Raw genomic sequence first — 72,089 nt, 5'->3', positions numbered from 1 at the left:
ACCTGATCCACCCTTAAGCTCTTTGTTGGACCAGGTAGGCTGTCATTCCACCGTTTACTGGATGGGCTGATGAGTCAGTGAGACTCACTTCTGACAGATGATATTAATACTGAGGTTAGTTGTTGAGAATATCCTGAACTTTTCTGTCAGAAAGAACTGCTGTTTTTATCTGTTAGCTGCTGTTAGCCAACAACAGAGAAATAATCTATGGATCTTTGTTACACTCTTGTGAATAAACTCTCATGCAATGTAAGTATGTAATCAAACCAAAAAAAAAGTTACTTCACTGTTAAGGCAGTGATTTTGAAGGACAAAAGTGATGGCCTACAAGAGCTGCTCAGGCATAGAAACCCACACCGTGAAGTTTCCGCTCAGTTTTATTGAAGCGTAGCATGAACATTCTGTGTAGTTTTCTTAAAGATAAACAGGTTAGCTTGCATTAATGTGGTGAGCTCACAGTAAAGCTCTGTGTTGGACTGGTGCACAGTGGCTGTGGTACTCATGGTCAGATTTAGGTTACGTCAAGTGTAGAAGAGAATTTGCTTAATTCTAACTTAATTATTAACTTCTCAATATGTTCCCTTTGCTGAGCCACTACAGAGATCATAGCACCTGCACCTGCTGAATCCTACTGTAATCCCTGACTGTTCTCATTTGACTGTTTTGGTATGCAGGCAAAGTCACCCTCTACCATGTAGGCAACAGAAAGGAGGTATTTTTTAAATGATTTGTTTCCTTGTGTCCTACATACCAGATTTGAATTAGAATTTAGATTAGAAGATTTTTTCATTCTAGATATGTTAAAATATCATTTTACTGTTACATTACTATATAAGGTTCAGTTGTACACAAATGGTTAGTAGAATTGTCCTTTAAGGAGCTACTTTTTACTTTCTTTGAGTACATTTCAGAGTAGGCACTTTTTCACTTTTACTTAAGTAAAGAAGTTTCTTCAATAATTCAGTTTTTACTGGAGTGTTTTTAACACAGTTTATTTCTACTTAAGTAAGGAAAGTCTGTACTTTTGCCACCTCTGCATATTACCTACCATAAAATTTTGACAAATGGGATTAAAATTGTTTTTAAGATGAGTTTGGAGGTCAGGGATTTAGTGTCGCTAATTTCTGTGCAATTTAATGTAAAAGAGACAAAGTGCATGTACATACATGTTAATGAGATTTATTTTTCCCTAGAACTGTAGTGTTAATGCTGGTCTTCATGGCCTCAGCTTCCTTTGCTGACGGTCTTCCGTTTTTATGCAGATAAATAATTCTTTGTTTCACTTATTGGAGTAAACTAATGGAAATCTCATACTTGTACATGTTGAGCTTCAACAGGAATAACAGGAATTTTCTTTGATAGGCACCTACTTATTTATGGATACATGAAATGTTTTGGCTGCAGGGTTAGCAAGGGTGCAGACATTTAATTATCTAATCATAAAAATGTGCATACATAATTTTGACTGTATGCAAACAATAGAGCTACCATTTTGGACTCCACATTTTAAAGCATCAGCAGCAACTTTTTGTCTGCCATGTTGTTGTTGTTGTTGTTGTTGTTGTTGTTGTTGTTGTTATTATTAAGTGGTTTTTGGTGCTTATTTACTTTGTGCAAGAACTCAGAGAAGTATTTGGATTTGATGCTGGAGTGCCGAGTTATTAACTTCATAAAAAGCAGTGTGCCCTAAAAGTGATGTCACAACTGCAGCACCAGTATAAAGGGTCAAGTGAGCTTAACCATTAGTTCTTCAGACTTTTTCATGGTCTTCTAGCATTTTCCTTTGGACATTGTCTGCTTTTGCTCTCACTTTCAGTCCAGTCATCGTACCTGGCTGTTTTCAGAGAAATGTTTTACCACTTAACACTGAACTATGAATCATTCATGCATAAAAAAAACACTTAACTAGAAGGATGAACCAGTGTAGTGTCTACACAGAGAACTTAGCAAAGAATCAATTTTAAATTAAAGCTTTACAATAACTGGTCTGAAAATCAGAGCCGGCAGGTCCTGTCATTATGCCAAGTTTGGAATCATCATGTTTTTCAGAATCTAAGGCTCGATTCTCCCTGACCGATGTTTTTCTGGAGCATCAGAGCATGTCTGAGCTCGCTGCTGTGAGTCACATTTCCGAGAACATAATGCTCCATTTCCTGTGGTGGGGTCCACATGGATTTCACAATCAAATGGATTTCCATATTGTATATGTGAAGGGAGGGAGGCTACAGGGAGTAACCTGACACCAACACTGTGACTCTTCCCTGTTCGAGTCTTTGTTCTCGGATTCTTCAAATAAAACCCAAACTTCCCTGTGAACATGCTTTTGTTTCTATGAAAGAAGCCTCAGGAATCTGCTTTTCAACCACTCTGACGAGCTGATGTTTATCACCGCAACTACCCGGCTGAATTCTTGAAGGTTTTTTCTATCTAAATAAACAAACAGCTCTAAACGAGGATTATCAGGATTATTATTATCATGATCACGTGGTTGTTATTGCTCTCACTCTTCAGAGAAAGCACACAAGATGGACAAGAAGACGGTGAGTATGTCATCCTCTAACCTCTGTGACAATCTGTAGGTACAGAAAGTATCTGATATTTTTAGTAAAGAAGTCTCCATTTTCAGCAAAGGCTGTAATTGTGTATACAGGATATTTTTTTATGTGCAGATTCTTACTGGTCATAAAACAAACAAATACAGTGCGTGTCAGCAAGATAAAGTTACAGCATGCGAGGGTGGAGGTGTGGTCATAGGTGGCCCAAGAACTCATTTTTGTGGATGTGAAAGAATATGTGCATAATTTCTTTTTAAACATTTTGTGTGTGTAGAAATAGTTTTTTTCTTAATTCTTATTCTGAATCAAATTGATAATTCAAATTTGTTTCACATAAATGTTCAAAGTTTGCAATTTTTCAGAACCAAGGTCATTGTAACTGGCAGACTGGTGCAGACAAGTCTGCAAGCTATCTTCTTTACCTTCACTAATTTGTGTGGATTTCTTGTTCCTGTCTGTCAGTTTTTGAGCATTTTAAATGCAAATATCTGACAAATAATATCACTTCCTGTGTGGTTAATTCTCTTGACAGAACCTCAAAAACTCTGTTTCAGCTTTGTAGAGAAAAATATTATTGTATTATTAAGAAATATATAGCAGACATCCATGTGTGGACACATATGTTCAATGACTTGATGAAGTGGTTTGAAAAAAGACTTTACAAACCAGCAGCGCATCATCTTTGCCCTTAAATCACACATCAGTTAGCTGTACAACATCACATGACTGCACAGTGGCTTTTCTTTTTCATCTTGCTTTTTTATAAAAACATAATCGGTACAGAAAATCACCTGTTATTCCCCGAAACTAAAGTGTTCCCTTGCTATTCCTCATCAGTCAAGTCTAAAAATAGAGCAGAGCTTTCAAATGTCTGCTTAGTAAGTTGTTTTTATATTTACTCTCAGCTCCTCCCAAAAAATGATACAGGCAGCACGATTTAACCACTGATTTTGGACTCTGCATTTTTAAGCCTCAGTGTTTTAGTGTCCTAGTCACCCCATCTGGCAGACATAATGGACGTGCCCATAATACTATACTTGTTCATGACACTGTTTGTGTCTGCTAGATACCAGAGGCCATTAACAAAATATCAGTATGAGTCTGTGTGCTCACTGACAGCCTAACTATGTCTTTTTTATCTCAAGAATTGCTCAGTGTTCCACTTTAACCATAAAATGTCCTGTGGTCACTTCCTTTAGGTGTTTTGCGTTGTGGACCTCAGAATGTGACTCTTGACTACAAGAGTTTCCTGTTAAAGTGGGAAGATGACCCTTCTTGCTCTGTGATACGAGATGGGCTCGTGTACGAGCTGCAGCTTCTCATTGCAGACAAACCTGAACACAATGTAAGAGATTATTATGGGTAACTATAATCCTCACTTCTGTAGCCTCCAAACAAAAAGCTGTTCCTCTAATGTGTTTATGATAATGTTGTAGGGTGAAGTTGTTGTGGCACCTGCACAGATAGGATCTACTCATTCCTGGAAATGGACTTCCCATTTACCATCGCAGTGTGTTCGCCATTCAGTCCGGCTCAGGTCCCAATACAACAACCAATCAAGCCCATGGATGCAGAAGACACTACCTGGTTAATATTAAGTTCAAATCATTTGATCTTTTTTTGATTCTTAAACACTTTACAGTCTTGTTTATTCTTATCACTGTGCTTCTTCAGACCAGGGTGAAATACTGGTTCTCCCAAGAGACCAAATATTGGAGGTGGGCAGCACAGCCACATTCTGCTGCATGGTGCCAGATGGGGAAAGTATTAAAACAATGTTTCTACTCAACTATAAAGGCACTAATGTAACGACTACAAAGATCAGTGAACATGTGCACTCCCTGACTGTTCACCTGGACCAACAATCAGAAAACTGGAGGGATGTAATATGTGAAACAACCAAAGGAGACATCAGCGGAGCCAGTTTTCATGCTGGATGTAAGTATGACACAAAGTACTGAGAAAAAGGAATTACTGTACACACAACACAGGCCAGGGAGCTTTTGATAGCATTTTGTCTTAATGAAAAAAACCATCACTTAAAAACTGTATTTTGTACTTACTCTTTTTTTTTGTCTATTGTTAACATTTGTTTGATGATTTGAAACATTTAAATTTGGCACAATGAGGCCAAATACTTTTTCACTGCACTGTAGCATTTGAGGGCGGTTTGTGGTTTTGTCAAATGTACCTTGTAATTAAATGCTGGTTCTTCTTTTTTGTTTTCTTGACATTTCCCTTAAATTTAGACCCCCCTAGTGACAGTAGTCTTCAGTGTGAAACCCAGGATCTGGAATCCATCGATTGTTTTTGGAATATAACAAGGAAAATAGAGGATGTTGAAGAAGTGAGAAGAAAATACCTGCTCCAGGAAAGGTAAAAGGAAATACACAACACCTCTGTTGTAACAATGAGCTCCAGTATGGGACTAAAGAAAGGCTAGTCAGAATAAGTAAATAAAATGTAATCTGACTACTGATTTCAGAAAAATATTATACAGTCACTCCCTGCTTTACATATAAATGTCTTTGTTGTACTAGATTTCATTTCATTTTCTCTTTCTGAATAATTGATGAAGCAACCTCTGTTGGATTAGTGAGGTAGACGGGAATATGTGAATGGCCGCAGTTGGGACCACTGAAAATCTCTTATGTTTATATGTTTGTTATATACAGTCCAAAATGCACAAACATCGGTTAGTTTGTCTTTTTCTTTTTCTCTCACTATGAAAGCTAATGGGCTAAATGGATACCACACTCAGGCACAGTAGTATCGAGTACTGCATCATACTTTGTGTTTACTTTGTGGTAAACAGAGAAGCCAACAGAAGCCTTTGTGGTAAAGATTTAAGCTACTTATGCTTTTGCACTACAGCATTGGGAAAATGCTCACAAAATCTGCCGGTGGAGGCTGGTGAGAGAAAGGGCCTTTATTTGCTTCCATAAAACATTAGCAGTCCTGCTGGGTTCTTCGATTTTTTGTTGTTGTTAATATTTAAGCAGTGTATATTTTTACATTTTAGCCCATGCAACATTGGACCAATGCATCAATTGGGTAAATGCTCGCAAAAAGTGGAGCTGGATGCTGCTGAGAGGAACTGGACCTTAACAGTCACTAATCCTCTGGGAAAGCTCGAGCTCCATGACAGGGTGGACCTGACCAAAAGAGGTAAAACTTTGGAAAAAACGAGGGGAAAAAGGCTATTCTTAATCTTTAAGATCAGCTGATTGTTGTGATCTCTTGTTTTAGTGCACATGGTTGCTCCAGACAAAGTGGCAGCTTCAACTGTGAACCCCAGAAACATCAGTCTGAAATGGAGCTGGACTGTGAAGAAGTACAGTAATCTCAACATCACATGCCAAGTAGATGTCAGTGATGGAAACTCTAATACCAAAGTGAGTAGATTAAAAAAGAAAGTTTACATATTGGCTTTTCAAAGTAAAAGTCTTCACTGAAGTCAGCTAACATAATTTTTGTCCTTGTAGACTGAAAACATTGGCGTTGGCCTCACAGCTGCAGTCATCAAGGACTTGATACCACACTGGGACTATGACGTGAGGGTCCGATGTGGAACAGCACAGCATTTCTGGAAATGGGGTGACTGGAGCTATTGTGTCAAAATCCGCACGAAGGGTGATGGTAAGTTGTTTTTGTTTTTTGTTTTTTTTTAAGAGAAAAGACTTTAAAAAGTTTGTGAATGTAACAGATGTCGTTTGTCTGGTTGCACCACAGTTCCAGATGCTCTTGACGTGTGGATGAAGGTGAAGGCAGACCAGGCTGTAATCTCCTGGAAGGTGAGTCCAAGTTGGCTTTTACAAGGCTTTTATGAGGCCTCTTGGTAAGGTCTAAATCTGGAAACTGACTTACTTTTGGAGACAGCCTCAAGTGGTCTTTAGAAAAACTAGAGCTTTTGGTACTTGCATGTTGGATTCATTTTTTTCCTCACAACTTGATGCAATAAAAAATATCTTTATTAAATCTATTTGACAAAATATCAGTGCAACATCTTATACAGTTAGAAAGTGATGTTTCAGAGGACACTGTTACCATTTCAGGTCTTGATGTTACGTCTCCACAGGTGCCACTGACCAATCAGAGCCATGGAGAAATCTTTGACTACAAAGTGTCCTGGGCAAAGACCAAAGACAAAAATCAGTCAAACCAAACCAACGTGTCCAGAAGCAATCACAGTCTTACACTCACGCTGGACCCCAGTGAGGAGTACATGGTCACTGTCACGGCTAGAAACATAAACGGCAGCTCATCACCATCGACCATCATCATCCCCCGCAGCAATCTAGGTATGAAGCTAACAGAGCACCACACATTACAGATAAGCTCACTTTGATTTCCATTTGGGGAAGAGGTTTGATTTTATCTAATCTGTGCAGAAGGCTGTAAGCAAAGGGGTTTCCAAACTAATGCAGAAAAGGAATAGCAGTTTTCATGATCACATGATTGAGATTATATCTATTATAAGTATACAAATTTGTAATTGTTGTTTATATTCTATATATCCAAGTCATGATGAGTATGTACATTTTTGCACATTTTATTGGTCTGCAAAGGGAAGCTAAATGCCTTAAAAGTGCATGAAACTGTTTTTAAAACCCATGAAAAATTCTCAAGGTTTAACTATATATACTGATTTAACCTCTTCCTTTTTTAAGTGGAGTATGTTGTAAAATCTAATTTTAAAGAGTCTTTTTCAGATACATCCGAGGTGAAGACCTCCTGGATCAGTGGCAGCAATGGTAGCTTCTTCCTGTCCTGGCCTGATAGTCCTAACGCCAGCTGTGGCTACATAGTGGACTGGTGTCCAGTCTTCGGTAATTGCACCTTCGAGTGGATGAAAGTGCCTCCCAACAGAACTCATACCACAGTTTTTTCAAGTACGTCCTCATCTTTGCCTACAAAACTGTTGCAGATCATATTTGCATCTGTTTCAGCACAGCTCCTTTTGTTGTTCCAGAGAACTTTGAAGATGGTCGGAGATACCTGCTGTCCATATACGCCTGCACTGAGGGAGCTGCGGTGCTACTACAGAGAAGAAAGGGCTACATCAGAGAGACCAGTAAGACTGATTCAGTGATTTCTCACAAAATGCGATGGTTCAATCAGCAGTGTATTTTATGCATGTCACATCTTTCCAGAAATAGGAGTCGAGCTGTTTAAACTCAAATACAAACAGGAAGACTCGGCTGTTGAGGTATCCTGGGAGCCCATACCTCTGGAAAAGCAGACTGCTTCCATCCATGGATATATTCTCTACTACCAGGACAAGAGCGGGAATGTTTTTAACGTGAGCACAGGTACAGTATGAAGGCATACTCACTCAGGCCAGCTAAGATTTCAGTCTGGACATTAAGTATAGGATCAGCTTCCTGTTTACGTCCTGCCATATGATGAGCTTTCTCTCCACCTACGAGGATCCTCAGCATGAACATTCTTCCCAGCATCTGTTTAACTGTCAGCAGTGCCTCAAAATGTGTTTGAGTTTGGGAAATGAAAGCGTATTTGGATGGAACATAGACTTATATAATGCCCGCTTGTGGTGCAAGTTTAACAGAAACCAAGTCCCCCTTTTTAGTGGTGTCAGTCTGTCGATTTAAGCAAAGTATGACTGCAATTGGATAAATTAACTAAGAATTATAACAGTTTAACTTGGTTGCAGAAAAGATCAGATTGGGGGGGAAGTGTCTGACACAAAAACGTTTTAATAATTATGTTCTTAGCCAAATCCATTTGTTCTTTATTGGTAAATGGTAAATGGACTAGTTCTTATATAGCGCTTTTCCACTCTTCTGAGCACTCAAAGCGCTTTACACAACTTGTGCATTCACCCATTCACACCCATTCGCACAAGCACAACTGACATTCACACACATTCATACTCCGATGAATGCATCAGAGAGCAATTTCGGGTTAGTATCTTGCCCAAGGATATTTGGCATGCAGACTAGGGGAAGCCGGGAATCGAACCACCAACCTTCCGATCAGTAGATGACCTGCTCTACCACCTGAGCTACAGCCACCAATATTGCACACTTAACTGCAATATTTTGCTGAGTTTGTTTATAAATGTATTGCTGGCACTAGTAGGACAGCACACTTAAAGCCTTTACACACTGGACGCGCAAAGGTTGTGCAAATATTTTGTGTGTTAGAAATATTTTTCAGGTTTACCTATTGTTAATACAGATGTTCACACCAACAATGTAATTTTGCTCAATGAAGTTATGGCTTTTCTTTTTTTGAACCATGAACCATTTTTCTGATTCTATGGATGCAAAGACACAGATCTGACCAATTAGACCACTGCATTTAGTGCGCTGTAGCTCAAAACAAATATCACACTGTGATCCTTAAGTATGTTCAAATGCGGCTGTGATACAACCTCCTGGTTTAAACCAGAATCTTTTCTTCTTTTTCTGGTTCAAAGTTTTAGGACCAGCTGTCATCACTTCATGTTTTGATTGAAGTGTGATTTTTTTTTTTTTTTTAAGGACATATTTTTCAGAAAAACACAAAGCTTTCTGTGTGTATGTACACAATACGAATTCACATCTGAAATATTTAGAATTTTGTGCCGTTTTCTTGCAAAGCACTTGTTGGGTAATGACCTTTAATCACACTATTAAGTTTCTCTTCTGATAACAAAGTCCTGGTTTTGTTTCTCCACACACAAAGATTAGCTTGGGACTGAGATAAATAAAGTAAGTCTCCAGTGTTGCCCGATGATCGTAAACATGTATTTATGTTGTAATAATGGCGGTCACTCTGTGTTGATTTAGATGATCCTGAAGCCACCAGCCTCACTGCAAAGAACCTGAACATCAGTATGTACACCTTCACGGTGACAGCATCAACAGCATTTGGACTTTGTGGTAATTCATCCATCAATGTCACCTTGAATCCCCCGGGTAGGTTAATTATTTCCCCATATGGACTATTTTCTTTAGTAAGACTGTCAACATTTGTCATTTTCTTTGATTTACTCGATGCGGTTCATTGTTTTCACCAGCTGATCAACTGATAATGCTGATCTTGATATCCCTGGGAGCAGTTTTTCTTATTCTGTCTGTCAGCACAATTATCTGCTACAGACAATGGGCATGGTAAGCAATGCATATACATTTTCTGTGAAATATTGTCCACTTTTGCTTCCAATCATTGTCCGACATTTATTTTAATGCATTTTCTCCCAACAGCATCAAGCACAAAGTCTATCCTCCAATCCCAAAACCAGTGCTGACTGAAAAGTGGCTGGCATCACCGGTAAGTTTTTTTTTTTGTGTTCCTAAATCTAACCAATTCGTTTCTGGTGCCAAACTTAAGTTCAACTTAACTCTCAGATATATTTCAGATGTAGAGTTGGGTGCATTAACAGGGTATTCAAATGTTTGCACACTGACTCACTTTTTGCTGATTCACTTTTAGAGCCATTTGAAGTGTTTTGGACATTATAGCATTAGCTAGCTAATGCTAAATCTCTCCACTACACATTTGTACTACTCTGTTATTTATTGGTTTCCTTGTATAGTGCATCATCATAATCGATATGGATCCAGATGTCTTTCCTGTGAATGTGATGTCATTTTCTCTATTTTTCAGGATGAACATACAGTTCGTCATCTTCCCTTTGATCAGAGTTACTACAGTGAGGTCTTGGATGTTCCTGAACTACATGATAAATTCAGACCACCACAGCCTGTTGTTGGCCAGGACTACATGCCTTTTACCTTCTCTCAGACTCCCAAAGGTTACTACAATAAGCCTCTGAAGAAACTCCAGCCATGCCTTACTTTACCCACTACAGGCCTCACATCTCAGCCAGGCTTGCCATCTTTTCCAATTAATGATGTGTTTCCTAACCCTTCATATAACCTGATAGTACAGGACCAGGAGTCACAATCACATCCCGAGATCCAGGAGGGGATGCCTATAATTGATAGTGAATGCCAGCCACAGAGTCCTGAAGAGACCTTTACCACAACTGAGTTAGAGGAGGAACCAGACAGTCCCATTTCCTGTGCGTCCACATACATTTTGTTACCACAGAAAACTTCCAAATAGCGGCTGCATGTGTGAACACGTTTAAGCCTTGCACACGTACTTGAAGAGACCTTAACTACTGCATGGAACACAAGCTGCCCTCATCCACACAGTGACCCGCTAGATGTTCAAAGGAGCTCTACTGTTTTCATGTTTTGCTTCAATTAAAAGCATGCAATACATTTTAGTTCAGTTCTGTACATTGGTGGTGTTGTGGTGCTAGTTAGCACTGTCACCTTGTTGCAGGAAGGTTGTGCGTTCAAATCACCTGTCAACCATTTCTCACGAGAGGAAAATATGTGATTCCTTACTGGTTACAGCTGTGTCACTTTGGCCAGCGGTCAGTTGTGGATTTAAAGAGACGACAGCAGGCTCGAATAAAACGTAACACCAACACACTAACCAACACCTACAACTGCAGCTGGCTTCCTTTTATACTCGCTTCACGTGAGACCACCCAGATCTGGGGTAAGAAACAAATGAAGAAAATACACATCCACATTCAATTCAATTTTATTTATATAGCACCAAATCACAACAAAAGTCGAATCCAGTCTGGAAGCTGGTTCCACAGAAGAGGGGCCTGCAAACTGAAGGCTCTGCCTCCCATTCTACTTTTAAATACTCTAGGAACAACAAGTAGGCCTGCAGTGCGAGAGCGAAGTGCTCTAATAGGGTGATATGGTACTACAAGGTCATTAAGATAAGATGAGGCCTGATTATTTAAGACCTTGTATGTGAGGAGCAGGATTTTGAATTCAATTCTCGATTTAACAGGAAGCCAATGAAGGGAAGCCAATACAGGAGAAATATGCTCTCTCTTTCTAGTCCCTGTCAGTACTCTTGCTGCAGCATTTTGGATTAGCTGAAGGCTTTTCAGCAAGTTTTTAGGACATCCTGATAATAATGAATTACAGTCGTCCAGCCTGGAAGTAATAAATGCATGAACTAGTTTTTCAGAGTCACTAAGAGACAGGATATTTCTAATTTTAAAGATGTTGTGTAAATGGAAAAAAGCAGTCTTACATATTTGTTTAATATATGCGTCGAAGGACATACACAAATATCAAACCAAAATATAATACAAAGAAGACATATTTACACATATACAAACTCCAATAACAGCTTGAACAACATTTGTGCTTTATTCAGTGATGTATATTGGAAACACCCTAACCTAAACTCCCCACATTGACACATTGGTTTACCCCAGAGGAAGCAACTAGGAAAAGTTGACTGCTAACACACATCAACCCCCTAAATAGCAATCACTCACACACTGATAAAAATACAGGTAATGGAATCCCTGGTCTGCATTACAGGCTGGTTGGAGTGACTAATGGAGGTTACTAGGGTGAAATTGGTCACGATAAGCTATACAGTGCTGCATCGAAAATCTTGCAATTGCAGGTTGCCAGCAGTTTGCATGGAAGATACTGGCTTGCCTGCAGACACTCAATAACTACCCTCTGAGCTCGAGTTACACTGTGAGAAGTGTGATGCTAAAAACTGGCTTTACAGAAACCTGTCAGTGAATACGCATTTCTCCCGGTCATCCAGAGATTTCCATGAGGTCCCCACTTGGCCTCTAGAACAGTCTAAAATTTGCTTTTTGTTCATTTTGTTTGTTGGACAATTAAAAGCCAACGGTGTAAATAAAGAAAATGTATCTAGAAATTCCACTCAGACATTTGAGAAAAGCCTTTCTAAAGCCTGATTTATTTTCATGTGAATCCTGTGAATTCTGTACAAATGTCAGCTGTTTGCATTTTCAATTTAGTGCTGTTGTTTGAATCAGACTGCCATCATCACAGAAACTGAGCTGATCATGTTGGAGCGAAGAGAAAATGAACAATAGAGGATCTCAGAACTGACAAACTGATTTATGTGTATTTTATGTATTTATGAGTGCCCTACCTTATTGAAAAAATGTGAATAGTTCCATGTAGCTTTGAGAGGTCTTTGCTGTTGATTTGTTTATAAGAACCAAGAAATTACGATTGATTCAATGCTGTAAACCAATAAAACAAGAAGCTTCAAGTGTTTTAATGTCATTTGATTTTGCCTGGTTACCTTCAAAGAGTTTTGGTTTAGAGAGAAACATTACGGCACCATGATGATCTGCTGTGGTGATGTTTGCATGAATAGTGAACACTAGATGGAGCCAGCACTGCAGTACTGATGATAATGAGCTGTCACACATTACATGTCTGGGGTGCAAAGTATACGAGTGCATTTACACAGCAGTTGTACTTTGGTGTATTTCTGCAGTTCCTCTACTCCTCCTGCATTTCCTGATTGACTTTTATTTCAGTAGATTTATCATCAGGAGCTGCAAGCACAAACTACTCTAACTACAACTGAGTAGTTGAGGCACCTTTTCACATTTCGATGACTCATTAGCTGATCTCAGAGTGCAAATCTTAAATAACAAGGCAAAAAAGAAAAACAACCTAAAGTCGAAATTTAATTGGCTATACTTGATGTGCATCATAAAAAGAAAAACTTGTTTCTACCCTTCCTGAAATTACACATATTAGTGTCTCCACAAAGCCCACATAGGTGGTAAAAGATGTACAACCTAAACAAGCAGAAAACCACCACTGAAGTGCCAACAGCTCCTACAGTGCTCACTCGAGAGTGGCCCCAAAAATGAGTCTGGGCTTTAAGAGATCGTCCCAATTTTAAACAAATCCCTTTCAAAACTACTAGCTGTAGTCTATCATGATCACTATTGAGAACTTAATAGACCTTGGTCTTGCCATGTAAAAAGGCATTGTATACCCTTCAGTACCACAAGAGGGAGCTGTCAGCAGAATGTTTGTTTTTCAGATTATTATACATGACCATTCAAGGTAAATTTAATAAAATGTGTCTGTTGGTACAAATTTTCTACTCACGTCAGTGAATGTGCAGTTTCTGACTGGAATTTTGGTGGTTTTCAGCACACAGACTTTTTGTTCTTTTTTCTTAAAACTTTCTTGTTGAATATTCACTGTTTAAGCCCCTAAGTATACCTCAATACCTCAAGTCTGTCACATTGGTTTTGAAATCAGGGCAACTTTAATTTTTTTTGCGTAACAACATTTAGATAATCTTGTGTTATGAATGAGCAGCTAATGATCCCTTTATGGGCACTTTAGATAAATAATCTTGTTTAAAACCTCCCCAGTGTAACTGAAGCGATCAGAATGTAAAGAAATTGTCATGGCTGTGTGCTGCGCAGGCAGGCAGGATTGAACCCAAAGGCAGGACTCGCGGAGGCAGAGGTGAACTGAAGATACCCGGATTACTACAGGAAAATAAGAAGAACAGAAAACTAACTAAACTGGGAAAACAAGTAAACTAACAGGCAAGCAAGCAAACCGAACACAAAGCAAGAATAAGGGTGAGCAGACATTAACTAAACAACAGAGAGCAAAGGAAAACACAGGGCTTATATACACTGGAGAGTAATCAGGGAATGGGAAACAGGAGGCAGACACAGCTGGGAGAAATTATTCTAACGAGACAGGGGAGAAGTAAAACTGAACACACTGACATCAGACTGGGACTATCAAAATAAAACAGAAAACATGAAACAAATCACAAAGACGCAGACTTGACACTGAGAGGCAGACTATAGAATATAACACATGGAACCCAGAGATGACCGAGACTTAAAGAAGAATTAACATCAAACTAAACTCATGACCAGAACCAAACTGAAACATCGATTTATAACACTCATCAAAACAGGAAAGCTAAAGAATCAGACATAAATCATAATACAGAGAAACTCCAAAACATAAGAAACAGAAAATGCTAGGTCAAAATGACCCAGAACCGTGACAGAAATGACCACAATCTGCATATGAACTGAAGTCAACTGAACTTGAGTTTTCATAAAGTCAAAAAAATGAGCTAAATCCTAAAGAGTAACTCCAAAAACCAACTTAAAGGGTCTTAAATGCTGAAATCTGAGGAGACTGTTGTGATCACTGAGAACTCTACAGGATATTCTTCAGGAAATAAGAAAAGCAAAACATTTCCCAACAGCTGACATATCTTCAAAGTGTGTGGGGTTCACCACCATAACTGTAATCTCACATCCTGACCGACAGCATTTTTCCCTGATTGGGAATTTCTAGAAAGCGTGTGTGAGTGTGTGAACAGGAAAGGCTGAACTTTCTCTTTGTGGTCTGTGTAAGCAACAAAGCCCTCAACCATGCTCTGGTTTAAATGACCGACACAGGAAGAATTTATTGAAATAATGTGAAATAAATCACATGACTCGGGTGTTTTTCCACAGAATCCCCCCTCGTTGCAAGTCATGCCAAACTAAAAATATCATTTGCAAGGATCATTTGTGTGTGTCGTTCCCAATCACTCCCACTTTGTTATAATCTCACGAAGAGCAGACAGTGGAAAATTTAATAGTGAGGAAATTTTAACAACTGGACTTGTTGCACAGGTTGCATCCGATCATGGTACCACCCTGGAATTCACTGAACTCTTGAGAGTGACCCATTCTTTGACAAATGTTTGTAGAAGCAGTCTACATGTTTGATTTCATACACCTGTACGTATGGAAGTGATTGGAACACCTGAATTCCCTGAACTGGATAGAGATGGGAAACAGAGACCGTCTCTACTTTTAAGATTAGGCTTGACACTTCCCTTTTTTTTATAAAGCTTATATGGCTTAGGGCTGGATCAGGTGACCCTGAACCCTCCATTAATTGCGCTGCAATAGATCTATGCTGCTGTGGGATTCTCATGATGCACTGAGTGTTTCCTCTTCAGTCACCTTTATTACTCACTGTGTTTGTACACCTCTCTGTATTAAATCATTAGTTATTATTAATCTCTGGCTCTCTTCCACAGCATGTCCTTTTCCTGTCCTCCCCCTCACTGAGCCTTGTTCTGCTGGAGGTTTCTGTTTCTGTTAAAAGGGAGTATTTCTTTCCCGCTGCCACCGTAGCATTTGCTCAAAGGGGGTCACATGATAGTTGAGGCTGAGGCAGCTGTTGTTGTGATTTGGCACTATAAAAAATGAAACTGAGTGAGTGACTTTTTGCAATACAGTGCATAAACAAGTGTTCAAATAAATTAGATAGATAGATAGATAGATAGATAGATAGATAGATAGATAGATAGATAGATAGATAGATAGATAGATAGATAGATAGATAGATAGATAGATAGATAGATAGATAGATAGATAGATAGATAGATAGATAGATAGATAGATAGATAGATAGATAGATAGATAGATACTGGCTTTATCATCATTTTACAGTGAAGTGTTTTTGTTTGTTTGTTTTTCACTTGCAGTACTTCTTCAAATTCTTCATTGTGTATTTAGTGGTGATTGAACACACTTCCAAATTTTAAAGCTTGAATTTATGATACCTTCCTTGATGTGTTGATTCTCTCTCTGGATGATGTTTTTATAGTAATTGACTTCCAGGTATGTAAACAGCCTCAGAGCATGTCTGAGCTCGCTGCTGTGAGTCACAGTTACGAGAACACAACTGCTCCATTTCCTGTGGTGGGATCCACATGGATTTCACAATCATTACTACATTGTTAGAAAAAGCATCTTGAAAAAACGGTAATATTCCGGCAGCTGGGGCGCCAAAATACGACCGTAAAATAACAAAAAATAACTGTCCCATAAAAATACGGTTATTTCCAGTAATGAAAATACAATTAGTTGCGCTAATTTGACATGGGATCTCGCCTTTTTCAAGTGCCGCTAAACATTGAATTAGGAACATGTTAATGTCATTAAACAATGAAATCATCTATAAATAGGGGGAAAAAACATCTTTAAAAAAACGGTAATATTCCAGCAGCTGGGGCGCCAAAATACGACCGTAAAATAACAAAAAATAACTGTCCCATAGAGTTTGTTGCGCTAATTTGACATGGGATTCTGCCTTTTCCAAGTGCTTTTAGACATTAAATTAGGAACATTTTTACGTGATCAAACAATGAAATTACCTATAAACAACAATCATAATACGTAAATGTATAGAAATATACAGTTAACAGTTGGTTTAAATAATAATGGAGTGCATGCCCTGGGACAGACTGACAGAGGCGAGGCTGCCATATCGCACCATCGGCCTCTTTGGCCATAGGCGGTAGGTGAAGAGTCTTGACCACGGACACAACGACGGAGAGCGTCCGAGCCGGTGCGCAAACCGGCAACCTTCTGATCACAAGGCGAACTGCCAACTCTTGAGCCACGAACGCCCTAACTAGCAATGATAATAATACTTATGTGATGTAACACAAGCTTATAGGGCTCATGTTATATACTTTTCCATAGCATTAAATTTGAATTCAACAGTTCAATCTTTCAAATAACAGACATACATTTGTGAAATCATGATACATTTGTGAATGTATTTTAACAATCTAAATATGCATATGTACAACAAAATATATTTACAAAACAAGTAAACTGTGTTTTATTACATTTACAGTGATGTTATGTTATTTTACATTTACATAAGTAGACTGTGTCAGATCACAGTCTACTTATGTAAATGTAATGATATTCTAGAAAAACACACAACTGTAAAATACACAGTAAAATAATTTGACATTACTATTTTTTAGAACAGTGTAACTCAAATGCACTTCCAAACTGTGTTTATGGAGGAAGGCAGGCTACAGGAAGTAACCTGACACAGACAATGACATTTGCCTGCTGTCTGTGTCAGTCATCAAACAGAAATCTGCTTTTCAACCACCTTCGAGCGGATGTTAATTGCCATAGCTATCACAACAACTCGACTTGATTCATGACAGTTTTTTCTGTCAAGAAATAAACAGTTCTACACAAGAGGATCATCACGATTATTATGAGAATGATTGCATGGTTGTTATTGCTCTCACTCTTCGGAAAATATACACAAGATGGACAAGAAAACGGTGAGTATGTCGTCATCTTACCTTTGATAATCTACAGGTATGAAAGGTATCTGATATGTTTAATAAAGCCAAGAAATATTGATTTCAGATGCTGTGTTTCAGCTGCCTGTGCATATAAGATCATTTTTATGTGGAGTCTTTTTTTACTGGTCAAGCTTAATTTACATCAGCATGCAACAGTGGAGGTGCAACTCATTTTCAGGGACTTTGGAGTGTGTCTACATCATCTCGTTGATTGAGTGATTTGAGATTATTTGATTATAAGTGGGTGTTATAAATGTTGTCTTTAACTATTTTTATATGTGTGTGTAAATTATATTATTTTCCTCATCATCATTTTCCTCAGGAATTCCAAAGAAAATTGGTTGGCTTTGAGTAATAGTGTTATCGATATCATGCACAGTTTGCATTGAACTAGCATCACTGAGCTGAAGAACAAAGCCGAGGTATCATTTAGTAATTACTTTCACTAGTTTGTGTGAACTTGTTGACCTTGTTTGTGCTGTGGCTGGATTTTAGAGAATTATTCATGAAAATGTTTTATAAATAATATGACTTGCTCTGTGTCCAGTTACACATCATCCTAACACTGTGCTGCTATCATGAGTATCAGTTAGCTGTATTGATTGTACAACATCACATGATTGCATCATGGCTTTTCTTTTTATCTTGCTTTTTATCCTCACACTTAATGCAGGCAATCACATGCTAATTCCCCATCTTCTCTTGCATAACATCTTAAGTGCAGAAGTAGAGCAGAGCTGTCATTGCCCAGTTTTACACTTCCTGTGCCCTCTGAGTTCCTCCCACAAAGAATTTAAAAACAAAAAGATGCACAGGAATGGATGTTTAACACAGAACCAGAAAGCTCTACATTGCTATGTCAGATTGCTTAGCATATTAAGATTTAAGAGATGTTTATATTTACTTAAGATCAATCTACTTCAGTGAGCACATAACAAGCTGACACAGATACAAGTTTGATGGAGCCACCATGTAATCTATAAGAGCAAGTTTTGTACTCCGGCATTTTGGCCATCACCATGTTCATGCTGAAACCAGAAGTGATCACATTTGGACAAGAAGGTTATCAGTGTGTATGGATGATCCACAAAGACTCATATTCAGTTCAATCCAATCCAATTCCCTCATGAATAAGCACTTGGTGACACTGGAAAGAAAAAACTCTTTTGGTCAGGACGAAACCTCTGACAGAACAAGGCAAATGACCCCAACCTTTGGGGGTTAGGGCAGAAAGACAGGACAAACATATTCTATGGAAGAGAGCTACACAATAATAAGTACTGCATTTAATGTACCGTGGTGTATAAACACATAGTGTCTAAAGAAGAAACACTTAGTGCATCATGGGAAGTCCCGCAGCTTGCAGCATAACTGGGTGATAAATTCAGGGTCACCTGATCCAGCCCTAACTATAGGCTTTAGTAAAAAATAAAGTTTTAAGCCTAATCTTAAAAGTAGAGATTATATTTGTCTCCTGAATCCAAACTGGAAGCTGGTTCCATAGAAGAGGGGCCTGAAAACTGAAGGCTCTCCCTCCCATCCTATATTCTAGGAACCACAAGTAAGCCTGAAGTGCTTTAATGGGGTGATGTCTGTGAAGGTTCTCAGTCATCCAGGTCATCGTAGTCAAAGGGGTGATATGGTACTATAAGCTCATTAAGATAAGATGGGGTTTGATTATTCAAGACCTTGTTTGTGAGGAGCAGGATTTTGAACTCAATTCTGGATTTAACAGGAAGCCAATGAAGGGAAGTCAGTATAGGAGAAATATGCTCTCTCATTCTAGTCCCCGTCAGTCTGTCAGACATCCTGATAATAATGAATTACAGTAGTCCAGCCTGGAAGTAATTAATGCATAAACTAGTTTTTCAGCGTCACTCTGAGACAGGATATTTCTATTTTTAGGGATATCGCCTAAATTGAATAAAGCAGTCCTACAAATTAGTTATATTTGTGTTATAATATGCACATTGCAAAACATACGTATCCTGGTTAAAAACAACTCCAAGGTTCCTCACAGTGTTACTGGAGGCCAAAGTAATGCCATCCTGATCAAGCATCTGGTTAGCTACCATATTTTCAGGGCCAAGTACAATAACCTCAGCTTTATCTGAATTTAGAAGCAAAAAGTTAGAGGCCATCCAGGTCTTTATGTATTTAAAACATTCATGCAGTTTAACTAATTTGCGTATGTTATCTGGCTTCATGGACAGATAAAGTTGCAGTGAAAATGTATGCTATGCCTTCTGATGATAAGGGAAGCATGTATAATGTAAACAGAATTTGTCCTAGCACTGAACCCTGTGGAACTCCATAATTATTAGTGTGTGAAGAGGACTCTCCATTTACGCGAACAGACTGCAGTCTGTTAAACAGATATGATTCAAACTAGTGATGTGAGATACCACTGATTTCCTTTTTGATCCGATACCAAGTAAAAGTCAGGGTGGTATCGACGATACTGATCCGATACCGATACTCTGTACAAAAACGTAATGTTTCATTGTATTTCATAATACAATATATAATTGTATTATGTAATTGTAATAATATAACTTCATAATTATTGCAGGACATCAGACTACTTGTTCTTTTTGCTTAATAATGTAGAATTATCATGTAGAAATAAAAAAACCTGAAGTTGTGCCCTATTTGAACATGTTGAGAGACAGACGTCTCTCAGGGAGTCCTGAGAGACGTCTGTCTCGCCCTAGCAGCACCTGTCCCTCTCCTCCTCTTCAGTTCGCCTCAACATAAGCTCGTCATATTCTGTGATGTGATTTACTCTCAGGTGTTTGACGAGGTTAGTGGTGTTGCCACAACACGTCACTTTCTTGCCACATGTATCGCAAACTGCGCCTCGGCCGTTTGTGGAGGTAAAATACGTGCACACATGACTCCATTTATGCTCAGCCATTGTTGTGAGTGCGCACGCCAGGGGCTGGACACATTTATACAGCTGTGTTTTGCACATGACTATGAAAGGCGTAAGAGGAAATAGTTCCTTCCAATTTAGACAATCCGAATGATATAGTTTCTTTCCACTTTGTTCCTGTTAATGAAAAACTACAAATTTACCCCAAAGTACTAAAATATCGATATTTTAATATGAAAATTGATTCTAGAGCATACAGGGAGTGCAGAATTATTAGGCAAGTTGTATTTTTGAGGAATCATTTTATTATTGAACAACAACCATGTTCTCAATGAACCCAAAAAACTCATTAATATCAAAGCTGAATGTTTTTGGAAGTAGTTTTTAGTTTGATTTTAGTTTTAGCTATTTTAGGGGGATATCTGTGTGTGCAGGTGACTATTACTGTGCATAATTATTAGGCAACTTAACAAAAAACAAATATATACCCCTTTCAATTATTTATTTTTACCAGTGAAACCAATATAACATCTCCACATTCACAATTATACATTTCTGACATTCAAAAACAAAACAAAAACAAATCAGCGACCAATATAGCCACCTTTCTTTGCAAGGACACTCAAAAGCCTGCCATCCATGGATTCTGTCAGTGTTTTGATCTGTTCACCATCAACATTGCGTGCAGCAGCAACCACAGCCTCCCAGACACTGTTCAGAGAGGTGTACTGTTTTCCCTCCTTGTAAATCTCACATTTGATGATGGACCACAGGTTCTCAATGGGGTTCAGATCAGGTGAACAAGGAGGCCATGTCATTAGTTTTTCTTCTTTTATACCCTTTCTTGCCAGCCACGCTGTGGAGTACTTGGACGCGTGTGATGGAGCATTGTCCTGCATGAAAATCATGTTTTTCTTGAAGGATGCAGACTTCTTCCTGTACCACTGCTTGAAGAAGGTGTCTTCCAGAAACTGGCAGTAGGACTGGGAGTTGAGCTTGACTCCATCCTCAACCCGAAAAGGCCCCACAAGCTCATCTTTGATGATACCAGCCCAAACCAGTACTCCACCTCCACCTTGCTGGTGTCTGAGTCGGACTGGAGCTCTCTGCCCTTTACCAATCCAGCCACGGGCCCATCCATCTGGCCCATCAAGACTCACTCTCATTTCATCAGTCCATAAAACCTTAGAAAAACCAGTCTTGAGATATTTCTTGGCCCAGTCTTGACGTTTCAGCTTGTGTGTCTTGTTCAGTGGTGGTCGTCTTTCAGCCTTTCTTACCTTGGCCATGTCTCTGAGTATTGCACACCTTGTGCTTTTGGGCACTCCAGTGATGTTGCAGCTCTGAAATATGGCCAAACTGGTGGCAAGTGGCATCTTGGCAGCTGCACGCTTGACTTTTCTCAGTTCATGGGCAGTTATTTTGCGCCTTGGTTTTTCCACACGCTTCTTGCGACCCTGTTGACTATTTTGAATGAAACGCTTGATTGTTCGATGATCACGCTTCAGAAGCTTTGCAATTTTGAGACTGCTGCATCCCTCTGCAAGATATCTCACTATTTTTGACTTTTCTGAGCCTGTCAAGTCCTTCTTTTGACCCATTTTGCCAAAGGAAAGGACGTTGCCTAATAATTATGCGCACCTGATATAGGGTGTTGATGTCATTAGACCACACCCCTTCTCATTACAGAGATGCACATCACCTAATATGCTTAATTGGTAGTAGGCTTTCGATCCTATACAGCTTGGAGTAAGACAACATGCATGAAGAGGATGATGTGGACAAAATACTCATTTGCCTAATAATTCTGCACTCCCTGTAAATTACTGGTATCGGAAGAATCGATATTTCAATATCGATCCGCACACCACTAATTCAAACCACTGCAGTGCAGTACCTGTAATACCTACAGCGTGCTCTAATCCCTGTGATAAAATGTTACGGTCAGCAGTAGCCTAGCAGCTTCTGCACTGTGATGAATTCTAAATCCTACCTGAAACTCTTCATATAAATTGTTCCTTTGCAGATAAATTATTAGCTGTTTAACAACCTTTTTCAAGAATTTCTGAAAAAGAAAATGGCCTATAATAATTAGCTGGGTCAAGTGACTGCTTTTTAAGTAGTAGTTTAATTACCCTGCCATAAAGGTCTGTGGTATCATCCTTTAATAGATATAAAATGTCTTTGAGCAGTCTTGTCAAGAAGATTGTAAATCAGAAGACTGATCTGAGAGAAAAAGTGTAAAAAAAAAAAAAAAAGTAGCTGCAGATTCAAATATTAGATCCAGTTCTAGGTTCGGAGAAGAGCAAATATTGTTTCACGGAATATAAGGACCGTATACAGTACAGTAATTTTTTAAGGGTGTTAAACTTAGGCAGGGATAGCTCAGTAGGTAGAGTGGTGGCCCCATGATCGGAAGGTCGGGGGTTCGACTCCACTGAACGGCTACCCTGAGGTACCCCTGAGCAAGGTACCGTCCCTTCACATTGCTCCCCGGGCGCTGCACTGGTGGCAGCCCACTGCTTCACTGGGTGAATGGGTTAAATGCAGAGGAACTATTTCCCTATGGGGACTAACAAGCTCACTTTACACTTTACTTTACACTTTATTGTAGCACCCAGGAGAAAAGCCACACTGGTTTTTAACTCGCAGTGGTGGCTCAGTGTTTGTTTTATTTTATGAGTTTAAGGAGTGTTTTGATTTGGAAATGACTAGGAGTATCAGATCCAAGAAGTGGATTGCCACTGATAAAGGTAACAGCACTAAAGGTGACATTACTAGAAACCAGAGGCTTTAACAGAGCATCGGTACTGAGAAAAGTGTAACGCTATTGGCACCACTATCCTGTGTCTTTACTGACTGCTGTTCAAATAGCCCAACAATTATGTTTTTAAGCTTAAGACTCGTTCAGTGTTCCACTTTAAACATGGAATTTCTCCTTTAGGTGTGTTGTGTTGTGGACCTCAGAATGTAACTCTTGCCCACAACGATCAGACACTCCTGTTAAAGTGGGAAGATGACCCTTCTTGCTCTGTGATACGAGATGGGCTCGTGTACGAGCTGCAGCTTCTCATAGCAGACAAACCTGAACACAATGTAAGAGATTATTATGGGTAACTATAATCCTCACTTCTGTAGCCTCCAAACAAAGAACTGTTGCTCTAATGTGTTTATGATAATGTTGTAGGGTGAAGTTGTTGTGGCACCTGCACAGATAGGATCTACTCATTCCTGGAAATGGACTTCCCATTTACCATCGCAGTGTGCTCGCCATTCAGTCCGGCTCAGGTCCCAATACAACAACCAATCAAGCCCATGGATGCAGAAGACACTACCTGGTTATTGTTGAATTCAAATCATTTAGATTTTCATAATTCTTACACATTTTACAGTTGTGCTTATTATGCCTCATTGTTGTTGTTTGGCAGGGATGCAAAGCCCAGCAGAAATATCAGTTTTCCCAAAGGATAAAATACTTGTATGAAGGCATACTCACTCAGGCCAGCTAAGATTTCAGTCTGGACATTAAGCACAGGATCAGCACTTTTTCATAGGTGCTCTGTTAGCTGAAGTTTAATTCATTGTTAGTATTTACCTCCTGGCATATGATGACCTTCCTCTTCCAGTATTTGCATCAGGAAATGGCTAATAACACAAGTTTTAACAAATGGACACAATGCCCCCTTGTGGTAGTCTAAAAACAAAACAAGCCTCCTTTTGAGGTCTCAGCCTGTAGATTTAGGCTAAACATGATTGTGAATGCAATAATTCATTAAAAATAATTTTTGAATTGATTGCAGACACACACTAATCACCCCAAAAATGTCCAAATTCTTAGACACCATTTTTTTTTGCACCCTTTACAGTAACCTGAACATGTTGCCGACGAGTTGTTTACAAATTGATTGGCACTCGGACGATGACACACTTAATCACACTATTAAGTTTCTCTACTGATAACAAAGTCCTGGTTTTGTTTCTCCACACACAAAGATTAGCTTGTAACTGAGATAAATAAAGTAAGTCTCCAGTGTTGCCCGATGATCGTAAACATGTATTTATGTTGTAATAATGGCGGTCACTCTGTGTTGATTTAGATGATCCTGAAGCCACCAGCCTCACTGCAAAGAACCTGAACATCAGTATGTACACCTTCACGGTGACAGCATCAACAGCATTTGGACTTTGTGGTAATTCATCCATCAATGTCACCTTGAATCCCCCGAGTAGGTTAATTATTTCCCCATATGGACTATTTTATTTAGTAAGACTGTCAACATTTGTCATTTTCTTTGAATTACTTGATGTGATTCATTGTTTTCACCAGCTGATCAACTGATAATGCTGATCTTGATATCCCTGGGAGCAGTTTTTCTTATTCTGTCTGTCAGCACAATTATCTGCTATAGACACTGGGCATGGTAAGCAATGCACATTTATTTTCATTGTAATCTCTCTCTTTTTCTCATTCTCATTTTCCCCCCATTTATTTATATTCATTTTTTAACCCAACAGCATCAAGCACAAAGTCTGTCCTCCAATCCCGAAGCCAGTGCTGACTGAGTGGCTAACAGTAAGTTGTCACATTAAAGCAGACCTTCCCAAAGTGTGGGGCCCGCCCCTAGGAGGGGCGCAGAGCCATTGCGTTGGGGGGGGGGAGACAAAACGCTTGGACACTGCTAGCATGCGTGGCTAGCGTCCACAGAAACGCAAAGCAGGAGATGAAGCACAGCTGAATATGTTTCCAAACCAACTTCATTCTAAGCCAAAGACTAGAAAATATGGTGAAGCATGTCTGCTCTTTGGTTTCACCTGCACGAGGTAGGTCTCCCCTGCAGAATTGGTTTCCCCTTCGTCAGGAGCACCACTGGGCTCTTCAAATCACGGACAAACAGCATCCCACAGTTGTTTATGTTTTTAAACCCATTGTGCACAGAGAGGCATTTTTTGAAAAATGTATTGATTGCAATGTTGAACATTACACATTAAAAAATCAACTACACGTAAAATAATCACACCCCGACGCCTCAGCCTTTCTAAATAGAAGGACAGTAAGTGCGTGTTTATATGTAAGCGTGTAAAACCTGCAGATAGTCAGATTAACAGTAACAGCAGGGGAGACCGGGGATAGTTATAACGTGGGTCAGTTGTAACACTTCCAGTTTCTCCAATCAGGGCTAAGTTTCAAATGATGTGACTCATCCTGTGCATGCCCAACTCAGTTCTGCTATCACATGTGAAAAATCAGCACATTTCGTCAAACACAGACAATTTAACATGAAAAAAAGTAATTTGTATGCCAAAAAGTAAGTTTTTCTACTTTATTTCAATTTGTAATAGCATTATCTGCTTTGCAGTTAAACTCATCAAACTTAAATTATGTTATTTGTATGTCTATGGGGATGTATTCTGTGTAGGTCTTTAGTGCTAATGTTTTAGCCGTTGGCTGTAATGTTAGCGAGTTCATGGCTATAGGAGTCTGGGTCAGTTGTAACAATAATGCAGATGTTACAACTTACCACACTATTACTTTAACTTATATTAAACAAGTTGGGGCAACGACATCAGCAGAGAGAGATTCACTGGTCGCTTTTGTATATGCGGTTAATGCCATTGGCAACACAATTCCTCCACTGTTTATGTTCCAACACATACATTATGCAGACCACTGTGTCAGAGATGGACCAGTAGGAAGTACTGGTAGTGGGAATAAGTCAGGATGGGTGCAAGAAACAGATTTCCTCATCTTTCTGAAGCACTCTGCAAACCACACCAAGGTAAGCCATGATAAAAAGTAATGGAATTGCGATGCTGGTGAACATCTACATTTTTTTTTTAGCTTCATTGTTATGTTCAAAATTGGTGCAAGAGTTGTAGGTTATAATGCCCACTGAGCCAATGAGGCCAAACTCAAGGAAGACCAACCAAAATTAATGAAATATTCAGTTGCAGAAAATTCCATAATTTGTCTTTTTTGGGGGGTTGGAATATGTTCAAAAGCTAGATTTCTGCATTCTGTCACACACACACACACACAGAGCTACATAAATGGCTCTAAGTGCATTCATGTGTTGAATAAACAAAGATTACATGTTAATATTTTGTTAGTACCCTTATTTCATTGTGTTACATTTTACCCCAGGATATGTTACAACTAACCCAGACTATGGGGTTAATTGTAACATTTCACTCTTCGTGTTTGAGACCATATCATGCAATGAGTAATTGTGCTGCAGAGAAAATAGCTGCACTATTTAATAGCAGAGACATGTAAATACTTTGCATTACATTTTGAATCCACTACCTTAAAAGAGCTTCAATTTACAGACAGAAATGTCAGAAATGTTACAACTATCCCCGGTCTCCCCTATTTTGTCTCTATCTGTGTGATGAACTCTGTATTCCTCGTCCACATGTAAACGGAAAAATTGAGTTTTAAAAAATCTCCGTTTTCGGTGATTCGAAACGCTGTTTACGTGTGGACGAAACAGCTGCGTTTTCAAAAATACCCGTGTAGGTGCAGACGTAACGTAAAAGAGTTAGTAGTTTATTTCATTACTACCTGTGATTTATTGCAGATTACTTGCATTTGCTTAATTGTTTACTAAATGTTTGAAGTGTGAAATAAACCGCAATGGAGCAAAATATGGGTGTTTGTGGTTGGAGGATGTGTGCGTGTGCACGTGCACGTGCACGTGCGAGAAGGGGGGCGAACATTTTTCTTGTAAAACAAAAAAAAGTTTGGGAACCACTGCATTAAAGGATAACTTTGACGGGGCACTTAACAATACCTAACCAATTCGTTTCCGGTACCAAACACAACTTTAACTCAAGTTAAAATGTTTGCATCAGTAAAATGTCTTTTTTTCTCCTTTTAATACCACAAAATTCATTTCTTTTCGTGTAAACAAGCAAATTAAAATGCTTTGTACTGACTCACATCTGGAGCCATTCAAGGAGTGTTTGGCTGACTAATATGCTACATCTATACATCCTTCTATTGTACTAATCAATTATTTATTGGTTTCACTATCATAATCCAGATGTCTTTCCTGTGAATGTGAGGTCATTTTCTTTATTTTTCAGGATGAACATACCGTTCGTCATCTTCACTTTGATCAGAGACACTACAGGGAGGTCTGGGATGTTCCGGAGCTGCATGATTATTTTAGTGCACCACAGCCTGTTGTTGGCCAGGACTACATGCCTTCTTTTTCCTTCTCTCAGACTCCCAAAGGTTACTACAATAAGCTTCTGAAGAAACTCCAGCCACCCCTTACTTTACCCACTACAGGCCTCACATCTCAGCCAGGCGTTCTGTCTTTTCCAGGAAATGATGTATTTCCTAACCCTTCATATAACCTGAGAGTGCAGGGTGAGGACCAGCAGTCACAATCACATCTTCAGATCCAGCAGGGCATATGTATAATTGATAGCTTTCATGAATACCAGCCTCAGAGCCCTGAAGAGACCTTTACCGCAACTCATCCTGAGGACGTACCAGACAGTCCTCTTTCATATTCGTTCACGTACATTTTGTTGCCACAGAAGACATCCAAGCAGCTGCTGCATGTGTGAACACATTTAAAACTTATGTGAGTACTTCAGGCATCATTAACTGCTGTATAGTTCATCCATCATCCACCAGTTCATCATTGAGTCAACTAGGGTTAGGGTTGGGTTTTGCTTTAGTCACACACTAAACAGGCATAATTTTAAGTGTAAAAGATGTTTCCTTTCAATAAAGTCTCAGACTCACTGCCCAGCCCTAACCTGGTGGATGCTGGGTATGATTACTATATATCATGCATGTATGAATCTCTATAGAAGTGATAATTATAGTCATAAACAAGCTTTCTAATAGTGAGTTTGGCTTCATGCTTTCCGGTAATTGTGAGCCACCTTTACCACATATTTTAAGAACGCAAAAGAAAGAAAGAAACGAATGTTCTCAGAAACAGCAGAACAGTAAAACTCCTACAAGTTCTCCCTAAGGTTAATTAGTGGACTTCATGGTAAGCATGTGTACCTCTTTGAAGGCCAAATCAGCACATATATGTTGCCAAGCGGTAAAAGGTCCATATTAACAACAATTCTTCAACTTGTTTATGTGCAAAATCAGAAGTAAAACGTCGCTTCAGAGAACATTTCTACCAGTTGGAGGTTTTTTTTGTTTGGTTTTGTTGTCAAGTTTACTGAACCTTGTGTCATTTTAATACTGTATAACAATAAAAACATATTAATAAAAGGAAATGCAAACTTTATTTAAACTTATTCTAATGCATGTAGTAAACTCAAGCAAATGATTTTTTTTTAAATGGTAACTTTCCCTCACACCTAAAAGAGAAGTGATCACATTCAGGGGTAACATGAGATTCAGTAGGTGTATCGACTCAAAGACTCAAAAAAGAACCAAAATAATCTACATCACAAGCTCCAATAGATTTTATGTACAGAGTTACAGAGTGGGATTAGCTGAGCTGTTCTGCTGCTCGTTGTGTTTCTATCAGACTGATTTCAACAAGATAAACAGCTGATTGTGAAAGATTTTACACTCCTTACACCTTGCCTTAAACTGCATGTTTAGATATTCTTCTGTTCTCCTCCCCCACATGTAGGGTTGTGGGGAAGGTTATAGCTAAAGAGTTTAACTGCAGGCACATTCCATCTGAAGGTTCTGGTTTTCTTATCTAGTAAGGGATGTTCACTCCCTGCCGTTTAGGAGCTCGCCTGTATATGGTGGACCGTTAAAGGGGTTAAACCGTATACAGGGGTGGCGGGAGATGACCCTTTTTATGACCAGGGATGTTGTTAAAACGGTTGTAACCAGGAAGTCACACACAGAGACACACGTGCTCGCACGTGTCGCACACGCAGTGTTTTAACCTTTTATGGCCATATGGGTGGTGCTTGTGTGTTCACTGAATAAAGGCTGCAGGGAATACTGGTTCTTTGGGGTTGGCTGGGAACAGGTGGAGGAACTTTCAGCTCCAAGGGCCTGATTCCAACCAGGCTTCCCTTGCGTGCAAGTTAAAAACCGGTTGAACTCTGTTTGTCTTGCTTTGTTCACGGGTGATAAGTCTCTGAACCAGCGGGGCCTGCAAGCTCAGACCTAACACTTACACTTACCATGAATATCACCATCTTTCGCCATCTCTGACTGAGGCTACGTCCACACTAATGTGTTTTTGTTTGAAAATGCATCGTTTGTTCTCCATTTTGGCCTCCCGTCCACACTGACACGGTGTTTTCCCCAAAGGAAAACACAGTATTTTCATAACGCTCTCGAAAACGCATACATTTGAAGACGGTGCTTCCGCATCGCAGTGTGGACAGCGAAGTCATGTCATGTGATGCAGTCATGTGACCAAACACATAAACACTCCCATCACTAGTGATGACTGAGAGCTTTGCTCTCCACTAAGCATCTTTCTTTCATGTAGCTGCTGAGAGGTCTCTTCTGTTGATTTGTTTTCATAAAAACCCTGAAATAACCTTTGATTCAATGCTGTAAACCAATGAAACTTGAAAAGTTGTAAAGAAACAGCTCAAACTGACAGTGAAGCGCCATGAAAAACATGTGACCTCCTACACTGATGTTGTCTTAATGAGTAATGAACACTAGAGGGAGCCAGTGCAGCATTAGTGATGAGGGTGCGCTCTCACTTGGGGGGCTAAGTGTCCCTCTTCATGTGAGAAAGCGCTACATTTTTGTTCCATTTTATTCCTTGTTCCACAGTTTGAAGTATTTTTGCACATTTTGACTAGTTCTGCAGGACACCTACATTTCCGACTGTTTATGAAGGGAAGGAATTATATTACATTCAGACGAAAAGCATACACCAATCTATGGGTACAAGACAATGTGGGAGTATATCAAGACTATTGCATGAGACCAAGAGAACAAACTTAAGCTTCTTTTTTTTGTACCTTACTTACCAAGAGATTTCAGAATATATGTATCATATACACTCTAAATGTATTTTATTTTTATTGTAGTTTGTTTCAACCAGAACTGTCACACATTAGGAGTGCAATGCAGAAACGGCCCTAACCAATCTGGCGCCCTAGGCAAGATTTTAGGTGGCGCCCCCCTACATCAGCAGTGTAGTGTAATGTTGTAACAAATAATATTTCTATTAAATAAGCTTTACTTTGCATTTTAATTAACGTGGGAATTATTTTTTGTATTTAGAAATAATAGTACTAACTTTTTTTTTTTTCTTTTCAACATTTGTGGCACTGGCGTGGCGCCCCCTGATGGACGGCGCCCTTAGCATTTGCCTATACGGCCTATGCCACGGGCCGGCCCTGGTGCAATGTATACATTTACACAGCAATTGCACTTAGCTGTATTTCTGAGGTACTTCTACTCTTTCTGCATGTACAGATTCTTTTGTTTAAATGAGCTACATGCTTTAATAACAGCCAGAGGCATGAATCGCTTTAAGTTCAGCAGTTTAGTCAGGCACTCTTTCACATTTCAGATGACTTGTTAGTTGAAAAAAAAAAAAAACTCACTGAAATCTCAAATTGCTTGGCTGTACTTACTGTGCATAACAAAAGGATTTGATGGATAAAAACAGAAAAACAGTTCAACCTTCTTTTTGTGCTCCTACATGTCCTCAGCCCTCCTGGAATGACAGAAGAAAAAACCTAACAAAAACAAGTCAGCGAGGATACATGTGATTTCTGACCAAGATGAGAAATCAAACACTGGAGAAACACATGCAGTTCCTGTATCGTCCACATGAGGTTGACTCTAGAACAGAATCAGTCCCCACAGTCTGTTCTTAGGGTGAGCTTCACAAACAGGTTTCTTTGATTTACTGCAGCAACATTTTTTATATGGTAGAAAAACTCAGCAGTGTTTGATGTGTTCTTAAACTGCTTTATGTACTTTAACTGGGCGTGTGTTTTTCATAAATCTTTAAGCAGCAGTTTTAGTGGTTTGCCACATGAAGAGGAAACAGGTCTGTATGTGGCCCAGGATGTAAAATGATTTTCACACCCCTGGTTTAGATGAAAAGATTATGGTTTTTTCAAAAATAAAAAAACAACAAAAACTGAAACATTTTTAAATTGAGAGCAATTCATTTTATTTATGATTTGACAAAACAGCAGTATTTTATCTCCAGGAATTAGAACACGCGAAATAGCTAGCAGCTAAGTCCACATTTTAATTTTTCAAACAACTATGTTAAGTAAAAATTCCCCACATGTAGTTATGAAGGATCAAACTGTCTGTAGATAGCCAAACCTTTCTCTGTAAACGTGTTTATTTTGGCTATGAAATTGACCCTGTGCACGAGAAAACGCTAACTTCCTGGTTTGAGACCGGATGTGGGGTTGTACATTTCCGGTAGCTTTACTTTGCGGTCAATCGCTACTGCGAACATATACTCCAAAATCATGTCCAAAACTCGAAAACGGAAAGATCGCGTTAAGTTACAAAGAGCAGAAGGTGGGAACACTCACCACTGTTGTGTCATAAAAAATCTAATGATCAATTTTGACATTTAAAGAGTTTAGATCGATCAGTTGTTTACATCACTCAACACAAGCAGAACTGCATCACTGCAGCAGAAGACACATCGTCCACATTCAGAAGCACATCTCTGTTTAGTGACTGGTCTTATGATTTAAACAGGCAAATGTTCAACATTCAAACTACAGGTGAAGAATAGTCAAACCAGATGTTTCCCCCATTATGTCGAGATCAGCTAGTCAAGTACACACCTACACAGCATGTTAACAAACCGTGAAAAAAGCCACACAAAAAATGAATGATTGCTGGTAAGGGTTTCTATACATTAGTATGTACGAAGGGTATGTTGTGACTTACCTTAAAAATTACAGCGGTCCCTCGCTATAACGCGGTTCACCTTTCACCTCGCTGTTTCACGGATTTTTTAGTGCAAGTTTGCATGCTTTTTTTTTTTTTTTACATCACATTGTGTCCTGCGTCCTGATCGCTGCAGATGATCTCCTCCGTGACGTCTCTCCTGTACAGTACAGAATCGCTGCATCGATCGCTAGCAGTGTGACTCTGAAGTGCAGTACTGTATGTCCACGATGTCCACGAAACGTTTTGCACCGTCAAAAAATTAAATTGGCTACTTGATTTCACCCATCGCTGGTTATTTTTAAAACATAACACCCGCGATAAACGAGGGACAGCTGAGAAATATAACATTTGAATCCATTTTCTCTTTTGCTCTGAGGCGCGGGGAAAAAATATCGACAAGTCGATGAACATCATTTACAGATATATTGGGTAAATGCCCAAGACATCTATAGAAATGTAAATCGCCGCTTGATTCATTCATTTGCTTAACTTGTTTTGGACCATAAACCAGGCGCCGGAAACAAAGCTCCCCACAGGAGTTTCCGCACCGGAAGTAGCATATGCTAACGTGCACACAGTCAATTAGAATTTTAAATGGGACTGACTCACTTTTAGAGCCTGCCTCTAGTGGACGTTGGAGGAACAGCAGTTTTTTCCACACTGCCTTCATTTGTCATTCCTGGTGGCTGCAGCTTACACTAACACACGTTACTGTTTGTATTGTGTGTTTGAGGCTCATTATCATCACTTGTGCTGTCACCTCCATCTCAGTCCAAGTCTCTCAGTCATGTGTAATCCACCAGTGAGCTCAGCTCTTTTCTCCACTGGATCATGTCCAGTTACTTTTGAACCCATAAACTTTTGGCCACCATGGTTAGTGCTGAAAGGTCCCCCACGCAGATCTTTCCACTCATTGTTCCATACAGTAATGAAGCCTGGAGCTTTTATGTACTTGTTATGCTTTTGTATTTGAAACATGTGCGGATTAAACAGACTCTCTGTTTTGGATGTTTCACAGTCAACGTCATTTCAAATATGAGGAGTTAACCCTTCCAGCCTCCTCTTTTCCCCCCTCGTCTCCTGCAGTCTCCTCTCTGATCTCCTGCACTGTATGATGTCATCACGCCTGTTTGCTCAGATGATGTCATGTTCGCTGATCGCTTTCAGATGTTTCAGAGTTTTTTTTTCTCCCCCTCGTTGCATTCCAGTGAACTCGACCTGAACAGCCAACTGTCCTCTGAGGGAAATCTGTTTCACTCTGCGGACAATTTTTCCTGTTTTTAGTGTAACAGCTCGACTTTGGTGAGGGTTTTGATCACTACGTGACCAGCAGATGCTCCAGGGAGTAACTGCAACATCTTTTAAATACCCCATAGGCAAGTCAAATGATCTGCATCCTTCTAGATTTACTGCACGTTCAGTCGTGCCTCAGTCTGCCATGTGTAGAGTTAGAGAGCCTGTCATATATAGAAACCACAGCTCATCTTGGAGGTAAAAGTTTAGATCCCTTCTCTGCTTGTTAAGTTGTGAAAATTTTCCTAAATCACTCTGAAGCTGGGAGGCCTTGCTAGATGTTTTTAAAAAAAGTAAAACGATAATGTTGGCATAAAAATAAACAAGGAGTGTCTTTAGCTTTAGTCTCTGTCACTGCAGTCAAATCTATCAAGCAGACAAGCAAGCAAGCAATTTATTTATATAGCGCTTTCAGATCAGCCACCAGCTGAACACAAAGTGCTGTACACTTGACATGCCAAACATGATACATTGAGCATGTTAAAAAAATGAGAAAAATAGTAATAATAATATAAGATAGGTAAAATATATATATATATATATATATAAAAAAACAAAACAAAAAAACAAAACATTTAAAACAATAAAATCAGCACATTAGATTAAAACAATAAAATCAGGGTCAGACTGTGTCATAAGCCAAAGAGTAAAAATGGGTTTTAAGACGTGTTTTAAAAGTGGACAGTGAAGGGGCCTCTCTAATGTGCTAGGAAAGATTGTCGTTGACAATCTTTCAGTCGTTCAGCTTTCGTCTCGTCAGACCACAGAGTATTTTCCCAGAAGTTTTGGGGATCATCAAGATGCAAACGTGAGACGAGCCTCTGTGTTCTTTCTGGACAGCAGTGCAGTGGCTTTCTCTTTAAACTCTCCCATGGAGGCCATTTTTGCCCGGTCTTATTGGTGACTCATGAACTTATCTGAGACAGGTGAGGTCAGTAGTTCTTTTGATGCTGTTGTGCGTTCTCCTGTGGCCTCCTGGATGAGTCACTGGTGCTCTCTTGTATTATGTTGGTAGGCTCCTAGAAGGGAAGGCTCATCACTGTTCCAGGTTTTCTCCATGTGTAGATGATGGCTCTCACCATGGTTCAATGGAGTCCCAAACCTGAGAAACTGCTCCGTAACACTTTCCAGACTGACCAGAGTGGCTTTGATGTTTCTAGACAGTAGAATGAAACTGTCATGTTACTTTTTGATATCTTTTAACCTGCTTCACTTTGTCAGACAGGTTCTGTTTAAGTGATTCCTTGGCTCAACAGGTCTCGCAGTAATAGGTGTGGCTAATGAACTTGAACTCAGCTTTCTAAAAAGTGATTTTACAAAGAGGGTAAAGACTTTCGCACAGGGCCAGGTTAAATGGTAAATGGCCTGTATTTGTATAGCGCTTTACTTAGTCCCTAAGGACTCCAAAGCGCTTTACACTACATTCAGTCATTCACACACACATTCACACACTGGTGATGGTAAGCTACATTGTAGCCACAGCTGCCCTATGGTGCACTGAAAGAGGTTGGTTAAAATAACAAGAAAACTAAGAAATCAGGCTGGGGGCAAATACTTTTTTCACAATTATTTTTTACAGATATCTAAATATGCTTGTGTTGTGGTCTCCAGCACGCTTCTCTGAGCTGAAGGAAGACTCAGTTCATCATCTTCTGAACAGGCATTGAACATTTTGTATGTGTGTGTTGGCTGCTCCACCTACGGTAAGAACAGTAATTACTTTGGTTGCCAAGTAAAACACACTGATCTGTCCTCACACACACACACACACACACACACACACACGCACGCACACACACACACACACACACACACACACACACACACACACTGTGGTTATTTGTCAGCTTGTCTTTAGGCTGTTGGCTGAATACAGCGAGGCTCAATCATGTTTACTTATCAACAGAAACAGTTTCAAATCACAACATGATCAGATCTCATATCATTACTCATCTATCATCTATCATCTATTATTTAATAGTATTTTTAATTAAATCTGTCTGTTGATTAATGCATCTGTTCCCACTGATGTCAGAGAGGTCTGATCCACTGTACTGTAACCTCGCTCGACTTCAAGGTAATTTGGTGCTTTTACATCAGACTGATGTTTCCGGCAGTGTGGAGAATTCTTTAAAATTATATTTAAATCTTCATGGAAGAAGATACAGCAGCATAAAAGTATTAAAAATAAATTAAAGAGGATATGAACACCTCAAAGCACTCTCACTCTTTAAAATGGTGTTTGCAGACTTGCTTACTTTCTTCAGTTAAATTAACTTTTAGTTGAATGACAGAAAGGTGAAAGATGTTATAGCGGCATAAGAAGAAAAGTTAAGTAAACACAGATAAACACATAGCTTAACTGATATACACAAAAGTTATAATTATGTACGTCCTCCAAAGTCTGCAGAACGGAAACTGAATCACCTGTGAAGAGGTAACATAAACTGGCTAAAACTGAGGCTACAACAGGCCCAACGAAGAGTCAGAAAATTACAGAAAAACTAAACACAATAAGTTTTTTTTTACTTATTAGATTCACTGAAAGTGGAACAACAAATTGTCAAACATGGAGACATACTGTAAAATGGCACTTGATTTTCTTAAAACGCAAAATGAGAATATTCTTGTATGTTTTTATAGGCTGTCTAAACATATATAGTTTTTGTTTTGTTTTGTTTTGTTTTTTTACAAGCTTTATGCTCTGGTTTTATTGGTCTGGGCCACTTTTGTATTGCTCTGTATTTGGCATATTTTTTTCAACCTGACCACAATCATGAATGCACTTGTTTATAGCCACATACACAAAATAAATATTTTCCTCTTTTTACTGGTGAAAAACGCTTATTTGGAGTTTGGAATCATTTTGCTGCTCACACCACAGACCCAGTTTTGGTTCTAAAATTTGACAGATTTTCACAAATCATTTGAATTCTTCTTTACTAAGTTATTAATTTAAAATCAGTTACTTTGTAGACACTAAAAACAACTTTCTTATGTAACTGTAAAATGTAACTGTTCCCAGTTCCCTTAAGAATCTGTTTTCACGGCTGCCGTTACGACACATTCCCTGCAGGGATATATATAAATATAGGATGGACCAGGGTTGGCTGTCACACTTTTTACTGTTGCATGAACTACTGATCATTGAAACATCTTTCAGTAACTGTTAAAATAAAGCTTAAGGTTTTTCACTTTTCCACTTAACTGTAAGAAAAATAAATTAACCATCAACGACACTCTGACACTTTGTGACACGCTTTAAAATATACAACTTTCTGGATGAGTCAGTCCCGTTGACTTACACTGAAACCTGACAATTTAAATCCATAAACACAAACCAATAGTTTACTTTTCATGACTTTTTTTGTGAATATTTGCTTTTTAGTTGTGGGACTGGTCCGGTCGATCAGTGGGTGTGATATATCTAAGCCTGAGTTATGAGTAACAGATAAAAAAAAGACTCTTTGCACAGTTGTTAGAAGGATGTGTAATTACAGTCCAGTCTTACAGTCCACAAAAAAGTAAAGTTTTGTTTTTCACAGAAACTAATTATACAGATTCTTCAGGACAGTGAGCACAAATTTGTTGTGTATTATTTGTGTAGTTTTATGTCATACGTGCAAATTGTGTGTAGGAAAAGCAAGAAGGCATCAATTTACTGAATCAGAATAACCAAGTCCTCAATGCCTAAAGTTAACCAAGCGACATAATTTTTATTAATAAAAGCGACTTTTAGCTGCTTCCATGTTCAGTTTGTTTGATTTCCTCCCGGGATCAGGCGTACCTGTAAGCCACCACACTGTGGATCATTAATCATCAAACTGAATTCATGAATCAAATAAAGCACAAACATCTGTGACTTGTACAATTTGGGTCTCTTATGTACCAAAAAGGTCAAATAATTTACTCCACTACCAACCCCTCCAGCCTCCACAGCTGAGCCTCTTTTGTATTTCAAAAGTAGAAAATATCAAATTTTGTATAAGTGAACATGTACACCTATATATGTGAGATGACAGATTAAAAGTGACAAGTGTGAGATAATGTCGGGGATAAAAAAAAAAAAAGAAGCTAAATTACGTCCAGGAAAGGTCATGCGTGAGGTCAGAGTGGAGTCCAAACCCCTCTCAGAATCAGGTTGTAAGGGAGTGTAAGGGACTGATTCAGGGGGAGTCATCCTCAAGCGGACGTTAGAGGAAGAGTCGGTGTGGGGGGTTCTTTTTCGGGGGTCCATCAATTTACCAACCTGTGAGGCACGGCTTTCAACCTTTCACGGCTCATATATATCACATATATATGTTCCCCGTGTGAAGTATGTCAGTGTATAGATAAAGGCGCTCATTAGAGGCGCGTTGGAGAGATAAGGAGCAGAAAGCGTCAGAGTGAGTCACTTTGTGATGGAGAGAGACTTCAGCCGCTCTTCCTCGCTCTCTCTCTGAGTCAGTCTCTCTGCTCTCGGATGGTTCAGCAGCTCTCCCTGTCTCTCTGTGAGTATCAGCCTTTATCAGACATTATTCCCGCTCTCATCGCCTCCCAGCCTCGTCATGCTGGACTTTTTTAGATGAGACACCGAGCCGCGGTCGGTTAGGACGGTGATGAGGAGGGGGAGGATGATGATGGTAGTGTTAATGATGCCTCGCGCTGGTTTCACCCGGTCTGAAGTTGACGGAACTTCACCTGATGAAGTCCTGAGAGGAGAGGACTGATCAGAGTGTCGGTACTGAAAACTACCTGTTATTATAAATTATAGCTTACACAGCATTGAGGAGGATGAAGGTGTTTGACCTTCCTATTAACGAGCTTCGGTGTGATATGACGACTGTTTCACTGCTTACTGGGATTTATATTCATCACTGTCACATCTACTGTAACATGTAAGCAGGGTTTGAATGCTGCAGCTGGTTTAATGAACTGTTGCGCACTTCATATTTCTTTATTCTATGTTTAAAAAAAATCAGCTTTTTGACTAACACGCCGCACAGTGCTGGGATTAGAAGCGGGGAGGCAGCTGTGACAAGCGGTAGAAAATTAAAATAGTTAAGTAGTTATGAAGTTTGAGTAGTTACGTTACCATCGGATTTGGGAGAGTTTGTGGAAAATGTGAACATGTTGGATGATAAATAAGGAAGAACACTGCACTGGAGGTCGTTTAGGAAGTCGTGTGTCCAGCAGAGGGCAGTGATTTTCATTGGCCACAAATAACATTATTATTATTATTATTATTATTATTATTATTATTATTATTATTATTATTATTATTATTATTATAATAATAAACTGCTGTGTTGGGTGTGATTGGGAGTTTCTGAGATGCAAAGAGAGGTCCGGGGTCCAGACACCCTTTTTTGAGCAAATTTACGGTATAGACCCATTTTATTTTATTATACTCTTATACTTTTTTTTTTTTAATTTGCAAAGTTTTTTATTTTTTATCTTTTGAGCTCCTTTTTTTTTCTTTTTTTTTTTTGCTGTTTTACAGCTCCTCTGTTTTTTTTTTTTTTTACCTCATGGAGCTATTTTGTTTTGTCATAGTGTTTTTGTTTTGTTTTGTTTTGTTTTGTTTTGTTTTTTAACTACTCTACTTGCTGCAGGCTGTGTTTAATGTTTCGGCTGCTGTAACACAGGGATCTTCTGACCTTTGGGAATAATGACCTGTATCTTGTCTTAACAGCATGACTACACATGCATGGAAATGTCTGTAAAGTGAAAACATATTGGGTCTTGTACCTCTTTGTGCCACTGTGTTGGTTAATCACATGTAATAAGACACATTGTTAAAGCTGGACTTACTTATTCTCAGTGTGGTTCATTAAATTGTGACATTAAGCAGGTCTACTGTTTCTGCTGGTTTCTGCAGCTAAAGTGGCGTAACTAATGTTTTCGAGCTGACGTTCACTTCCAGCTCAAGTGTTGTGTTGTTTTTGGACTAAAGACAGTCAGAGTTGTGTTTGTGTTGTGTTGTTGAAAGCTTCCCTGCCAGTTTTGAGAAACATTCGAATGTTAGCTGGAGTTCTGTGGAGGAAGTTAACTTGCAGTAGTAAGAACTTTACCGTTTGACCAACACATTTCTGACCTCATCAGTCAGCTATAAAACAGATTACAGCCAACATTTTAAATAGGACATGTACAGAAAACAACTAATCACATCGAGGATTACTGGTGGATATGCACATGAATGTGTAAGGTTGGCTGATTTCTATACCTTTTTAGAATAATGCTCTTCTTTATGCACCTTGGAAGTAGGTGACGTTGCTCTAGAAACATCTGCTTTGTCTGTAAAAGAAAGTGGGATGTCCAGATTTCTAAACGCTGCTCACTAACTAACAATGACAGTGGGGAAGGCGCCTTGCTTTGTTTAGGAGCATTGAGGCGAGGGCTGGAAGAAGGAGTTAAATGTCTGTAGGTGGGAGGAAGCATGGAAATGCTGATGTATTCCAGTGCTTTCCCAGCTCGTACAGTGGAATAAGTGGTGGGTTCATACTGGAGCTGGAGATGCAAAACTCGAAAAACGATGCCCACTTGCTCAAAAGTGAAACAAAATAAGTTCACATGGCATACGAGCTGTGAACATATTTTCTCAGGGTGGGATTTATAATGTTATCAGTCAGATCCATCCCCACCCATTTATGCTGTGAATGGTTGCCAGACTCTCTTTGAAGCCCAGAGCTAGATGTGAAGGGCAGTGCAATCTTAACAGTTTGGGGCATAAATGTAGAAGATGGCCGTCACACTCTCGTGCCACCTCTTCATGTTTAGACAGTTTCAGACTAATCTAGCATGACCTCTCAAGCCCTGTCCACACATATATGGGCATTTTGTATAACCTTTCTTGTGTATTTTTTCCTTTTGTCCAAATGTAAACAGGATTTAAAGGAACTGAAAATAGAGCTTTTGAAAAACAAAAGGCTTATGACTAGCTAACATTTCTATCTGGGTAGGGTTACAATGGCATGTGTTGCTTTGGCGAGCTCTTGACAATGTTTTAGTGTTTTTGTGTGGATTGAAAATGTTTAAAAAAGGAAAAAGTATTTGTGGGCGTAGCACTCAAATGTTACATGACATGTGACAGGACTAGGCTGTCATCGTTTCAAACTACGTGCTGTGCAATGAAAACCAAAACGAGTTTGTGAAAACTGTCACATCTTATAATCTGTAGTTTTCTGGCTCCTCTGTGGTTTTTTGTGTTCCTGAATATGGTTTTTCATCTGTCTGGTCTCATATGTCTTCCCCTCATCCACAACCAATCACAGCAGTTGGCTGTTCCTCCCTGAGCCTGGGTCTCCCAGAGGTTTCTTCCTGTTACAAATTAGTTTATCTTTCCCACTGTCGCCAACTGCTTGCTTTTTACTTTTTAATATTTTTTTTTAAATTTTTATTCTAATTTTTATTTTAATTCTGTGAGTTAACGTAGTCTTTACCTTATGATATAAAGCACCTTCAGGCTACTGTTGTGGTCATTTGCAAGTTCCTTTTTAATAAAGGACAAAAACTCCACCTATGCAGGTTGAAGGTAAAGGAAGCTAAAACTGATCTAAAAACTAACTAATTTCACTCTTGTTGATGGAAATAAAGATAAAAAGGAGATTTGGAAAAATATTTTTGCTGAGATGATTTTGGATAACTGAAATAAAATAAAACATATCTGTAGTTCTCGCTTTTGTGAATTTGGTAAAATGTGGATTCACAAGCTGCCCGATGATGCTTTGAAGCATTTTTTTTTTTAAAGATTTGACTCTCAACTGCCATCACAAAGCTGTTTTACTGTAATTACCCAACAGCTTGTGAAATAATCAAAGTCTCGAATCTACTGATTTGTTTCTGGTCATGAATTTTCTCGTCTTTCTGTTTGCTTTGTTTTTCCCTGAACACCAGTTCTCATCACGTGGACTGACTGACATGAAAACACGTGACCGTTTGTGTCCATGAACACAAATAAACAGGTTGCTTTTTTGTCACCATTTCATGTTTTGTTGCCGTGAGATCAGGCTGTAATGTCTATTCTGACTTTGCTAAAACCTTGAGAGAAACCCTGCATAAAATAAATAATTTAAGACAAATTAAGAATTAAAAAGACTAAAACTGAGACTGATTAAATAAATTAAAATAAATAAAATAAATTTTAAAAAGTAAACTTTTACAGTAAAAACTAAACTGAAATGAGCAAACCCAAGTTCAAATCATACACATAATCTTCACATGTTTTCTACCAGTATTAATAATGAACGTAAAATTTGTTTTATATGATCATTATTCAGCAAGATTGAGAAATAGATTATAGGCTGGGTTAAATAAAACAGTTACCACTTATTTTAAAACTTTGTTTTAGGTGTTGCCTCCAGACTGAAAAGTCTGGAGACAATGATGCTACAGACACTAAATAATCATAACAATATGCATCCATGTGAGCCTACCAGATCGCTCTTACTGGTTCAACATCTCAGACCAGACATACTTTAAAAGCTGATAGAATAGAATATAAAAATTCAAAGTCTTAGAAGTTCCAGTATGTTCAGAGCCATGATGTTTAAGCTGTTTTTGCATTAGCTTAAGCATCAAGTGACGCCTGTTGTCCCTTGTTTTAACTTTAAGAGTTGCATCAATGTCACATTAGCCTGTTTGTCTTTGTAAGCTTCAGACTCATCGTGCTGGGCTGCTGTTAGTCACCTGAGCTCAGATAATCACCTGTGTGCAGCCCGTGATTATCACACTAACTTCTATCTGACGTTTTCACTCCTCTCCTGTGGGGAGATCTTCCTCACGCATGACCTTGACTGCTGTTTCTTACTCTGAGGGTTTTTTCTCTTATTTCTCAATATGCTGCTCTGATTAAATTATAAGGAAGCAAAGAGTCGAGGTGACGGTGGACCTGAGCTGAATCAGTTCCTCAAGCGTCTCGCCTCGTGGTCAGTTTCGTCACCACATGACACACACTGCATCTGAACTGTTGAGGTTAAAGGATAGAGGGGATGTTTTTGTAATTTCTTTTTTTTTATTCATGAAAAGGATTCAGGAATTACAGTGACGCTTGTCACTGTGTTGGTTATTTGTCTCTCCATGTAACTCAAACTCGACCACTGTGTTTCCTTTTCAGCAAAAAATATTTTCAGACCCATGTGTTGCCCTTTTGTGGAAACAGACTAGAGGTTTCTGTCTTTCTGGACTCGGAGAAGAGGTTAAGAACTGAAAGGGGTAAAGCTCCAACAACACTTGTTATATATAGAATACACACTGTTGTTTTACCCACACAGTAAAGCCAGATAAACAGAGAGAAGAAATGAAGCATTAAAATACAAAGACTTCAATCCATTCAGACAGGTGCAACACTTATCTCTAATATTTAATATAAAATATTCTAAAAACGCTCTCAAACTGCTGTCAACAAAATAAATAAATAAATCCATGGTCCTCTGCTTACACGTGCTTTGATATTATCTCTGGAGGGTTTATCCATGCCCACCAGCACTCTCATATTCCCCAGCTTTCTCTCCTATTTCAAAACCATCTCCAAGAAATCTATATATCTAACCCATCTGTCAACCCAACCTGGCAACCCTAAACACAGTTCATGAAATAGCCTCAAACTCTAATCTAATGAAATTAAATCTTATCTGTCCAGTTTCATCGTGTCCACATACATATTTGACAAATTTGACTTTTAAATTTGCTGCTCTTGCTGGTCAGTGCCAGAAATGCCAGCTGGTTAAGTGAATTATTTTGATAAAAGCCGACCTTCGCTGACAGACGGAGGGCCCTCCTTTTTCTGACAAGAGGATGTAAATGTGCGAAGTTTGGCATCCGCACCAACCAGATCGGGTTTGCAGGACATCAGTGGTGTCAGAGTAAGCTGACATAAGAACTGAAGCAAAATGAAAACCACATTAACCACAACGCACGTGGAAGCATGCAAGGACGGAGAGCCACATGTGCTAGCCATACTGACATTAGCAACGCTCGGCAAATTAATTTAGCATTGCGTGTGAGCAGCGTAACACATTAGACAAAGTTTCCCACTCTTCAGTGACATTTAAAACAGTAATTATTGGGGGAGGTGAATAATGATTTCAAATGGTTCGTAAATTCCCACGCAGTATTTGTACGACCGATGTTTAACCGCATTCTGTTGGAATGTGCCCAGTTTTCATTGTTTTCCTAGTGTTAGTTTCCCTCCTGATACAAAACACAAATTAAATGTCAGGAACAGCCCTAATTTCAGTCGAATGAATCATTTCACTGCTCACACCAGAGACCACAAGTCGGGTCATTCCATGACTGATTTTTACACTCAGTTTAGGTGATCGTTAATGTATCATTAATTACTGATAAGAAGTCACTTGTTATCAAAGCTAATGAGTTAGGTTTAGAAAATGTTGTGGTTTGGGAAAAAATGGTTTTGCAATGTTTTCTTCAAATCTATGACATTTATATCCTAGAACACAAATGGTTATTTTCCAAGCTTTGGTATGACTGGGTGTATCATCCAAAGACGATTCAAGGAGTGAGTGCAGCTGATCTTGTTGCAGGCATTCAGACCGGTCAGATTCTGAGTAAATTAGCTCACTGTCGTGTAGTCGCTTCAGCTCCTCTTGCTGCAGAGATAGAAACTTTAAAAATACACGACCATACACATGCTGGTAAAGTTTGAACTGACCTGAATTGACTCTCTGAGTCAGTAACTCATAGGATATGAGACATGCTTTATTTTTCCCAAAAGTTGATAAAATACTGTAGCAGCAGCCAAAATGTCAAACAAAACCTATAACAGCAAGTAGAATAGCTCACACAAAGCATCTACAAAAAATACTGCATACTACAAAAGTATTCAATCAATTCAAAAGTGAAGTTTCACTAAAATCACTTCACACAATCAGACATTATAGTTTGGAAAAAATTGCCCAAGAAATCCCAGGATTTTCAAACTTGAGCGCATGTACGGTCATTTTTTTCACCCACGTCTGCAAATCTGCTGAAAGAGAACGAGGCGACAGCTTGTCCATTTAATGAGACTTCAATAAATACCTGAAACAGACTCCTCTGTAATGTTTACAGCATGATGGATTCCTGCAGTGAGCAACGGTCATGTTAACGTTGAGCTTTCTTCTCAGGAGTACATCTGCTCCTTTCTATCAGACCATCAGTGCTCGTCATATAAAGGTTTCACTAGTGGAGCAGCCCAGTGAACAAGTTTAAACAAGCTGTAAATCTCACCTTTGGAGGGAAATCTCGACATAATCAGGGATGTGTAAGACACTCTGTAATAACTGTTTTTTGACAGGATCCTGTATCGTTTACTTAGCCAGCTCTAGTTTTTACACCGTAACAGCCTTACTGAAGACCCATGCAAGGATCATGGTGGATTTGCTTTAGGATCATCCTCCAAGTGTAGACGTTTGTTGCCTTTTAAAAGTGGAAATGTTTGTCATAGTTACATTAGTTGCTCATCCTGTCCACTCATATTCCCCCGTCTCCCAGGAGAGATGACCCACTGCACCAACTGCCTTTATTAAGACTCACAAATATTTGCTGTTCTCAGAAAGCGACAACTTGCAAGGAAACAGATTTTATTACAGCAGCATATTGAATTTAGGTCTAAGTGTAACAGCCTGTCGTTGGAGGTCAGAAACATATCAGCAGCTTGTAAGTATAAAGTGTAGAACACTGTGTGTTGTGAATTGTGGGGCTCCTTTCTTTTCATAAAGAATCCACCAGTGTAGCCTCTTGTAAAGGAGAACTTTTTCTTGGTTTTTAGAGAATTTTAGCAGCTCATATTATTGCTATAGGGTTAGCTGATCAGTTAGAGATGTTACTATGAAGAACTCACATTAGTGGGAAACACTGGTTGGGTTGCTGATATGACAGTTTTTCATTTCTTTCAGTTTCTCATCCCATGTTTAGATGGACTCCAACTCCACCCTCCTGGACTGCAGCTGGCAATGGCTTCTTTGTTCTGCTCTGCTGGGACTTCAAGCATCACCCTAACCAGAACCTGCAACAGGTGGAGAGCTGGTTCATGTGCTGAGCTCACAGAGACTGCAGAGTAGAACAAGGACGACTGGCTACAGTGCAGGAGGGTGTATTTGGAAATAATCATCAGGACTAAAATAAGAAGAACATATTTCTCATTATTCATACAATTAGAAAACCCGTGTGCCTTTAATTTGCTTGTAAATTAAACCTCTTGGTTTTTTGATAGCACAGACAACTGAAAAGAAGCTTTAATCCAATTTTTTTGTAAATGAAATATTTACAAGCAATAATCTGTCAAGTTTAGAGGCCATACAACTGAGCATATTTTCAGAACAAGGTGTAGTTAAGTTTGGAGCTGGATATGCAAGTGCTATTAAAACGTTTTTGTTTCTGATGAACATCACTGAGTCATAATGCAGTGAGGCATGTTGTCTGTAAAATCAGGAACAAACAAGGATACAAACAGTATGAAGACGTGAATGCAGACACATATTTGATGTCATGAAAATACATTTCTGAAATAGAAAAGATGGTGAGCATGATTGTCAAATTAGATGTGGCTGTGTTCCTTCAGCCTTAGCTCAGGGTGAAATGAACCCACAAACAGAGCAGGAGAATGAGAGGTGAGGGGTAGTGATTGTCCTGTTGTTTTGGTCCTCCTCTTCCTCTCACAGACATGTTTCTTCCTCCTGCAGGAACTCTTTTTCTTCTCTTCGTCTTGCCTTCATCCTCCAGACGCAGACGTCAGTGGAACGTTTCAATCAGCTCTCATATTCAGGTTAATCTGATTATGAAGATTTCTTCTGAGACGCCTCTCTGTCAATGACGGCCAAGATGGAGACTCCTTTCTACCACGATGACTCCCCCGCTGTGCCCGGCTTCAGCCAGATCGCCGAATACGAGCGCTACTCGGGAAACAAGATGCTGATGAGTAAGAAAGCCATGTCAATGGCAGGAAGTCACCACTTCCCCAGTGGTGGTGGAGCAGGAGGGAGGGGTGGGAACCCCAACATCCTGGGGCTGGCTAGCAACAGCTCCTTGATGACATCAGCAGCGTCCTCTGCAGCATCCTCAGCAGACATGAACCTGCTAAAGCTGGCGTCCCCAGATCTGGAGCACCTGATCATTCAGTCCAACCAGGGGCTGGTCACCACCAGCCCGGTGCCAAACTCCACCAATCCCTTCATGTACCGCAACCAGGCCACCAACGAGCAAGAAGGATTTGCTGATGGCTTTGTCAAGGCGCTGGCAGACCTTCACAAGCAGAACCAGCTGGTTGGAGGTGGGCCCATGTCTCCGCCATCATCCTCTAGTGTCTCCCTGCAGGCGTCCTACCAGAGGAATCTGATGTCAGGTGGAGATATGCCCATCTACACCAACCTGAGCAGCTACAACCCGGGCCAGATGCCATACTCTGGAGGGCAGATGGCATATGGTGGAGGCTCAGGCCACGGTGGAGGTGGAGCACCTCAGCCACACCCTCGAGGCCTGGATGCCCCGCAGACTGTCCCTGAGGTCCCTCATCCTGCAGGGGACCCCACCTCGCCACCGTCGCTCTCGCCAATCGACCTGGAGACACAGGAGCGAATCAAAGCAGAACGCAAGAAACTTCGCAACCGGATTGCCGCATCTAAATGTCGCAAGCGGAAGCTGGAGCGCATCTCACGGCTGGAGGAGAAGGTGAAAGTCCTGAAGAGCCAGAACTCGGACCTGGCCTCCACCGCCGCTATGCTACGGGAACAGGTCGCTCAGCTGAAACAGAAGGTCATGAGTCACGTCACAAATGGCTGCCAGATTTCGGTAAGCTCATCAGCTGCCAGCAAGGCCGGAGGAGGAGGCACCGGCAGCGAGGACTCCAGCTGCTGAGGAGGCGGGACATCGCGAGAATATGCCAAGAGGCCATTTACTTTTAAGATTTTGCTTGTGCTTTCAGTTGGAGCGAGCAGAGAGTAAGCGGCTCGTGTCATCAACGCCTCCAGAAGGATAGGTGGATGTTAACGGCATTCAGAGTCCCGGAAACTCTCTGTCACCTAGCCAAAGGGGGCGGAGCTTTACAGAGGAGACTGGAAAGGAAGCAAATGGAAGAATGCAAACAAGGTTTGGATTACGGACGACAACTTCTTAAAGAACACCTGGCAACATTTGAGACTTAAAGTGTTCAGATTCCACACAATGCATTTGTTTGACAAGTGGAACAAACTGTCAGATTTCCACATTTATTATGAACCGCTCACAACATTTTTCACACATCACACCTTCCACCTCTGTTTTTTTTATTCACACTAAAAACATATTTAAGATGTTACAGATGAAGTAAATTATCTAAAAAATATTGTTTTTACAGTGCGAGCTGAGAAGATTTATCATAGCATCAAAATACCGAAATGAAATGAAAAACTCTTTCATGTAATCAGATTACTTTTATTTACAGAGTAGGAAATGTAACTGTGGTTTCTTGTCATAATTTACAAACATCTGTTTTCAAGGTCAGGAGAAACTTTCTTTAATCATTTTCATTTAACATGATCTGTGCTGCATTATTTAGTTTTTTTTTTGCTTTGTAATCTGATTATCAGTTTAATCTCTTTAATTTCATAACAGTGTGTTAATGCAACTAAAGACCGGCTTCTTTACAAACAATATCTTTCAACTTCAACAGCTCTGTTTTTAAAGCAAAGGTATGTAGTCTGATTATGTTAATCACTCTTTAAGCTCCAGTCTGGCCTACAAAGTCACATTTGTTGATGGAGGTTTTTCAAAGTGTTTTGAGAAAGAAATTACATTAAAGTTATGTTTTTCCCAGAGAAGTACTTCATCAGTACCAAAATGTTCACAGGTAATCATTAGCCTTTTGAAAATTCATGATGGCCACCAAATGTGGCAAAAAAACAAAAAGATACACATTTGACCAAATATAAGTCCACTTTAAAATTACACTCTTAAATTACACCTCAGTTTTGTTTGTATCATAGCTCAACTTTGTTTTCCAAAAATTTTTGTGAACAGGGGATAAATTGTTGAGGTACTTTTGTTTCAACTAGATTTCTTGGATTGACCCCTACCTGCCTACCATTTGCAGTATGCATATCAAGGTTATAGAAGGATAATCTCTCAACCTGCACAGCACGTGCAGCTTATGTGACGCCTGTAGGTCTGACACATATAACTCTCTCTTTCTTTGGATCATATTCAGCAGTCTCTTCAGTGTTAGCTACATTGTCCTAATGAAAGTTCAATTGCAGTTTAACCTGTGTTTTATGTTTGAAACTGTAAAAAATTTTGTAAATGTGAAACAAAGTAGCTCTTAAGAAGCTTTAAAGGCGTAAATTTGACTTCCCCAAAGGCAAGTATGTGGAATTCAAAAGATAAAAGGTGTATGTATTCATCTTTTACCATCTACTGGTTTGTGAGGTCCTGTTTTCAGTCCTCTAGAGGAAGATTTCACATCTAGATTTCACTGCCGCCTTCAATGTTTTGAAACTAGATGTGACGGACGATGGGGTGGGTCTGACTATGAAACCACACATAAACCGGTATGTGCACATGCACACCCTGGCTAAAGACTTACAGATTGTTATTCAATAATCCTCCTTTAAGACCAGTTTAGACAGTTTAGACAATTAACTTATGTTTGGATTTATTCAAAGTGATGATAAACCCGCGACTGAGCTCATATATTCAGCAAGGGTTAGGGTTAGGGTCTAGAGAGGTCAAGTTCAAACATCCTTTTTCCTCAGACTTCTGCCAGACTGGATATGTTTTTGCATCCAGAGCAGATGCTTCCTGGTAGATGTTAAAAAGGATGAATTTCGAACGTCTTTCCACATTGGATTCATTCTTCAGACGTGAACGCTATGTCCACCTTTTATACTCTCGACACATAAAGATTGCTTTTTTCTACGCTGGAATTAATAGCAATTTTGGAAAATGGTGGCAGTTTTGAAAATTCAAGAGGCTAATGGTTCCAGAGGCAAATGAATGGCTCCAGAGGGACAAACATAAACATGCAAGTTTTGGTGTTCATGAATACTTTTGAAAGATTGTCAGAGTAATCTGCTGGGATTTTTCTTGAGTTACAAACAAAGGAAGTGCACAGTAAGATCTGCACTTGTTTTAAGTTTAAATGTGTATAACTTTGCAAAGGGAATCCAAATCATTTAAATCTTTTTGTTTTCACATTTAACTTTGTGTGACCGCATGCAAAACAATCCCGTGTTGGAAGAATTTAATTATTTTTTTTAAAAGTTAAGGTATTTGACTCTTTGTTTACTTTTCTGCAGATGATGAACTGTTATTATGGAAAAGGAATTGTTTCATATCTGTTTTATATTCATACTATTGTGAAACAAGAAAATTAGTGTTGACTAATATTCATTATTCTGATGTTGTTACTGATTTACTTTTTATCTTATAAAAAAAAATAATGGTTCATGTAAGTGAGTTTATTTGGTGCATTTGTTAGCAGGTTATATAGAAGCCCATTGATGCTGGAAAAATAGATGGAAATAAAAAATATTCATAGATTTGTGCCACAAAATTAGACTGAAAACATGTTCTGTTGACTCTTAAATTTTTGTCATAGAAAGAATTTAATCTCTTTTATCACCTGGCTGTAATGGGCCTCCAAGGTTTTTTGACAAAGAGAACGATACATCTGAGGATGCTGGAATAAAGCATTCGTGAATACATTTCAGATTCAATTCAAGGTCAAACGGACATTTCTAAATGTAATTAAAACATACAGGGAGGAAAATTCACTCAGATATATTCAGGTATGAAAAATAATGCTCTTCATATGTATATTTATCTAAAGATTGAGGTTTCTGCAGAAATGAGGTCCTTAAGGAGGGATAGGAAAACCTCTGCAGATGGTGCAGATCCCGAGGTCCATATTGGTCTCCCTTCTGGGCTTCCAGAGATACTTGGGTGAGCTTAGCTTTACCTAGAAATCCTACAAACACTGGAACTTGAAAAGTTTTGAGATGTCCTTAATGACCTTGTAGGTTTCTTAAGTACACTGTAAAAGTCTGTAGTGGTAGAAGTCTGAGGATAATAATTGTCCTTGGTCAGACAGCTCTGAGGTCCTGAAGTCAATGTCATTAATGGGATTTCTGAGGGCCTTGACAAAACTGATAATGCCTTTGGGAGAACTCTGAGGTGCTGGAGGGGTGAGATCATTATAAGGGTTGTACAGGTACTAGAATGAATTCTGGTGGACTTAGATATAGGTTGTAGTTCCCCAAGGTATTTGCCTCTACCAGGGCCTTCATAAGTTCCTAGAACAGGTATCCTGAGAGCCCTAATGGGATTTTGCAAGGTACTAGACTGTAGACTTTGAGGGAAGGCTCTTAATGACAGGCAGATTTCCTTAAAATTGTATAAATATTCTTGAGAATATTGCACAGGTACGTGAGAATCACTGATGATTTTGCCAAGTTTCCCTGAGTATATATTCAAATTCTGGTCTCTGATGGGGTCCGTGAGGTCCATAAAGAGGTTAATTCAGTCCTTGTGAAACTTCCTGAGGTCTTTAATAGCTTTCCAGAGGACCCTAGGGGGTTTGGAGGGGTCTTGAGGATGATTAGTGGGCATTAGTGGGCCCAAAGGTCCAAACTTTGCCTGACTGAATTTGTATGATTTTAAAAGCTGATTTATGACAGACATTTAAAAGATCACAACTGGTTCCAAGATACAAAGAATACAGCCCACAGTTTGTGTTACATGTGAGGGTACCTTGTTGATTGATAACTGTACACGTTGTTGTGGATTTTCTAAGTTTTGGATGTGGGTGCACCTCAGATTTATATTGTGAAAAGTTAACAGACTGGGCTTTTAATCTAGTCGTACAGTTGTTTACTCACCTAACAATCCTGTTGTTGTTTATGCAGTGTGCTGGTTGATATTTTATCACATTTGCAGCCATGAGGCTAATTGACCCTTTCTATTTCAGACTCTGTTTTGCACTGGCTTTACTGTCCAATCAGCATCTGTATCACGTTTGCAGATTGCAGCTGTCAGACAGAAAAACATGTAACTGCAAAGACAGACAGAAATATTTACTGCTCACAGATGTTTCTTTTAGAGTTCGTGTTTTGTGTTTGACAAATCAGAGACTCTCAAATATACTGTTGGCAAGTGTCAAGCAGATATTTATTTTTTTGAACTTGAGAGAGGCTTTTGATGTCTCTAATGATTCTATTTTTGTACAAATGTATAAAAGTTGTTGTTATTAATATACTGAAATATGTGTATGTACAATCTGATTTGTTCAACCTCTTCGTGTCTATTTATTATAAATTGGTTTGTGTTAATTACGCTTCACTTTGTTCTGCTGTGTTCAGATGTTTGTGTCAATATACCAGTGATGAAACATTCAACCGCTGCTTCTCTCTCTCTCTCTCTTTTTTTAGACACTTGCAGCTGGGATTTTGGAGATTGCCTTATGACAGAGATAAAGCACATCACACTCATTTTACAATAGTGTCCTTGGGTGTTCTGTTCACATAATGAAAGTACCAAATCCATTGAAATGTAAAGGGAGTGTTGTCTCTGTTGTGGCCTTTAGGGACATTTTTTCAGTTTCATGTTGAGAAATTTGGGGAAATTTGCACATCAGATGGTTCCCTATTACGTTTCCCAGTTTTGATTTACTGTATATTGAGATATTCAAGAGAAGCAGAAGACTGAGACATGCTGAAATCCTCAAACCTGCAGAACTCCTTCGTAACAAGCAAAAATGTTATAAAAGAAAGTGTAACAAGATTCAATTTTATATAAATACAGTGAGGTAAATGTGTTGAGTTGACCAACATCTGTGAATCTTTCATAAACATTTTTGCAGTCCAAAATCTATCTACTACTAGTGGCTCCATCATAACTCATATAATCTATGGTTGCTTTTAGGAAACACAGGACTCAGTCAAAGTTTAGAAAAAATGTTTTGTGGTCTCAGCAAACAGGAAAAGTCCACAGTCACCAAAATCCACCCTTAGGACCCCTACAGCACTGTTAAGGATCTAAGAAAAGATCCTTGTCAAAGAGCAGCCAATCCGTTAGAGGTTGTGAACAAGGATGTCCATATACTTTTGAGCACACAGTGTATCCATCTATTTAACTTCGGAGGGTTTTTTGCCTGTTGAACTCATCAGTGAGTCATCAGGATGAAGTGATTTCTCTCCCCGTGAATCAGAGCAGCAGGACTGAAGCGGCTTGTTTAGACCGTTTGTTCATCCCCATCATCCCCATCATCATTTTCTTCTCGTCTTGCAACCAATAACAGCACTTAAGATTTATATCTCGACTTTTTCCTTATAATGCTTCAAATGTTATCTGGAGTCAGCATGCTCCTCTAAACAGGATGATTAGCTATGAGCTGTAACCGTGGGGGTGAAACAGCTCGGTCAGACACTGACACACTCTTGATGCTCTTGTGTGTCAGTTTTAGTCGAGAATGAACTGACACTCATCTTTATACAAATGTTGATTCATAAATGCAGTTTTCATAATAAATTATTCAGATAACGTATTAGTGAAAAAAGATGGCACTCCTTAGGAATAAAGGTAGCATTTACAGTTTGACCAAACAGGTGAAAGAAAGGCTGGAGTCTGTTTTTTGACAGAGCCAAACTGAGTCAGTCGTGTTAATGACAGTGTTTATGGAAATCCTTTAATAATACAGTCACACTGTTATTAGTAAAACACACAGGCCGGTCAGAAAAACTGGCTGCTTTCAGTTGACTCTCAAATGGAGACTCAAATCCCAACAATAACACCTTCAATAAGAACACACAGAGCTCCACAGAGGCTGCACAGCTGAGTGTTTTTCTCTACCAGTTATTCACACAACTACTAATCAAAGGTTGTCACCCATTTTGGTATAAAGACTAAAAAAATGATGTAACAGATGCCCTTACAGCGTTAACCCTGCATTATTTTTTAATGCCCAGTGTGGGATAACTCATCTGGTGTAAAAAGAAGTAATTTGGTTAAAATGGCAAATTTCCCGCTTGATTTATGATCTTAGTAAACATTTTCCTGATGGGGTCATGGTCTCAATGAGTAGTTTCAAGTTCATAGTATGTTAATTTCATAAATTGTGCTCCCATCTAGAGCAAAGCAGACAATGCAGCGCACTGGCACTGTTGTGGAGTGAAAAGCTCATAAAGCGAGAAAATTATTATTGATTAGAACTGAACGGCCCTCTACAACAGTCCCAGTTTCTCACGTGGTGTTGCTGTCTTCACAACAGGACTTTTGTAGACATTGACCCCCTAGTGGTGGACAAGTTTATATTATTGTGGACTTGTGACAATCTTGGTGACAAAATACGATGAATAAAAAAGGCCCCAATCACTCAGGACTAAACACCTGTCTACAACAATCTGGTCGCTAGGTAAAAACGCTCTTTGATCAGTTGGAAGAAAAACCTTGTGATTGTTGTGGTTGATTTGTCTACAAACTTGCCAGCAACTCTCAAAGTGGCAGTAAAACCGTTAAAGTGCTTTGAAGTGCATTACAGTACTGCTGCCCGGTGGTGGCTGGCCTGTGTTTGTGGACACGCTGGTATCTTCTACGCAAACTACAGGCAACCACAGTGACCATAATGAGGTTTTTGGTGAAACACGCTCTTTGCAGCCAATTTCACCCAGCAACAGCCAGCAACCTACAGGAGCCACGCACCAAACTGATGGTTGTGTCTCGTTCTATATGTACAGATGACGTCACGTGAGAAACCTCAATATATGAGAAAAGAAATCCTCTACAGATGATAACCACCCGGTGGCAATGCCCTCAGAAAGTAAAACACCTTATTGGAAATTTAGAGGTACAACAGCTTTTCTAAAGTACTACAGGAGGTCCTCGTTTGTTTTAGAAATTTCAACCTAATTTAAAAAATTTAAGTCATTTCTAAAGCTTTGGGACTCTAGAGAATTACAGCAAAAGCCATTATCCACAAATGGAGAAAAACTGGAACAGTGATGAACCTTCCCAGGAGTGGTGGGAATACCAAAATTACTTCAACAGTGCATTGATGACTCATCCAGGAGATCACAAAAGAACCCACAACACTATCTAAAGAACTGCAGGCCTATTTTCCTCAGTTAAGGTCAGCATCAAAGTCCAGACTTAAATCCGATTGAGATGCTTTGGCATGACCTGAAACAGGCTGTTCATGCTTGAAACCCCTCGGTGTAGCTGAATTAAAACAATTCTGCAAAGAACAGCGTGCCAAAATTCTTCCACAGCGGTGAGAAAAACTCATTGCCAGTTATCACAAATGCCTGATTGTAGTTCATGCAGCCAAGGACGGCACAACCAGTTATTAGGTTTTGCGGGCAACTACTCTTTCACACAGGGTCAGGTAGGTCTGGATAACGTTGTTTCTCTTAATAAATTTAAAAACTGCATTATGCATTTACTCAGGTTATATTTGTCTAATATTAACATTTGTTTGATGATCTGAAGCATTTAAGTGACACAAATATGAAATCTAGAGAGAGGCAAATACTTTTCCACAGCACTGTAAAAGTTAGTCCACAGTCCGTCAGAAGGTGCGCTTTTAACTAGGTTCAGGTACTGATTAAAAAAATCCATGTAATACATGAAAAAGGTAACTAACACATAGTTAGTTTGCATTTTAGAGATCTAAAGAATAAACTCTTGAACCCCTTTAGATCTAATCCAGTATCTAAATGAGTGATATCTGACCTAAGCAGCCGACTGGCTAACGCTTCAGTGTTGGTACTTTGACTTCAGACAGACTGAAACAAGCGTTTTTTCTTCTACGTGTCTGTATGTGTGTGTGTGTGTGTGTTAAGCTGTTTGGTAGAAAATGTTGTGTTGCTGTTTTTCCATATTCTGCTCCAGATGGAGTGACCCACTTACTGGGAGAGAGGGAGAGGGAGAGAGAGAGAGCGGCTCTGTGCCATTTCTGGTGACTAATACCCCCTCCACCCACACCTCGACACACACACACACACACACACACACACACACACACACACACACACACACACACACACAGAGCGAGCTGTATCGGTGTGTTCGCAGTCATGTTGTTTCTCTGTATTTCTGCTCTCTGATGATTCTGTTTGTTAAAAATAAAGACGTTTGTGATTAAACGAGTGTTGACAGTGAACGTCAGCGCCTATTATTGTAGTTTTACATGTTTTCTGCCTCACAAGCCCTCGGCCCAGCGCTCTCTGCTGCTTCACGCCGTCTTTCTTTAAACATGAGAACCAAGAAAAGAAAGAGAACGCTCCCAGTCTGAGAAAAAAAAATACTTCACTGCATTTATTAAAGTGCAAAAACACAACAATGAAGCCATCATCAGTGTAGTTTAAGACAAGCAACAATCACAATATAGAAAGCCAGGTTAGATCCCAGTACCAATCAGAAAGCAGAGATCTAATTACACAATGATCTGCAGAAAAAACCACCCCAAAGGCCAACAGCCATAATCACAATATACATTTATTTAAAGATATAGTATCAACACAGCACTATTAAAACCACTACTTAGTGTTTTGGAAGGCTATAAGTTCTTCTGTAAGTTAAAGATGAGATCCAAAGCTGTCAATGTCAAAGCTGGGAAGGCGCCAAAAGAAAGTTCCAGCCGATCCAGGAGAGAAGGACAACCGCTGCCTAAGCAAAAACCCGTAGTGATCCCATATGTGTCAGGAGTATCAGAACAGTTGAGACGCATTTTTTCTAAACGTGTGTCTCTGTGATTTTCAAACCCCAAAACACGCCAAAAACTGGTCCACCCCAAGGATCGGGTCCCCGACACAAACAGAGTAACACAGTGTACGCTGTTAAGTGCCAGGAGGGTTGCCAGGATTTATATATCAAGGAAACCAAACAACCTCTGGCGAAGCGGATGGCACAACACAGAAGAGCTACCTCATCAGACCAGGACTTTGCAGTCTATTCACACCTGCAGGCCAGTGGACACTCTTTCAATGATGAGGATGTACACATCCTGGACAGGGAGGAACGTTGGTTTGAGCGCGGAGTCATTTATGTGAAAAGGGAAAGACCATCTCTGAATCGAGGAGGGGGCCTAAGGGTACATCTTTCGCCATCTTGCAATGCTGTGATTGCAGCCATTCCCCAACTCTCTGTGAATGATACTCATGGCCATTGATCAGTGGTCTTTGATCAATGGCCATGAGAATTTGTATAATTATAATGAAGGAAATGACCTCCCAGCCCATTGTTCCTTCAGTGGTGCTAGTTTCAGTCACTGTGCAATGTCCTGTTTATAGGATTGGGGAAACCTGCAGTCAGCTGAGACTAAAGAAGTCACTTGGATGAGTGACGAAATGATTCTCCCACAAAATGCTACGTCCAGATGAACAGAATCAACTTTTGGAGATTTACTTACCTGGATGATTGAGCATGCATCAAGACGTTATTGGACATTATTGGTTTTCAAAAATTAATCTTAATGATGTGCTGCACATGAATAGTGGTAATAAAAAGGCCAGAGAGAGCGAGAAAGATGACTGAACAGTTTTGGGTGACTACATTTTAGAAAACAAGATCTTCCCACTTCCAGAGGAAACACAGTCATCATATACGCCTTTACTAAACAGGCAGATATGGACGCTAAACACATATCTGCATAAATATTCATAGTTTTAGTACCCGAAGCTATCTTTCTCCACCTGTAGTCTGAGTTTGAGCAGACTTTGGCTGCACGCAGGTAAATATTCAATGTGGAGAGCAACAAAAAAACAATCTGAAAACCTTGAAACCATTGGTTATTGTATGACAGTGAGAAGACGTATCTACAATGTAAAAGGAAAGGACCATCTGCCTTCACTCCAGGGCCATAGGCAAACAGCATTAGACAGTGAGTGTTTAGATTTCATATAGCAAAGTGTGCTGATAAAGATGTGCATCAAGTGGACTAATAGCTCATTTTGAAATTAAGGTACTACCAATATTACATAAATCTGACATACATCAATCTACACAAACAAGATGTCTTTGTGAGATTTTTCGTAGGGGTCAAGAACAACATAAAGTACTGCAGCAGTCTGTATGGTATTTGACAAAGAATAATAACAAGCATAGAAAAAATGTATAGGAACAAGTTATCAACCCCCACAGTCACAGAATGCAATCATAATATTCTGTGCTAAGGATAACTTGTACAGATGACAAATGTGGTATATATACATAATACCATGGCACCTTCCATCTCGTCATGAGAACAAAATATCAACAAAACAGAGGTCAAAATCCAACATAAATGGCCTGTATTTATATAGCGCTTTACTTAGTCCCTAAGTAAATTTTCCAACCCAGTTTAGGGCAAAAAGTGTAATAGACATGCTGTTTCGCTGTGTCTGTTTCACACTAGACCTCTCCAAAACTTGAAATGTACACACATGAAGAAGTTGCAGTTTCAGAGAAGGAGGTTGGGGTGGCTAGACGGAATCACAAAACCACAAAAAAATTAGTCAGTATCTCTTTTAACCAGGTTTAATTATCATGAAAGTTAAAATAAAAGCCAATTTTAATCCAAATATTTGCACAAAAATGCCAGATACAGACAGTGACAGATACACTTCCTTTCGCTGATGGGAGGAAGACATCACAGTGGAGGCATTGCTGTTACAAGATGATGCTATTAAAAGGATTATTAAAGGCTCAAACGGCCGACTGAGGTTTTGTCTTTCAGAGGTATTTCTTTTTCAATGATTTATAATAGTTTTAAAGTCAGGAATCAGGGGTGTGTTCAGATGGCGATGAAGAGGTAGGATATGTAAATCTGATTCATTTCAGCATCCTGCTCTGACCGCTGGATCGGTTAGAAGCCCCACTCACTCCATCTGCAGGAAAGTCAGCATCCATCCACTCAAGCGTCTCCTTTAATTCAATCTTTCTGCCTCGTTAACTATTTATGAGACTCACCTGAGGCGCTGCTGGGCCCCGCCCATTGCTCGTGTCACATTGAGGTGACAGCAGCTATCATGCGAGGGCATCTTAGGAGGGAGAAACGATATAACATGGTGGATGTCAGCGAGGATCTGATGGAGAGAGGAGATCCGAGTCTGCTTCATCTCCTCCGTCAAAACTGATCACCAGTGTCATCACCTGAGCCCACCGCAGGGATGAAGAACATCCATCCTCATCATGACGTCTTCATCAGAAAGCGCAGTGATAAAATGAACACGTCTGTGACACCAGTTCTAACACCCACAGACGAGATTTGTAGGTTTACTTACCCACACACACACCAGTGTTACCCAGACTTTTATGAAATAATAAAACATTCACCACAGAAAAGTTAGGTTAGTCTTCAGAAAAGATGCTTTGGAAGTTTTCTAACTGAATGATTTAACCTAGAAGTAGGTTAACGGCTCTTAGGGCTTGTGGCTGCCCTAAGAGCCGTTTGATTTCTCCAGATACTAAGGAAAGGTGCACCAATGCTTCCTTTATTGCCTCCTTTAACAGATGATATGGGGAAACATTATAACCTAATTCCGGCTCATTGTGAAGTCCTTTCCTTGCGTGACAGGTTCAGAAAAGTTCTTTATAAATAAAGTTAATAACATGTTTTCATGACATGTCCTCATTTTGGTGGTTTCTGTATTTCCAGCTTTTTGGGATTGTCATTAAGTAATCAGAGATGCTGAAAGCTTCAATAAAGGAAGACTTGAAGTGCATACAGGTGAGAGACAATGTTATTCTTTCACGAGTGGAATTGGTGGGCTTAAGTCCAACCTTGATAATTAAGTGGTATTTTTCATTGGGTTATCTATATTTATACAGCATGCATAAGACAATAATATGGCCTGGCCTGTATTTGTATAGCGCTTTACTCAGTCCCTAAGGACCCCAAAGCGCTTTACACTACATTCAGTCATTCACACACACATTCACACACACATTCACACACTGGTGATGGCAAGCTACATTGTAGCCACAGCTGCCCTGGGGCGCACTGACAGAGTATATATATACTTGGATGGAATAAAGCTGTGAGTTACAGTTGTTGTTTGACATGCTGGACATCCTAACCATTTTCCTCTCATCTGGGGTTGATGGTTTGGGTCCTCCATGGCAAAGTAGCGACACATCTGAACTTGTACTTATGTACAGTTCTTTAATCTCGGATCTTGGACTTTGTAGTTATTTGTAAATAGTTCCAAGAGACCTTCCCAGTTTATGTAAATCTACAATTCCCCTCCTTAGATCTTCACTGAGTTCTTTGAACTTTCCCATTGTTCTGAGTATTGGTCAATCCAGTGGGCGCTGTCAAACAAATCCTTCTTATGGAGGCCAAGAGAAACTACTGGCTGTAGACAATCATGATTACGAACAAGAAGTTCACAGACCTTGGCCTTGTTAAGTTTAAAGACATTGGAGAATCTTCAGCACCACTTGGTAAAAGGTTTAAGGATATATATTTGAGAACATATGTGTACTTTTCATCCAGTGTGGATTAGAAAAACCTAAACTCAAACTTGTGCAACCAGTTTTTGTTTTGTAAAGTGATAGTAAAGATGTATGCTGTACAATCATTCCACCCTGGAAGAAGAGCAGACCCACAAAATCATTAAAAGCCAGAAAACACCCTAACATTCATGCCCAAGATAAGTGTTTGTAAACTTCTAACCGCAGCTGTATGTTGAGCTTCTCTATGTGAGTCCACAGCTGGGCAGATGTGCAGATAAAAACCATCTGATTGGTTTGTTTCTCCTCTCTCCCTCCCTGTTGCTCTTTCCCTTCACTTTCTGTTGATGTTGTTGGCTGACTTAAAGGGTTGCTGCCTGTTACATAACCACACACACACACACACACACACACACACACACACACACACACACACACACACTGTGAAGTTTTCAGCTGTTTCTTTGTTTGGTGTTTGGGTTTGATGTTGCTATGGTGACACTGACTGGAAACAAAAACAGGCAGAAAATTAAAGGCAAAGCATGACAGGAGACGGTGAAACACATCTGTAAACATTCATAAACAGGACTTTCTTTCTTCACACAATGAATGTTTATGTTCCTGTGACTGATGCATGCTGGGAAAGCATTTCTCTTTTTTAGTACAGGTAATAATGAGTACATGGAAATCTTCATTCAACAAAATGAATGAATTAATGAAGTGAATATTAAGCAGATGATTGGATGATTTTGTGACTGAAAACAAACTGCTGGTGGCTGCTGCAGCTGATGTGTTATGTAACCCATGTTTGTTTGTTTGTTTGTTTACTTGAGAAAAGAACATTGTTTTTCCTTTGAAAGCAAACATCAGATCTGACGTGTGAAAACCTGCAAAGATCTGAAAGAATCATTTGTAGAAGCAGCGTTATCCTGAACCTGATGGAGAGATAAAGGAGGGATGATGGAGGTGTGCAGGGATGGATGGAAGAAAGTATTATTGGCTCTGTAGTTGCTTGAGGGTGACTCAGATGCTCCGCCCACAGACACGCTGAGTCACCACGAACCGCCAAGTACTCCGTGAGTCTGTGTGTGTGAATGTACCTGATTTAAATGTCAGTAAAGTGAGAAGCTGACTCTTTCTCACTGTTTTTCCTCCTCCTTCTTTTCCTTCTTCTGATTGGTAGATGTGACTCTGAGTGGAACACACACTTTAATGTTCTCAAACATAATGAGCAGCAAACTCTCTTACCTCCATGCTGGAGTGATGGTTTCCAGTATCTTTTAAGGCTGCGTTTCCACATATCCTGCTGGTTATTTGCTTTAAATCATTGGGATAAAGACATATTTACTGTTCTGTCTTGTCTCTAGCAGCAGGAAATTTGTGCTGAAATCTTTGGCCAATTGATCAGTTTGTTAATAGTAAAGAAAATTAATCAGTGGCAGACATAATTAGCATCTGATTTACCTAGCATTTTGGAGCAGAGCAACAAGTAAAAACATCCATCCAGAGTGACCTGAAGAATGAAGTGAAGTGAAGGATTATTAACCACATGAAAAACAAGCACTGTATCTTACCATGGGAATGCACTGCATGAATCTCTTTGGTGTTCAGCTTTAAATCACAACAGAAGCAGAACTGAAGCATTTAACCTGTGCAGGGTCTTTTATTTTGAAAATTACCAAACTCTTTGCCATTCCTGTGTTTGACTTCTTGCTGTTCCATCAAAAGTTCCAGGTGCTGTGAGCGGAACTGATATGTACTTACTTTGTTGCACTATTCAATGCAACATATCTATTTAAACATCATGTACTTAAGTGGTGCATGAGTATGGGCACTGTTGGCAACATGAGTCTCATTAACAGTGCTACAGGTACTGCACTTCCATGTAGAAAATGGTGCCTAACAGATACTATGTAATTACTAGGTACTTCATATATATATATATATATATATATATATATATATATATATATATATATATATATATATATATATTTATATTAGGGGTGCAACGATACAAAAAATTCACGGTTCGGTTCGATACTTTGGTGTCACGGTCCGATATTTTTTCGATACAAAAAAAAGTTCATGCCTTTTTAATTTGTCATTTATTAAAATTATAAATATATATTTTAACTCAAAAGTACAGTTTTTAAATTTAATGTTGCTAAAACAACAAAATAATAAAAAATAAATAAATCTATCTGATTGAGAAATCACTCATCTTTGGAAAAGAGTGTTTATTACAGAGAAATGGTTCTTTCCAAAATAAAAGCTATACTATATGCTTCTTCTGGGCTATATTCTCAGCAGCATATTAAACATATCAGGCCCCCATAAGGAGAATCATGTGCTAACGGCTGTCTAAATGACTCGGGTAAAGTTTGTAGCATGTGTGCTTGTTGTTTTTGTCTGCTTCCACTTGTCTTTGCACTAGGATCATGGTTAGTGCTGTCAGCGTTAATCTTGTTAAAATGACATTAACGCCATAACGCGGCAAATCTCTGTTAACAAGTTACCGCGGATTGCCCCGTGCGTGGGGCTGGACGGCGTCAACACGTTAACGAGCTAACTGTGCTAACGCACTCGTTCCTACCAATTGAGCATTGCGTGGCACATCCGACATACTGTTTTACTTTTGTCCATAACACGCTTACCTTCAGGGTCATACTTCACATGAAGATCAAGATAGTTCCAAACGCCAGATCTGAATGAGGGTGGGGGAGGTTCAATTTCGGGTAGCGTTGAGGCAGTTGCCATGTTGCAACGAGCTTAGCTTCTGTCTTGCTAGCTTGCGCTGCGCTCAGTGGATCTGCACTCGACAGTGCAGCCTAGGCGGAGTAGCGAACGCAGATCCACTGAGCGCTCAACACAGACAGCATTGCCAAAAGAAAAGTTGATAAAATAAATTAAAAATTTTGTATCGTTTGATACATATGCGTACCGAACCGAAAGCACTGTATCGAACGGTTCAATATCGAGTATTGTTGCACCCCTAATATATATATATATATATATATAAATTGTAAAAAATTGTAATTACCAGCTGACATAGTGTCAGAATTTCTTTGTGCATTATGTAAATATTTGTCATGATCTTTCTAAGTAATACTATTTATTCATCATTATTATTAATATTATTATTACTGTCTTTCCAACAAATAAATATAAATATAACCCTTTAAAATGAATCAATAAAAAAGAGAACGTTGCTTGACAGTTCTGAGTGGCAGATACAACATTGTAAATAAAAGAGGTCCAAGAATAGATCCCTGTGGAGCACCACTGGTATTTGAAAGTGGACTTGAACTGAAACATATCTGTATTGTACATTTACATAGTACATATGTTTAATTTGTGATTACTAGGTAATTACTATGTACTTAGTAGGTGCTTTTCTAAGCTTTTATTATGACAGAACAGTAGAAACTAGCTTTATAGTTTCAATAGCCTTATAGTCAGTGTTGGTCAAGTTACTTGAAAAAAGTAATCAGTAACTAATTACTGATTACGTCCCCAAAAAAGTAATCCAAGGATCCATCATACAAAATGTAATCAAATGGAAAAGTCTCTTTTTAAAACTTGTTTTATTAGTTTTAATCTTTTAACTTTATGCATCAAGCAAAAATTTAATTATATGCAACATTCTCTGACTGGAAGAAATTAGTTTAACATTTAAACCTATTTTCTGCACATTCCAGCACATAAAATAAAATATTTTTTGTTTTTACACTCAGTCTTTCAAATAGATGCAAGTAAAACACAGCAGAAAATAAATAAAGTCAAAGACTAGCGCTCCTGTTGCTCTATTTTCACCTGTAAAGCAGGACTACGGTAGGCGGAGGTTTACCCTGGTGCAGGTGTGTTGCAGCGGTGTGGAAGAATCCGCGAGTCGTAGCTACAAAATGCTAGGTAAATCAGATGCAACTCGGCTTGCTTGGAAGTTTAGGGGGTTTTTTCGCTGTAAAAAGAAGTTTTCTCCCCACGCACGATGGACGCTAATGTTTTTGTCACTTTTTATGGAATCAAACTCAAAGTAAGGTCAGTACTTCCACGTTTTAAACGCTGCACACTCATACTCTCTCCCGCACTCGATATGTGATCCATTGTTGATCTGAACACAGCTGTTGTCACAAACGTCGCACTTGCTTACGTCACTGTCGTGAGACATTCTCGCAAAAAATCACGGTTTTAGTAACGCAGTAACGCAGCGTTCCTACGGGAAAGTAACGGTAATCTAATTACCGTTTTTGGATGGATCCCCTGCTTAACCCAGCGAGCTATACCGGTGCCCCAAAGTATCAGTCTCATCTAACACCTAATGAATGAAAAACAATACAACACAAGTAAATCCAAACCATCGGTGAATCATTTTTAAACTCTCTTCCATCCGACCGTGTCACCTTATTAAGACTCCTCTTGGTCGTAGACATGCAGTCTGATATTTGAATTTCACGTATTTTTTTTTTGTTTGTTTATTTGTTTCAACTGAATTCAAAAGTTGCCACATATTGCTCTTGCTGTGTACTGCCCAAACATTTGGACAAATATTTGTCCTACAACAGATGTTATTGCTCACAGAGCTCTGATCTTAGGTCTGTTTAGGATAACAAAAAGCTGGAAAAGATCTAAGATAATTTTATGGGACATATACTGCAAAAGCATTAAGAAAACTTTCATTCTCTTGTCCATACTTTTACCCGCATGACTCTATGCTCCCATCCAGTCTTTATTTAGTAGTCATTTGCTTCTCTTTGTGACTAATGAGCTCAGACTGAGGTTACATAAAGCTTCTGTTTCAGTGAGGCTGTAGCAGAAGGGTCCGGACAGGTATGCTCCTTGCCTGTCACAGCTCGTCAGATGGAGCCGTAGCGAGATGCCATTATTCGTTTTGTAGAAAGTAAAGGGGCACATAAGGAAGTTTCTTAAACATACTGAGAGAAAAAAATATATAAATCTTAAAAAAAAAAAAAGTACCTGCAATAAAAAAGTGACCTTAGAACATGTGTTTTTTGATTAGTAATTGTAATAACAGTGTTAAGCTTTCTGAAAGTACAAAGATTCATTTTCGAAAGTTCTTCTCTAACTTCAAAGATTCTACCTGCTATGCACCAGCCAGAGCTCTGGACATAAACCTGCTCTCTGATTTATTAAAAAAAAAAAAAAAAAGCAGTATTAGATCTTGAAACCTCAAACTGTTGTTAAGTTCAAGCATACAAACAACGTGGTTACAATAATAATCATGGATTTGACTGGGAGTTGAAAGAGTCCTATCTTAAACTCCAGTGTTTTATGGACCCTTCATCAACCCTGAGGTACTAATAGCTCTGAATCTGTGGCCTTAAGCAGCTCTGTATATCACTCGAGTTCCTCTTCTGCTCCTTGTAATTAACATGACTGCTAGTGATTTCTAGCACAAGTTCACAAGTAAAGATAACTAGATCACAGTAATGTATTTGTATAGTTAGGAGTGCAGTTAAATCAACATCAAAGCTTATGTATGTGTATCAGGCAACTCCTTCAAAAATTATCAGCTACTGAGCACATCATGCTTGAAGTCCATTCAACAAAATTAATTTATATACAGTGTTGGAAGGTTACTTTTAAAATGTATTCCACTACAGATTACAGAATACATGCCCCAAAATGTATTTTGTAACGTATTCCGATACGTTACTCAATGAGAGCAACGTATTCTGAATACTTTGGATTACTTAATATATTATCATGCTTTTTACAACTACATGAATGTGATTTATTACTATTGCAGAAGGTTACTCGCCATACCAATACCAACTAGATTTTAATTCTTAATATAAAATGAGTAAAAGTAGGTTGACATTAGGGTAAGGCTGCACTTTTTGCAGCGATCTCGTATAGAAAACTATTCCGCGGCTCTGAAACCATAGTAAAGAAACCTCTGGCTAATACGCCGGGTTTCGTGTCGGGCTCGTATATGGGCTCAAAATGTGGTCTTAAATATTTTGTACTTGTAAATCAGTTTTGTATGTGTAAAAAGAATTTGTGTGTGTAAAAAAGATTTGTGTGTGTGTAAAAAAGATTTGTATGTGTAAAAAGGCAAAAAAAAAAACCTGCAAGTTACAAGTACGAATTTTGACCCTATTTTTCTTCCTTTCATCCGATTGGCCAATGTCATGTCAATCACAAATGTAACAATCCAATCAGAGAACAGATGGGTTTGGCTGTCGGAGGGGCGCTTTTTTGAACTGCAGGTCCTTGAAGGGTAATACAATTTGAAGCTGGAGGATCGCTATATAAATATCCGATAGCAGCTAGGTCCCCTAACTTTCAGCAGCTGTTGAAAGGATAAAGTTGTGGTATATCAGTGGTTAGAAATACCATTATTACCATTATTACTTTAGGATTAGTTTAACTGTGTTAAACTAACCCGGGTCAGCCCTGAATGTGTTAAACTTTAACACATTCAGGGCTGACCCGGGACCATTGCTGTGAGTCACAGTGCGCAGCATAAAAGTCCTTTCACATCGGTTGCAGGACGTGCTGCTAATGCTAACTAAAAGCAAAGGATCCAGAATTTGTTGTGCTGGCTGCTGGGCTCTGTGGGTTTTTGCAGCAGCTCTACCTGTACTAGATGCACCTGCTCCTTGTTGTTTTTATCTCTGACTTTATGTCCTTTACAAGAGTTTCTGTTTTTTTTGCTAGTTCTTCAAATGTTCAATAAAAACATGTATGCTAATTCATAACGAAGAAAGCTTTGTAATGAAGACTGTCATTTCCAAAACACTGCCCGCCCCCACCCCGCGGTCCACAGCGCTGTTGAAAAGGCTGTGGAAGTCCCTGTATTAAACACGTAGACCTGTGACACAAAAATCACCAAACTCGGACAACCACAGACTGTTTTTCTTCGTGGTGATGAAGGAAAACGCTGGGTTGGCATGTAAAAGGGCAGTTATTCCCTTCAAAGACCTGATGCTCCGTAAAGCACCCCTCCGACAGCCAAACCCATCTGTTCTCTGATTGGATTGTTACATTTGTGATTGACATGATATTGACCAATCAGATGAAAGGAAGAAAAATAGGGTCAAAATTCATCCTTGTAACTTGCAGGGGTTTTTTTTGGCTAAGTCCACACACAAATCTTTTTTACTCACACACAAATTCTTTTTACACATACAAATCATGATTTACAAGTACAAAATATTTATGACCACATTTTGAGCCCATACTCGTAGCCGAAAACTAGCTTTATTTTGTTGTCTGGGTCAAGTTTGAGACAGAGTGAGGCGTTGAAAGACTGCTCCAACTGAACTTATTGTTTCGGAGGAAAACATGAACACGGTGTACAGTCGAGTCTTAATAGCTTACTTACAGCTGGGCTCGTCAGGCACTCTTTTTGGCTGCAGTGGTTATTATTATATTTACATGCTTCCAGCTCCCGTTTCTGCTCGATGACAGCTCGTACTTTTCCACTCCCCTTTTTCTCCCTTCTCGCGTTCAAAGACACATAACGGGTATGGCAGTCCATTCTCCTTGCAGCACGGACTACACTGCCCATGGGGCTACATTCTTTAGGGCTATGCCTGAAACTCTCTGCCTTCATATTAAATAAATTTTGTGATTAATTAAAAAAAATAAAATTCTTCAGGTCATTATGCGGGCGAAGTGGAGACACAGGCATTAGAGCCTCTTAATGCGTGTTTTGTTTTGGTTTCCACCAGCATGGAAGCTAAAAATAGAGAGGGCATAGCCTAACATATGAAACAGGAAAACGTGTAATCCATTTATTTCAACAAAGTAACTGTATTCTGAATACTACCTTTTTAAATGGTAATGTAATAGAATACAGTTACTCATATTTTGTATTTTAAATACGTAACGACAGTACATGTATTCTGTTACTCCGCAACACTGTTTACATAGCACAAAATCACGACAACAGTCACATCAAGCCGCTCTATTTTTTAAGGTAAAGACCCTACAGTAACGGAGACAAGATCCCAACAATCAGATGATCCCCGTGAGCAACCCAGAGTCGAAACAGTGGATTCCCTACAGCTGTTAGTGGTGCTGAGATGTTGCAAATACTTACAGAAAAGTAATTTTTTCACAAACACATAAATATCTAAAAATCTACATATGTAGTCATATAGTGACTGACAGTTTGTTAAGACAGCGGATAAATTTATTTGAAAATGGTTGGCTAATTTACCAAATCATCCCCAGGAGTTTGGATAAGCTAGCCAACCTCAAATACTCATGATGTGATTTTTCACGGTGAGTCAACAGGCATGCTAATTTAAGCTAAGGTTGGCCAGAGAAAAAGAAAGCTCAAACTGATTTGATCTCAAAACCTTCTGTGAATTAAATGTTATTCACTTAGATAAAACTGACTTTCTTCTGACTAATCTTAGCTTACTTTCCTTTCACTAGCAGACTAATCTTGGTTATTGGTATTAAAATTCTACATGAAACCAAATTAGTGACCGCTTTTATCTCTATGTGGAGTTGAGTCTGAGTTGAGTTGGGATACGATTGTTTAATGATTAATAGCCTCTATTTTTAAGTAAATCGATGGCTAGCATAGCACATGGTTGAGCCTGGAAGCAGATAAATGGCACTATGGCACTTAGCAGGAAGTATAAGCCTAGTGCTATTCATGGAAACTTTCATCCTTCATGTACAAATCAATACACAAAGGAAGGTATATTTTTTTAAATTTGCATCATGGTTCATTCATGTTGAGAGCGTTTCTTCCACTGAAGAAGAACATCTGACTTGGAGTGTCCCAGCCTCATACTGAGACACCAGGTCAGAAGGTCACCAGAGACTGCTCTTCCTCCTCCTCGCCATCACTCCATCCTGCTGCAGGCGCTCCATCTATTTTACTCTCTAAATAACAACAGCAGCTCATTTCTCAGTTCCGAGCAGCCGATTCGGCTGCTGGAACGTCAGTCCGGATTAAACCATGCTGAGGTCTGATCTCGTTTTAGCTCTGGCCTCCAGGCTCCAGCTCACATCAGACAGTCTGCTTCAGAAAAGCCAGGCGTCCACATTGGAGAAAGAGCCCCTGAGGGTGCTCTGAAAATATTAATGAGACACAAACTGACTTCTCATTTAAAACCGCGACCTAAAGTGGACTCACCTGCAGTCCTGAGCTGGTGTGATTAACTCAACAGACAGGAAATCTTTCTGCGAGCTTGAGTAAAAATGTAGAGCAGTAGTTTTAATATCTTGTTCCTACCTGTTCTGAATCTTTTGAGTAAAACTGCTGAAAGCACAATATTACATTTACATTTGATATTTTATTTTTCAAAGGATTTTAACTCTTAAATATGAAGAAGCTTTTTTTTCCTTATATATTTATTTCCGAAACACTTCAACTGAGACACTTTCTTGCTGGACAACATGGATACTGAGGCCTTTGTTCGCAGTACAACAACAAGTGCAAAGCAGTCAGTCTTGGCCGCATGGACTGTGTGTGGGCGTCTCCAAGCTCACCTGCTATTTCAGTTCATGTTGATGCAAAAACAGGGAAAAAATCTGAATATAGAGTGGAACATAAAATGGGAGGGTGTGGTGTGGATCGATATAGTTTACTCTCAGATGGTCACATCGCTCTTTTGCAGCTGAGCCAAATAGAGTGATAAAATGCAGCAAAGCAAATGAGGAAACAGCTCCTTGGGGGGGAATTTATTGGTGGCTGATCGTGCAGAATAGCAAGGCGTAAGCACAAATCTACAAGGGACCATTAGGGGCACATAAAAATCAGGCTTGTCCAGATTAGTGTTTTAAATTTAAGAGAAAAATCACAAAGCATCGACAACAAAATCCCAAATCAGTGATCGTGATCATACTACAACAATAGACTGCAAAATAATGTCACGGTCACCAGAACATTAACCAATCAGTTTTGGAATCAACATTAATGTTTTGGCCAAAGTTAGGCACAGTGTGACAATGCAATGCAAATGAAGACACATTTCCCTGAAATAACCCAATACAGTTTTTACCCTAATTTAGTTTTAATGTTAGCATTTTGGCTAACTGACCATCTTTTGACCTGAAATCTCAATAATATGAGAGTTTAATCACTTTTGTGTGGACTTTTCTAGTGCATATTTGAAGAATTGCAGGCATATGGATGGATGGATGGATGGATGGATGGATGGATGGATGGATGGATGGATGGATACTGGATTTAGATGAAAACTAAAACTAAAGTGAAGCCATGGAAACAGATGAGAAAATGGCAAAAGCAGCTGAACCAGTCAAAACTATTCTGTTCATTAACCCTCATTAAACCACTAAGAAGATTTAATATGCTCTGTGTGTGTGTGTGTGTGTGTGTGTGTGTGTATTCTTCACAGCAGTGTGTGTCGATGCATTTAGACAGCTGCCTTTTCCTCGCGGCTACACTGCTCGAAGCCTACAGAAACACACACACACATTCATATGGATGCTGTTTGTGGGCTGGCAGTGTGCTGCTGGCTAATCACACGCTCACGCTTAGTTCTGCGCTGTGAAACACACCGATAGATCAGTTCTGATTTAAAATATATATATTTGTGAGTTTATGTGTCAACATTTTGGGTTTTGTTGGAGGTCACTGTGATGAAGAAAGATGGCCCGAAGTCTTGTCTTATTCCCCTTTTTCTGTGGGGAATAAGCAGCACCAGTCCACTGCAAGAAATGAGGAAACTAAAGTAGGATGGTGGAAAGAGGACTGTCCCCTCACCAGTGTAGCGTAGAGTTATTTGGTCTCAAACCTGTCCAATTTTTTTTAAACAAAACAAACAAACAAATAAAACAAAAAAAACAATGCCAATGTCAAAATGCCTTAAAACGTATTCACATGGCCAGCAAAAACGTCATGTGACTTCATGATTTTTAACATCAGTAAACATTCCCTGGTGAGTTTATGATCTCTGTCACTAGTTTCAAGTCTTCTTTAACAAAACTTTGGTCTTTTTATTATTTTTCTCATTGATTTTTGTTTTCGTTTGCAGGTACTTCCTCATTATTGTATTCAATTTCAATTCAGTTCAGTTTTATTTATATAGCGCAAAAGAGCAACAACAGTTGCCTCAAGGCGTTTTATCTTGTAAAGTAAAGATCCTATGATAATGCAACATTAATTTATTAATTGTAATTATTTAAAAATGATCATTTATTAATTTATTTCAGGTCATTCTTTAAAACACGAGCTACAGCTCTGAAGAACTACTACTTGATTCCCAGCTCAAAATGATCCTTCTTTTTCTCATCCTGGTCCTTGGTGTGACCCCTCAGTTCATTCTCAACCTGAAACAAACAGTTGTAGCTCCTCCCCCTTTCAGGCTATTTTGTTGTGATTGGCTGCTTTCCTTAACAAAAGTAAAAGACCAGAATGTGGGTGGGGCTTATGTGCCTAAGATGACCGTGTCATGTATATCTTCTGTCTTTGAGAGATCTCATACAGAGCCAAGAATTGAAAAGACTGCCTGAAGCCTGAGCTTTGGGCTCACAGGGATTACTTGCTCATACTTTGACCTCATTATTTAAAACTTTGGACATGTCTAATACGAACATCCACCACTGGAACAGGAGTTAGATGAAGAAAAGGTTCACTTTAAAATACTTTAAAGCACTTTTTCTTTAAGCCTCATTCCTTTACTATAAGTTTTCTATTGTTCCATGACATTTTAAATGTAGATACCTATAAACAGGGTTCTTTTTATATCAAGTCATAAGACACTCAAGATACTATGAAGGGTTTCAAGCTGAAGCATGAGAATCGTCCCTTTTGTTTGCCATATTTAACAGGACATTTTGTGGGCTCAGGGTCGCTCCATATGAGGACATAAAGTGGACTAATGCCGATAGTGCGTTTGGTGATGGATGAGGGGAAGGTCAGTGCACTGACTGCAGAGGAACACGAGCAGATCCTCTTCCCTCTGTGGGAGATGTGAGGTTTGTCTCTGTCATTAGCATTAGTGTCGGTCTGAACGCGGCACATTAGCTACAGGTTTTACTGCGCTATAATTAATCCTCTTCACGCTCATCTATAATTCATGGAGGTGTTTTTTCTTTTTTTTACCCCCTTTCTTGGATTTGGAACAGAGAGAGAGGCTTATTTAAATTTTAAACAGTTTGAGGAAAATAAGGTGGTGGTGTG

The 72,089-nt window shown here is 39.2% G+C and overlaps 3 protein-coding genes across 5 annotated transcripts; all 3 read left to right on the top strand.

Moving 5' to 3' along the window:
* Positions 1-2,207: 2,207 nt before the first annotated feature.
* Positions 2,208-11,016, top strand: LOC113026111 (leukemia inhibitory factor receptor-like). Its single transcript, XM_026174561.1, has 17 exons — positions 2,208-2,540; positions 3,755-3,900; positions 3,992-4,142; positions 4,230-4,493; positions 4,805-4,931; positions 5,578-5,723; positions 5,805-5,950; positions 6,041-6,194; positions 6,288-6,349; positions 6,634-6,856; positions 7,268-7,447; positions 7,528-7,629; positions 7,709-7,867; positions 9,350-9,478; positions 9,580-9,673; positions 9,767-9,833; positions 10,170-11,016. Exons 1-17 carry the CDS (start codon positions 2,477-2,479, stop codon positions 10,629-10,631), a joined length of 2,676 nt encoding a protein of 891 aa, XP_026030346.1. The 5' UTR covers positions 2,208-2,476; the 3' UTR covers positions 10,632-11,016.
* A 6,358-nt stretch (positions 11,017-17,374) lies between these two features.
* Positions 17,375-28,283, top strand: LOC113026112 (uncharacterized). The gene is made up of 7 exons (XM_026174562.1): positions 17,375-17,537; positions 23,381-23,532; positions 23,624-23,774; positions 24,534-24,662; positions 24,764-24,857; positions 24,952-25,009; positions 27,523-28,283. Exons 1-7 carry the CDS (start codon positions 17,468-17,470, stop codon positions 28,012-28,014), a joined length of 1,146 nt encoding a protein of 381 aa, XP_026030347.1. The 5' UTR covers positions 17,375-17,467; the 3' UTR covers positions 28,015-28,283.
* Positions 28,284-37,828: 9,545 nt separating this feature from the next.
* On the top strand, positions 37,829-51,859 carry june (JunE proto-oncogene, AP-1 transcription factor subunit). Of its 3 annotated transcripts, none has more exons than XM_026174557.1 (2): positions 37,829-38,067; positions 46,240-51,859. In XM_026174557.1, exon 2 carries the CDS (start codon positions 46,367-46,369, stop codon positions 47,408-47,410), a length of 1,044 nt encoding a protein of 347 aa, XP_026030342.1. In that variant the 5' UTR covers positions 37,829-38,067; positions 46,240-46,366; the 3' UTR covers positions 47,411-51,859. The 3 variants fall into 3 exon arrangements, with proteins under 3 accessions (XP_026030342.1, XP_026030344.1, XP_026030345.1); XM_026174559.1 differs by lacking the exon at positions 37,829-38,067 and adding an exon at positions 38,078-38,297; XM_026174560.1 differs by lacking the exon at positions 37,829-38,067 and adding an exon at positions 41,758-45,572.
* Positions 51,860-72,089: the final 20,230 nt, after the last annotated feature.

The sequence above is a fragment of the Astatotilapia calliptera genome, chromosome 7 (genome assembly GCF_900246225.1).
Source record: "Astatotilapia calliptera chromosome 7, fAstCal1.2, whole genome shotgun sequence".
NCBI classification, from domain to species: Eukaryota; Metazoa; Chordata; class Actinopteri; order Cichliformes; family Cichlidae; genus Astatotilapia; species Astatotilapia calliptera.
This window is presented reverse-complemented; position numbering and strand designations above follow the sequence as displayed.

Excerpts from the sequence above, each read along its gene's own strand:
- LOC113026111 (XM_026174561.1), top strand. The coding sequence starts at position 2,477 with ATGATCACGTGGTTGTTATTGCTCTCACTCTTCAGAGAAAGCACACAA. Across the intron at positions 2,541-3,754 it reads ACAAGATGGACAAGAAGACG|GTGTTTTGCGTTGTGGACCT; the intron begins GTGAGTATGTCA and ends CACTTCCTTTAG. Across the intron at positions 7,448-7,527 it reads TCATACCACAGTTTTTTCAA|AGAACTTTGAAGATGGTCGG; the intron begins GTACGTCCTCAT and ends TTGTTGTTCCAG.
- june (XM_026174557.1), top strand. The coding sequence starts at position 46,367 with ATGACGGCCAAGATGGAGACTCCTTTCTACCACGATGACTCCCCCGCT.
- LOC113026112 (XM_026174562.1), top strand. The coding sequence starts at position 17,468 with ATGAGAATGATTGCATGGTTGTTATTGCTCTCACTCTTCGGAAAATAT. Across the intron at positions 23,775-24,533 it reads GATGCAGAAGACACTACCTG|ATGATCCTGAAGCCACCAGC; the intron begins GTTATTGTTGAA and ends GTGTTGATTTAG. Across the intron at positions 24,663-24,763 it reads TGTCACCTTGAATCCCCCGA|CTGATCAACTGATAATGCTG; the intron begins GTAGGTTAATTA and ends TGTTTTCACCAG.